Source organism: Zingiber officinale, chromosome 6A (genome assembly GCF_018446385.1).
Source record: "Zingiber officinale cultivar Zhangliang chromosome 6A, Zo_v1.1, whole genome shotgun sequence".
Classification (NCBI taxonomy): Eukaryota; Viridiplantae; Streptophyta; class Magnoliopsida; order Zingiberales; family Zingiberaceae; genus Zingiber; species Zingiber officinale.
The window spans coordinates 142,334,942-142,404,318 of record NC_055997.1 but is presented as its reverse complement, the minus strand read 5'-3'; the positions used below and the strand labels follow the sequence as shown (position 1 = coordinate 142,404,318).

The following is a 69,377-nucleotide window of genomic DNA, read 5'->3' as shown; positions in this document are numbered from 1 at the left end:
ATCGTAAGTTGGTGGTTTGTTGTACCTAAAGTGAGGTCTCCGGTTCAAGGTTGTACGTATGACAAATGTACTGGAAACTGAGTGGGGCATTTCGACAAACAGATGATTGATCATTCATTGAGCGAGTGTTTACCTGAATGAACCGTCCGTGATCTTGTCCCAGACCACGGAGTGTTGGGCGTTGTCCGGGTTCATCTTGTCCCAGTGAAGCGGTTTCAGCTTCTTCGCCGCCGCGGCCGACGACTGCGGCGGCATCGCTGAGGGGCCGATGGCTGTACGGCCGCCGCCGGTTGGTGGGGCCGGCGGAGGCAATGGAGGGCGTGATGGAGCTGCGGGTGGGGGTTTCCCTGGAGGAGGAGGTGGTGGAGGTGGGCCCGCGGGAATTGATTTGGCGACCGGTGGGGGAGGAGGTGCAGGAGGGGCCGCGCTCGATTTGGTCGTCGCCGGTGGTTGTCGAGGTGGAGGTGCGTTTGATTCTGAGGCTGGCAGGGGCACAGAGGCCGCGATTGATGTCATCGTCGGTCGATGGGGAGGAAGAGACGGAGGCGGTAGCGCTGCCGATGATAACGAAGACTCCGAATTCGATCTTCCCGCTGACCGAGTGGCTGATTCCTGGCGGGGAACACCCATATGCTTCGCGCTCCCAGCGGTTCGGACGGCGGCAAAGGAGAACACAGACGGCGTGCTCTGCTCCGAAGAAAACGACTGCGATGAGCTGATGCTGCCGGCGGGAAGCAACGGCCTTTCTTGTATCCTCCCCGGATTTTCCGGGGACGATCCATCAGCATCCCCACCGCCACCCCCACCGCCACTATCGCCTTGTTCCCGGACTTCAGAGGCATCCAACTCGTTATGGCAGAAGGGGCACCTCTTCTCGTTGAACTCGCGCCAGTAGATGGCGTCCAGCCCATTCTCGTCAACAATTCCGCCCGACGCGGTCTGACCCTTAGGTGCCGAATCTGAGCGCTCGGGGAGGGCGCCATCGCCGACTCTGACCTGGAGGCGCTGGGCGAGGAAGAAGAAGCCCGAAAAAAGAAGAGCGCAGAGGGCGATGCTGCTGGCGGCAGTGATGGCGACGGCGACCCTCACTCTGGAAGTGCTGGATTGTGGCAGCGGGGGAGTCGAAGCAGGGGCCGGAGCCTGCGCCGGCGGCGGCGGAGGGGGGATTTGGAAGGCGGGGGCGGGGAAGGAGGGGAATTGCACCTGGATGTTCCTCGTCGACGGCGCCTGGGCGGCTGAGGTCGCGGCAGAGATGAGGGAGAGGAGGAAGAGGAGGAGGGAAGAAGGGATACGTCTAGCGGCCATGGATGAAGAGAGAGAGAGAGAGAGAGAAGTGAGCCGTGAGGAGGTGGGTGAGAAAGGGTGGTGGTTGTTAAGCGGATTTGGTGTGGGAAAAGGGGACGTAGTTCAGGGACATCAACGCGGTTTGAATGAAATGACGGCGTCAAGGGATGTCAAGTGGTGCGTCTGTGTTGGGCCATGGGAAATGGAAACTTCTTGGCCGACGAATTAAGGAGGGCTGCATTGAGAATATTTGAACAATTAAGGGCAAACGGGTAAAATGAAAGGCATGGCAAGGTTGAGAATGAAAACATGCTCTGTTATCCAGCTTTGCATAACCGACACCAGAGCTCTGTTTTTAGAAAATTTTCATATTAAAAAAAATAGAGAAAAGGATATTTAAATTAATCACGAACTATATTTTTTTAAAAAATACTCAATAGATTATGTAGCAGAAATCCATCCGTGTTTTATACACATTTATTTAGCATGAGTCAATATTAGAAAATTTTAGGGTAAACTGTAAAATTTAAAAACTTTGAAAACGAATAAAAAGAAAAAAAAAAAGAAAAATGTGTGGTATGAATTGAAATCTCCAGGGATGAGAATTAAAAATCATAGAAAGTTAAAGAGCGAAGCATACTTTGATCGGTGACACCTGCGACCTGTTTCTGAGACAGACGGAAAAGGACACAAACAGTCGTTTATTCTTGACTTTTATATAAGACAAACAAAAAAATTCAGTAAAATTTTAAATACATTTTATTCCATTCCATAATAATTATAAATGCAATAGTCGTCAGCGATAATCTTGACTATTTCATAATCTATATCTGATAAAATAACAATTCTTCAGAATTCAAACTGTTTTATTACACTATCAACGGTAATTAAGATGGCATTATAAATTTTGAATCAAATATTTAAAGCCATGAGGTAACAGGCTATCTACATAAAACATGAGCATTTTTTACAGGGTCTATTACCTTAGGCTTTTAAATATTCAATTCAACAATTTTGGATAATGGCATTGTGATATCAGATATAGATTATGAAATAATCAAGATTGTAGGCAGATGACCATTGTAGTTATATATCCAAAGCACAGTACTATATTTATATATTTTCAATATATATCTTCCAACAAAAAGGCAACTAAATTTTGTCCGTAACTACTCCATTGCTAATTTGACCTAGTTGTGATTTGGTCATCATTGAAAATTTCATTTACAAAAAAACAACTCTACATGGTCAACTGAGAATGTAACACATGAAATAGATTAGCAATTTTAACACAAGATTTAATTCAACTTATGCTATAAAAGAATTGACATGGAGGGTAGGTATTATAAACTGTTTAGGAGTATTTAGATTTAAAATTTTATGACACAGAGTGATCTGCAAGATGATCTTGGGCTATGAAAAATAACATACAAGGTGTCACAATCAGCATAAAAAAAAATATTTTTGGACATAAGAAAGCTAGAATGATCAATAATGGTATCTCAAAAAGACACAAGATACAACGATAACTAAATATCAAGCAAATTAAAAAAGGAAAAACAGAAAACACAAGATCTAAGAAGGAACAGGGCTGGTTGAATTGGCAAAACATGCAATGAAGTAGATGGCATGATTTGACACAAACTGTTTGACCCAATTAGTCTGACCATGTTAGGTAGGAAAAGGTCAACTGTTATTGCCTTCTGCTCAAGCTATATGTCAACGACAATTGGAGGGTACGATGGAAATGCTTTCTCAAAGATCTCAAGTTTCACGTAGCTATCACCTATTTCATTTGTCGGCAAAGAAAATCTCAAGCACAAAAATTGTGTTCACCTTTTCTAGGACAAGGAGAAATGCATGAGAAATACCTTGTTTGTGTTCCCCACTCTCGGGGTTAACATGAATTTCAAAGGCAGCTTCAGACAATTAAGCCCAGGCTCCCAGTTCCAAGAGCAGGGTGTGGTTAACATCGTTTGATCCTGGACCAATAAATTGAACTGGTCCTGCAAAGTTGATTTTTTTTTTAAAGAAAATGGATATTTAGCTGGAAGAAAATAATTCAAACAACAGAATAGTCATAAATTTGAGAGATCATACCGGGGCTGATGTATCTGTTCTTGATAGCCCACTCATCTCGCATTGATGCAAACTTGCTAAATGGGGCACCTGAATAATAATAATTTTAAGATCAGAAACTACAGCTGTAACAACAATGTTAATTAAATGTTATAAAACAAGAAAGAGATTTACCATCCAGTTCCACCATAGCCTTCTTGATCACTGGCTTGAATTTACCTGGAGGCAATTAATAATTTATGAGAAATAAGCTGGAAGTATCATTTGTCTTGGTCATAACTCGGCAACCATACAGCTATCATATTGAAACTAATAGATATAAATGGAAGATTGTAGCTTTATAACTTTGACTAATTGTTATTTCTGCACTGAAAGATACTGTGTATTAATCTATCTAAAGCACTTGTCTTATTCCCATGTTTGTTATGGACATAAGAAACTGGAGGATTGGCAAATAGCCATTGCTGATAATTTTAATAATTTTTCATTTAAAAAAATAAAATTGAGTGAGAGTTGGCCCTACATCGTAAACAGGTCCGTTCCTCACACATTAATGGCAAATCATTTGAATCTAACTTGCTTACCATTAGACCAAATGGTGATTTTTTATTCTTTTGAACTGTAAACAAAGCAAAGCAACCAGTCATAGCTTAAAAATGGATGACCACTCAAAGACTGGTAGCTCTAACTTCTCCGGGCAAAAAGAAAACATACAAACATATGGAGAATGGAAGTGTGACAGCTATGATAATGACGCCTCACCCAAGCTCTCCTTATTTATCCAGACAGGGAACATAATTGCAATAATCTAGGCTTGACAAGAATTTTAATGTCATAACTTAAATTCTGACTACTCAAGAACTAGTCGTTGTGGCTTCTCCATGCAAAGAAGAGAGTATATTGAATTGTGGATGGACCATGTTGAAGCATATCTTGAGGATACCTAAAATGATGATGGAATAAAAAAACTGAATGCAGTATTCACAACCATGCAACCAGTAATGACCATAGAGGACAGATAAAGCAAGTCCAAATTATGCCACGGCGAAGTTTCTCCTAACCAAGTTAGATTTCTCTAACAAATAAAGAAAACACAAACAGATATAATAATCGAGTGCAAAAAAAAACAAGCAATGAATGTATCAGCTATGTATGAACGGCTAGAAAATAATCAAAGATGCCATACCATGTCTCCTCTCTACATCCATCAATGAAGTCAATGCAGTTCCACCAACAGTCCATTCATCAACAGGAGCACTTAAGTTACCAACCTGGAATTGTCAAGCCAAAGAAAGAATTAGTTACTAAAACCTACAAAAACTTTTTATACAATGTCTTCTTAATCTTAAACAAAGACATTGTTTAACTAGATAGAACAGGCTACTTATTTTCAATCTAATGAAAGCATCACACCAACTATTAGTCAAGCAAGAATAGTTCAAAATTTGGCATAGTTATCTTCTTCTGCGACACCACTCAGTGGTAGGACAATTGTGATAAGTAAATTATACTCGATCCTAGCAACATGAACAATCACAGATCATTTGATAAGTGAGCATATCAAATGAATTTTTAAAAAAGCAACAGAGAAATCATTGATTCACCACTTTTTGCAAGTCAACTAGAATTACAAAAAAAAACAGTGGTCTGGGAATGATAGCATGAAACCATACCATGAATAATAACAGACACACACACACACACACCATGCAAGAATTGATGCAGCATGCACATGCAAATACAGAAAGATTTGTACAAATAATTTTGATGCATAATCTGTAATAAAAAGTTCTAGTGATACAACATAAATCATGACAGCAAGTGATGAAATAACAAACCGAGGAAATGAGCCCTGTCTTTCCTGAATGTAGCAGAGCTCCCGCAGCATACCCCAGTGCATAACAGTAGTTGGCATCAAAATTTGTTGGCAAGCCACATCTTCCTTCATATCTGCAAATGCAAAATTTCAAACTGAAACTATATAGCACAAAGGAAAACCAACACTCTAGTATAGTTGGGCAAAATACAGCTAAGAACTTTAAATTGTGTGAATGTGATAAGGATTAAAAAACAACAAAAAGGCAGGTCATGCCAGAGAGTGTACCATAATAAGATCCAAATCCAAAATCTGAATCCTTAACAGAACAGATGTATTCCTAGATGCAAAGATCACCAATAATTCTATGTTGATGTCTAGAGAAACCTTAGCATGAAATCAAGCCTCGCCCAAAGTAGTTAATCAACAAAGGGAAAAAAAAAAATTAAATATAGAGAGATGCACTAGAGAGCGAATGTAGACCAATTGAAGTAACATGGCTATTCTTACCCAAAAAAGTGGGACTGTCCTTTAAAATTTCCAGCGTATTTACCCTCCAATTTTCTATTCTGCAACTCAGTTTCAACCATGGAGATGAGCATTTTTTCAGTTTCAATTTTGGCAACCTGTGCAAGAATATAAACAAACCATAAAAAAATGACTAACCAACCATTTTAAATATACCAGTTGAAAGGGAACCTCCATTGCATAATCATTAAATAATTAGCATCACCTGTACATTTCCATGTGGATCTCTTTCCAGCAAAAGTTGATCTTGGATTGCCTGGGGCAGGAATTCAAAGAGAACTTTTGATTGTTGTTGAAGTTTGGTTTTCCACAACCCCTCAGCATCAACTACATCATGAGCTAGGATTTCATTTAGTTCAGCAATAAGTTGTTGGACCTGAAAGACCAAAAGAAAATATTGATTCAACAGTTATTTTTTGAACCAAAAATGAAGCCAACAAATTCCTTATTTAGTGATTTTTGTACCAAATATTATGATTGTAAGATAAGAAAATAATGTCACGAACCTCAGGAATAAAGTCGATCAGTCCTTCAGGAATAAGTACGACACCATAATTGTAGCCAAGTTCTGCGCGCTTGCAGATAATGTCAGTAATGTAGTCTGTAACATTCTTAAGTGTTTGCTTCTTAGCAGCCACCTGTAAACAAAAAGGATAGTGAAGCCAGAAGAAATAATGAATAATTGATATTGTGATGAAGAAAAATACACCATGCATCAAAAGTAGTGTGACAGTAATTACAACAATGTCATTTAATTCAGTTTCTCTTACCGATGCCTTTTCTGTTGATCAAACCTACATTTTGCTCAAGTTTCTCTACCCACACGCAGTTCAAATGAATAGTCAATGAAAGTATACGTAATAAACGCCATACAGATATTCATTCCCATGTTCAAAGACAAATGTATAGATTTAGGAAAGTTTAATTTAATTCAACAGCAATAATTGTCAGTTAATTTCAACTTAAATCCTAATGAAGCAATACAAGAACCAGTTTGCTCAACCCAAATGCAAACATCTTTGATCATGGAGAACAACATCATTAAATAACAAACAAGTTCATGAACCAGATAGTGGCTTGTTGCAAGACAATGAACACTCAGAAAGATGCATTAGTGATTATCAAATAGATCCTTCAACAAAGCATTTAATTTAACAAGACAAATTACCTCTTCACCAATGATGGCAATGTTAGGATGTGTTTGCAAAGCACATTCCAATGTTATATGTGAAGCAGCACGACCCATCAACCTCACAACTGTAGAAGCAGAAGCCATAACATGAGAAAAAGAATATATAACATAAATAAATAGACACAGAGTATTCATAATAGCTATTTAAATTGCCGGAGATTTAGGCAACTGATGTGACTGTTTTGGGGAAGAAATTCATCCACATGAAGGGCCTAGGTTTGCACAAGAAGGAAATTTAACCACATCTGTTAAGTGGTCTTAGGTAGTGTTGGAAAACTATTCTTTAGCAACTAACCAATCTATTATACAATTGAAGCAATAGAGCAAGCTCCTATGATACACAACCAAGAACTTTATGCCAATTCCTGAAGTATCTGTTTCAGAGTAGCAGCTTTGAACTTACAATGGTAATATTTGCCAGTTGAACGCACATCTATCATTACATTTCCAATCATTTCAGAGTAGATCTGCAAAGCAAGAATGATCTCAGGGAAAACATTCAATAAAAATCATGCAGTACTGAAAATTAGCATTTTATATATAGAATACAAACAGAACCTGAGAAAACGGATTAACTGATGAAAGTTTTCATCTGAAAGTATTTCCCAACTTTGAAGGCACAGGTTATATATATCACAACCAATAAACATTGTAAAGGGATACACATTGAGAAGCACATACCCACTGGACCTCTTGCAATCATATGAATCATAAAGGTCTAAAGTCATAAATTTGTCAAAGTTTTTCTACATAAGATTTTTTTAGCAAGTCAACTGTTCTATATGATCCAAATATTTAAAGCTACATACTCGATAGGTTATTTGAATAATTTTTCATTTTTTATCACTCAACCTCTGTGACCATTAGATGCTGACTATAGCAAACAACCAACACACAAGTGAGGAACAAACCTTGCATGCAGTATCAAATCCAAAACTTGTAGGAACTTCCTTGCATTTGAGATCTCCATCAATCGTTTTGGGACATCCAATGAGCTGAGTTTTCATTTTCTTTTGCCTAATCAAATGTGAAGTTCAAGAAGATAATATGATCAGTAATCATCAACATCAAAATGAGTACAATATTGGTTTAATGAATTGTCTCAAAGTTCAACCTAAAATTTTCAGCAAGCAGGCATGCATTAGTATTGGAGTCATCACCACCAATAACAACAAGTCCATCCAAATCAAGTTCTGTCACAGTATCTTCAGCTTGCTTGAACTGATGAACACGGAGATGAATGGTATGTCAGAATAAAAGACAATATGAGAAAAACAAAGCTTTTTGTAGTGAGCAGACATAATTAAGAAAAGTACTGATTTTAGATAAACTAGAAAAGGATGAGAGAAAATGCCTGCTCTGGAGTTTCAATCTTGTCCCTTCCACTGCAGATCATGTCAAATCCACCCTATTCAGGAGAAACCACAGGATATGACCATAGACTTCTCCATGAATTTGCGAATGTACTCGTTGATTATTTAAATTTAATGCATAACTTCAACACGTAGAAGTATAAGGAGGCAGGTAGTCTAAATTCAAATTTCTTGCTTAGCCAAAAAAATGCAATTAACGGTCATTTCTTGACAGGATCCCGTTAAAAGACCACCAACCACGTCACTTACATACTATTATGAAACTAATCATAAGTAAATTTTAACTCTATCATCTGGGAGCTACTTTTAGAATTTGATCCACCAAATCCAGTATACCTCCGTCATGGAAAAACTAGTACAATAACCACAGGAATCCCGGACAATTTTTCAGTATCTTTTACTAAATAGTGATGGAAGAATAGATACCTGGTTTCTGTAAGGATAGACAAAATCATGAGTCAGCTCCACGTACTTGCGCTTCATAATACCTGCCGGTCCCCCCCTAAATCCATACAGGATGCTACCTTTCGTCCTATCCTGTAAGTAATCTAACAGAAGGGGAGAAAAAACATAGTAACAGATTATTTGGATACGAGGAAACAAAAGGAGGAGGAGGAGGAGAAGAAGAAGAAGAAGAATGAGTTCTAGATCTGATAGTCTTACCGAATATCCCAGATATCACATTGTGTCCACCTGGAGCCTGGCCGCCGGACAGCACAACCCCAATCTTCAGGCTCCCGGGCAAATCTGAAGGACCCGAGCCAGCCGGCACTAGCTTTGCCGACGGCTGACCAAATAAATTAGGAAATAGCTTCGCAATCTCGTCTATCAGATACAAGCAACAACGACAACATCAAAGACGCGAGTGACATAAGCTAAAAACAGAACCGATAAAAAACCAAGTGAGATAAGATGGCTCAAAGAGAATGACCTGGGTTTCCGGCGGCGGAGCTACGAGGGCCATCGCGGAGCTCGAAAGGGGCCTTGAGGATGGAGGGGAGAGGGAGGGAATGGTTGAGTCGGCTGGTCTGCACGTCGCTGTACACGGAGGCGAGGCGACCGGGGTAGGGTCCCTTGACGGCGGCGCCGTTGGGCGGGAGGGAGCTCGCAGTCGCCATGGGCGATGGCTCCGACCGACGGCTTTGGCCTTCCGAGCCGAGCAGAAGAAGCGAGCGTCTTGGGATATTTCGAATTCGCACCGCACGTCGCACGAGCAAAAGATCTCTGAGTCGAACCGGTGGGTTTAAATAAAAAGAATTTTTAAAAAATAAAAGACAAAGAATAAACTTTTTTACTATTTTTTAAAAATAAATTAATCCACGCATTTTTTTCCCCTTTTTATCCATTTTAAAAGACAACTTATTTCTTCCACCCAATTTTTAAAACTATTAATTTTGAAAATGAAATTAGTCACTATCTTATCTGGAAAGGCGAATGCGATTCGTCACCCTTCTCTTTCTTACTTACTTCGAGCAACCGCTTTCGCTCGTGCATTACACGTGGAGCAATCGTTGATTTCCCATTTAACCGAATTAATTATCATATGAAAATAGGAAGCCGAATTCATGGGAGATTTAAATGTCTTAAGATGAACATAATTATTTTAAAATAATATTTTAAAATGCTTTCCCACGAATTAAAGCAAAAGTGACCATTAACCTACCACACAGTTCAATTGAATATTGAATGAAAAGGCCTGAAACAAAATAAATCATATTGTAATTTTAAAACCCCAAAAAATTAAAATTTATTTTGTGATTGCATCCTAAAAATTGCAATTGTAATTACGTAGGAGTATAAACGAGCCGAAATTGTAAATAAGCCGAGATGAGAGGAGATTTGTAATAAAGTCGCTAAGCCTAATCCAATTTAAAATGAATCTTGAAATAATATTGTTTGAGTTTGATTTGATTTTTTTAGCTTAAATTTAGTCGTTTAAATGTTATTGATCTTTCAAATTAAACTCGTTCGATTATTTTAAATTTTTATTTTTGAAAGTTATTTTATTTATTTAGTATATTAATAAAGGTTTTATTAATAAACATTATTTAAATAGATTATTGATAACAATCTGAATATATATATATATATATATATATATATATATATATATATATATATATATATATATATATATATGTATGTGTGTGTGGTCCATTAATTTCAAACAAATTAAAATGACAAAATTAAAACGGAAAATAAAAATTAGATCCGCTTTACTATCGACACATTAAGTTACATATATAATTAATTTAACGACAAGCCTCCCTCAACCCATCATTTCCATGGGTCCCAAATATTATTGTTGAAATTGGGTTGGGCCACCCTGATTTTTCAGCCCAGTAAATTTATACCTAAATGATTGAAAGGAAGGCTTTGCCTATCCAACGTTAAGGATGAGCATTCCATTAAAAATCGAAATCGAATTAATTTATTTATTTATTTTTGAATAAATCCATTAATCAAACAAAATCTATACAAAATTAATTTTGAATCAAATGAACCGAATTCTACCAAATACTGTGATTTGGTTGGGCACAATTTACACATTTAGCTGAATACTTAAAAATATATATATAAAATATTTTTTTTATGTTAAAAATTATAAATAATTTTAAAATTTGAATGTCCCTGATGTTATCCCTTTTTTGTTTTGTGTTTTTGCAATCCTTTCTCATATCAAATACAGCCGACAGCTAATCTCCTCTACCTACTTTAGGAAAAAGAAATTAAAGCTCTTGACTTCAACACTCAATAATTAATCATACATGCCTTTTGCCTTTCTTCTCTTCACACGACTTCCTCCACCGCAAGATTTTTTTAAAAGTTTATTAACTTAGAAGTTGAACGAAATAAAAATATGAACTTGATAATATAGAGTCCAAAAAAAAAAGTTATATGAAGATTTTTGGATATAGAAAAGAGTAATATATTTTTAGATTTTTGATATGACATTTTTTTTAAAAAAAAACATTATTAAAGATGTCCTAAATATTCAGTTTGGCTTCTTGGGAATTCCAATAGAATTGTATGCAATTTTCTCAAGTTTTGTTTTGGTATTAAAGGGCTCTAATTAATAAGAACAATAATTAATTAATTTTGGGAAATTATTAAAAAAAAACAAGTTTATCAAGATAGTAAAATATGACAAAATCAGTCTGCTGGAAACAGATATTTGTTGAGGTGTGTTTTATGTGTGATCTAACTTGGTAGCTTACCAACACGGCTCTTAATTTTGTCTCCTGAGATTAAAGAAAACCCAACCACTTCTCTTAATTTAATTGTTAATATGGGTTTTCCCATTAAATTAATGAGAATTTTAATTTGATCATTTTGTGCTGGTTTTTAACAGCTAATGTACCGATTAGAAAACTAATTAATTGCGCATGCACCTCGACTAGTGTTTTAACACTTAGTTCATTAATTTTATAGAAGTTTGTCTCAATCAATTCCATGTTAATTAGTTGACTAGTGACTTAATTTGTCATGTGTTATAATTAGAGAGGAAATTAATAGTGTCACAATTCAATTTGAATTGTACTACTTCATTCAATAAATATTGCAAAGGTGCATCATGAGATATTCAAATATAATTATAGTGTAAGAATTTAATTTTTTTTATTTTTGTTTTTTTTTATTTTTCAAAATATCATCTATATATATATATATATATATAATAATTACAAATTATTAACTTTCATAATATACAATTTTATTACTTAATGATATTTTTTAGAGATCTATATGTTAATTGATATATGGTTTAGAGGATTTAATTGAATAGGTATCATGCTCAACATTCATTCCATTAATTTGTTTGGTGAGCCGGGCGCCTTTGATTGAATATGGTCGAAGGAAGCCAAGTTGGATCCACTCCAAATAGGGTTGGAGGTTATTCTCTTGAATCATTCAATCTCTTACCCAAGCTTAGTTGGGGGTGAGGCTATTTGGATGAGATGAATGATCTAAGAGGAACGACTTGAATTAATTAGCTGATACAAAATTAAATGAGATTAAGATTTATATATGATGATCGAAATGAGTTATAGCTAGATTAGTGTCACAAATTATTATTGCACATTGATTTATCTCGCGGAGAAGTGTTGCTTAACTATGAGCGGGTATAGTCATTGTTTGTTGTTTTAATATTGTTTACCTAAACACAGTGTCACAATAGGGTTAGTTTGTATATCAAGTAAGTTCTTATTCACAAAGAAGTTTTATTGCTTTCTCATGTTTCCTAATTCATTTCTAAGCTTTGCACACCTTAGACAATTAAAAATTTGATAACATCTAAATAAATTAAATTAAGCTCAATCTAAAACATTCGTCCTCTGCACTAAGACCTTAATGGAGAGATGGTAAGAGAATATTCTCTCCAATTATCTCCTTAAATGAGGATAAATCAATATTTTTTTAATATATTCTATAGCTGTTAATTAGCTTTAACATTCTTTTTGAAGGAATACATTTTGATGATAGAATCCTTAAATTTATCTTTTTTATAAAAAAAAAAAATAAGAGAAAATAAAAAGATTCTTCTTTTAAACATTTTTTTAAAATTATTTTTTTATTCTAGTACACCATTCGTCTTGTGGGATTTTATTCCATAATTTGGTGGAATTTTTTATTCCATGTTAGGACGTCATGATGTCCACTCGTGGCATTTTTAATCCATATAAATCAAGAGTTTCAAAATTTTAAAGATCTTGCTGATTTCCCCTTTCAACTAATTAATAAATTGACCATTTTAAATTTAAAATTCAAGGACTTCATAATTTCGTGAAGAACACTAATTTAAACTACTTGAACATGATTCAACGACACAATCTATACTCTCCTCTCATTCTTAACCATCTGACGAATAACTCTAAATTGATTTTGTAATTATTTCTATTCATATAATTTAGGAATAGACTATAAGAGACGTCCGAGTTAAGCGTAATTTTGTTTTTACTACAACTACACAGCCTATACTAATATTATATTCATATATTGTGCATATTTCTTTGTTCGATTTTCATGCTCGACTGAGTGTGCAAAGTGAAACATTCAAAAATGATCTGAATGTCCAAAAATATGAGTCAATCACAGATGAAATCACAGACAAAATCATGCATGGGGAGTCGGAGAGCCTGACAATATTTTTATATATATAACAATAATAATGATATCTTGCACAACTTACCTTGTACAACAGTGAACAACATCTAACATGGATGATCTGACACGGTCAAAATTGATTTATTTTTTTTCTCTCTCATTTGCATGCAACTTTCTCCTTTCTCTTATATGTAAGTCTTTCTCCTGCATATAAGGTGGTGCTAATTTTTACAAATCGATATCAAGGTAAAGCTGATATTTAAAAACTAAAACCAACACATTGGTATGGATTTACACAAACTAACATTATTGTTGGTGTTGATTTACGCAAACCAGTACTATGTGGTGCAAATTAGTACTAGTAGTTGGTGCAAATAAGCACAATATTATAACCAACACCAACATAGTATTGATATGTATGATTGGTATTCTATTGATGTTGGTGTTTAAAGACCAACACATTGGAACTGCGCCGAAATTTTACCTCTTATCTATTATTATGGCGTGTATTCAATAACAACACTGCAATAATACTGGATTTCAAACATAACACCGCTATTATATCAACAATACAAATTCTAAAATCAATACGGCGCTGTATTTTGAAAATCAAATACCAAAATTAAACACCACAACACTGTTGTTCTTTAATTCCAAGAGTACAATGGGCATGCTCTATGGACCCATTTGTATTCGACAAAATGCCCAAACCAAGAGAGTGTGCGCCGACAAGTTCGTTGAAGGCATCGAATCCGGCGGAGCCAAAGCCCATGGATAGTGCCGCCTGGCAGTGGACGCACCTTCCATGTACCTCCCCTCCTCCAGCCCCCCTTGCAATCCACGTCTCCTAATTAAATACCTCTCCACATTTTTAGTTCATCCCATGTACATAATATTTATTGTATTGCATTGTGTGTTGCATTGTATTGTATTGTATTGTATTGATCCAAACTCCTCTCTTCTTCCTCCCCTGAAGCCGTGCTTGGATTAGGTAGAACCCTGTCCATCATGTAGCAGCTAAACATTGACCTACATGCATGTACAAATCATTACCACAAATTGAGAAGGAGGAGGAGGAGGAGGAGGAAGTGTGATTGACTCAGAGTTTCATGCATTCTCGTAGCAGAAGCAATTAATGGAAGTGGAGAGCTTTATGGCCGTCGTTTTGGTGGTTCTCTCCGCCGTAGTTAGTGTTGGTTCTGGCGCGAAGGAATTCGATTACAAGGATGCTCTGTCCAAGTCTCTGCTTTACTTCGAGGCGCAGCGCTCCGGCCGGCTTCCCTACACTCAGCACGTCGCCTGGCGCGGCCACTCCGGCCTCACCGACGGCCTTCAACAGGGAGTGCGTGGTTTTTGGAGAGATTTTTTAAGTGATTGATCGAGTAGTAGTGCTGGATCCTTGTGTATCATTGTATATGCACGCAGGTGGATTTGGTTGGGGGATACTACGACGCCGGCGACCACGTCAAGTTCGGCCTTCCCATGGCCTTCACCGTCACAATGCTGTCGTGGAGCGTGATCGAGTACGGAGAGGAGATCGCCGCCGCCGGCGAGTACTGGCGTGCTCTGGAGGCCATCAAGTGGGGCACCGATTACTTCATCAAGGCTCACACCCACCCCTTCGTCCTCTGGGCCGAGGCTCGTTGTCTTGCTCCTTCAATCTTTGATCGGTTTGGTGAAGGATTGAATTTTCGTCGAGGGATTAATTTTGTTTAAAAATGTCTCAGGTGGGCGACGGCGACACCGATCACTACTGCTGGCAGCGGCCGGAGGACATGACGACGTCGCGGCAAGCGTACAAAATTGACAAGGACAATCCCGGGTCGGACGTCGCCGGCGAGACGGCGGCGGCCATGGCCGCCGCCTCCGTCGTGTTCCGGAAGTCCAATCCCAAGTACGCCCGCCTCCTCCTCCATCATGCTCGACAGGTGATCACCCGATCGATTAATTAACCATCGAATGAGCAGCTAAACTCTCCCTTTCCTCTGTTTCGGACTCGCCGATCGTTTCCGGAAATCGACCTCAAATACGGAATCATTTGCCCAGCTGTTTGAGTTCGCGGACAAGCACCGGGGCAAGTACGACGGCAGCATCAGGGAGGCGAGGAGCTACTACCCGTCGTGGAGCGGCTACGAGGACGAGCTGCTTTGGGCGGCGCTGTGGCTGCACAGGGCGACGGCGCGGGCGGAGTACCTGCAGTACGTGGTGGAGAACGGCGGCGCGTTAGGGGGCACAGGGTGGGCGGTGACGGAGTTCAGCTGGGACGTCAAGTTCGCCGGCGTCCAAATCCTGGCTTCCAAGGTCCGTTCATTTTCTACCCGTCACCACAAATTTTGGTTCAATTATTTAGGGGTGATTGATTGATGGGTTTAGGAATGAGGGAATGAAATGATAGTGAAAAATAATATTTAGATTGAGAATTTGAAAATGACAATTTAAAAATGATTTTTAGATTTATACAAATAACTAAACATATATAACTAGGTGTGTTTGATTTTCATTTTCATTTTCATTTTACAATCAAACTCATATTTATAATCATTTTCATCATTTAACTAAACACCATCGTGATACTTTCTTCTTGAAAAATGATTAAATACTTAAATTTTCAATTAGTTTAGTTAATTAACAGCTGTTAATTAACGTCAGAAGAAAGATAATGAGTTTGACAGCTCAACTCTGTACCACGTGGCACATGAATCGTCAGCTGTCCACGTCAACATGCTAATTAAAAACACCTACTTACCTATTCATAGTTTAATCACGGAGGAGACAATTTTTTTTTTATTTCCTGATTGAAAGTACTTTTTATACAGTAGATTATACTTTAGAGGACAAAAAAATCAAAGCACTCTTATGTTGTTTTAAATCGCCGCTCACCAGTCCGTAGGAGAATGATACAATTAATGACATTCTTATTCTTATAATACACATTAAATTATAAATTATCCATCAATTGTATGAAAAGAATAAATTCATACGACGTAAATATAAACAAAATAAGTTTGGATGGTAGTAGTTACGATTTATATCTACTGCAACGGAAATGCTATGAAATGATAAGTCCAAATTATAAGAGTTACCGACCCTATAATTTTACTAGGATTGGTGGTTTTTTTTTAAATAGAGTTTCATGATGGATGCTTTTTATTATTATTCTTATTATTGTCCAAATATGTATTTAATAAATGAATCAAAAAGATTATTTATCTTCGGAATTAATCTATTGAAATTCGAACGCTTGAATTATAATTTTCTTTTTGTCTTTTGTTGAATCCGTTGCTAAAGAAATCTATTGATCTTTTAATTTGAGATGCGGCAGCTGTTGCGCGATGAGAAAAACCTAACGAAGGCTCAGACGGCGGAGCTGCAGCTGTACAGGTCGAAGGCGGAGCACTACGTGTGCGCTTGCCTCGGCCGGAACGCCGGCGCGGGCAACGTGCGGCGCTCCCCCGGCGGAATGCTCTACGTGCGCCGTTGGAACAACATGCAGTACGTTACCGGCGCCGCCTTCCTCCTTGCCGTCTACTCCGCCCAGCTGGAGGCGGCGGGCGGCCGACTCCGCTGCCCGGGAGGCGACGCTGGGCCGGACGAGGTTATGGGCCTGGCTAGGTCGCAGGCCGAGTACATTCTGGGCTCGAATCCGATGCGGATCAGCTATTTAGTGGGCTTTGGGCCCAAATACCCGGTGCGGGTCCACCACCGTGGGGCCTCCATTGTGGCCTTGAAGAGGAGCAAGGACTTCATTGGGTGTACACAGGTAGACAAAAATAAACTCTTTAAACATAAAAAAACAAGATAATAATAAATAATATTCAGATTAGTTCATGCAACCCTTATATGTTAGGTTAGAGTTGTATTTCAAATTTAGATGAATTGTGTTTAACATTGTCAACTCTGAGTATAGGGGTACTATGATTGGTACGGACGACGAGGGGCAAACCCGAATGTGTTGACCGGTGCTATCGTTGGTGGTCCAGATGATCGAGACTGGTTTAGGGATGACCGAGAGAACTACATGCAGACGGAGGCATGCACATACAACACTGCACCATTAGTAGGATTATTCGCTAAACTACACCACCAATCGATGACATTGTCACTGGATTCTCAAAAAATGTCAGAAATCCAAGTGGAATAGGAGGGAGAGATCGAGAAAGTTGATCGATTTGAATTCTTTATAAAATGAAGGTTAATTCATTCCATGGACGAGTCATCAAGGCACGCAGCTTGTAGAAATGGAGTTATCATACGACATTGATCATTTTTTGTATCGATGTATAGGCTTAAGCTTGTTGAATTGTGAGTCTTATACTAGAAGAAAGAAGAGAAAAATACAATAGATATTTACGTAATAATGAAGAATTGAGCATTCGCTCCTATTTCTATTATTATAACTTTTTTTTTTATATAAAGGGATTGATCACTTTCTTAAAATACTTTTAAAATTATTTATTTTTTCAAATGTTATGTCACTTCCAAGTCGAAGCCCTTTATCGTAACTCCCCCTCCTTGCTTGAGCATCGTAGGGCATCCCTCTTTTTTGGGCCTTTGAATTAAAAATACCAATAGAGGCTCAAGAAATCTATTAGTTATAATAAGATTGTTAAATTACTTTTGGTACTCTTATGTGTATTTTTAGATGAACCAATACGCCTGTTCCTACATAAACCACAAGTCAATAATTTAATTTTCCTCTCTTGACAGTGAGGTGACCAAGATTTTGAGTTTTGCACTTGAAGTCAGCAACAAAGCCAATTTACTCTTCTTCTACGCTAATGTTCCTAACACAGCCTATAGTTAGATCTTCTATCCAGTCGGAATACCTACAGCTCCTCTCCCTCTCCCTCTCCCTCTCCTAACCCCAAAAGAAAAGGGAAAGAGATCAGTATCCAGCTTCTCCAAGAGAAAAAGAAACAAGAATCAAGGAATTTACACTTCTTGTACAATCCAAAGTTCTATGATGTGGAGGTTAGTCTCCTTGCGTGCCTTCTTCGTAGTTTCTCCGGTGTTTGCGAGCCAGATCTGGCATTAAAATATCAGTCTGTTGGTCAGTTTGCTTAATGTAATTGACTTGTGTTAAAGTAGCACATTGTGTACTCACTTAGGTATTGGTCTATCCCTTTCTTGAACCTGCATAGAATAAAACATTGTTTAGCGTTGCATTATGCTTGATAGATACAAATTTGAGTATCAAATTCCATAATATATTTAGATGAAAGAAAAATACAAAAAGCAACATGCGAAACATTATGTGCAGTGGCTTATTAGTTCCTCTTCCTCTGGTTCAACAAGTAGAAGTTCAATTGTCTTAAGTAGATTGAAATAATCACAATACAGCATAGAAATCAGTTATATTAAAAGGAACTTTTCAACTCCTAAAGTAGGACAGGAAGGACATTTGTGAGGAAAAATTTGAACTCTCGCAACCTAGTTTTACTGGTAAAATAATTAGATGCTCCAGTGAAACTAAAAAAACAAGAAGCCATTCGTTGGTTGCTAGAGCAGATTTGCATTCTATTGTGAATCTGGAAGCTCAACCCATATGATTGATGCTTGGAGAGGAGCACATACAATTGCACCTCAACGTCTGATTTCAATATCAGTTGGATGAACATGTATCAGTAGATTAATATTATCAGTTGGATGAACACTGTCAGGGAATTATGAATAAATGTCTAAGGGTCAAGTGTGTAATATTTCCTATTCATCAATAATATATATAAAGGTAGAGAAGGCTATCTTAGGATTTCTTGAGAAATCCTACTTTTCACTCAACATGCTATTAAAGTGTGCTCCCTTCTCCCTTGAGTAATCTTGATCATCCACGAATTTATGAGAAAGGTATTTCAAGAAACTTACAGGGCTTTGATTTCTTTCTTTCTGCCTTCCATGGTCAGACTTGGAAAGTCTCCAAGGGTGGATGACATGAGAGAAGCGACGGAGAAGCACCAAGATGTGATTGTAGATGCTATAAAATAGAAAGATGAAATAAAAATAATAATAATAATAATAATAATAATAATGTTGTAATCTATAAGAGCAAAACAATAGCTACAAACTTGGAAATGGAAGCAATCTCTGAAGGAAAATTTTAAAGGTAGACAGAATTATAGATAACACTAAAAAGAGAATAATCTTTCTGATAATTTTCTTTCCCAGATACAAATATTAATATTTGTTATATGGAAAAAAATATTGGTCACCAAGAAAATAAAATTGTTCCAAGGATGAATGATGCCTCCATATTATACTTCAACAAGGTCAAGTAGTTATGTTTTTCATATTAGCATTATATCATCAATCATCAAACTGTGTAACCATCATCATCGTCATGTCATGTCTTCCTAATTATTTATGGTTGATGACATAAATCTTATTCCTCTCTTGACCTGTATACAAATCAATATCCAAGGTAATATTCAAGTTAATTAAAGATTTTTTAAAACTACATTGTCTTTGAACATGTCCAGAATTTATTTCTCTCATCTTCTCATTTAATACAGCTAATTGTTTTTGAATATAAATATTTTTATTGTATCGTGTTTAGTAACTCCACACATTCATCTTACCGTTTTTATTTCAACTAGAGACATTAGCTTTTCTAAATGTTGTTTCTAACAACCCAACAATAATCCATGAAGTATGATAGATGGTACCACAATACTATAATTTCTTTTTAACCCTTGGAGGACTAAATGATCAGATAAATCTTTAGAAGCCTCTTTTTTTTCAAGCATTCATTTGTTTTTTCTGATTGATGATGTCTCCATCGATATCCCTTATTAAATAATAGATCCCAGATCCCTAAAAATCAATATCCCCTTCAGGATTAGCGCAGAAGAATACAACAACATAGTAAGAATAATATCTCATACAAAGAAAATATAGAACTTGGAATTTAGTTATTATTTTTATATAATACTAAATTAAGCCAAGCAATCACTCGTCATTCCTAATGCCAAGGTACCACATAGTAAGAATAGAGACTACAAGAACTAGCATTCATTTAAATTAAAAAAAGTGTGAAAAATCCTTTCCAAGAAAGATCCTAATAGAAAATTCTTTCCATGTCTGTTACACAATAATCCAGCTAATAGTGGAACAAGACATGAGATATGTGATACTGAATACACACTGCAACAATTTAAAATCCTTGAGAGTTTCTTATGAATAGCTCAGAGCTTTCTTCTCTGGGATAAGCTCATTCCAGCTCAACTCAGTACATTACAAGCCAAACTCAATCTTCAAATTGGGTTTAATAAAAAAAATCTGGGAATTTACAAACAAAACTAGTTTGTCAACAGCCTCATTCTGCCTTCGTGAACAAACAATGAAGCTTTCTGAGAGCGACAGATTTGATGTAACTTGTACACTGACTCATTAGCGAAAACTCTATACATTAGCTCTTAAATAATTCTAGGATTGTGCATAGACTCATGCAGTTTTAAATAAGCTCATTAATAACTAGTATGTGCCAAAAAATAGCAATATATTAGAATTTAGTAGTGTTTTTTTGGATACACTATGAATATTGACTGCAAGTCCAATTTGAGCGCAAGATTTAATTGTTTTGCTACAGAAAGTGACCAGGTCTGAATGGAAATTGATCTTCAATTTTGTAGATGAACAAAATTAGAGATTTTGAGGAGAAGAAGTTATACATTCAATGAGCCTGAGTAAACCAAACAGTCAAGTTTAGACTGGTGATATTGATTGAAAGCAAATGGGCCACATCATGTTAATGGCACATCATACTGAAGGTGGGATTTGCTCCCAAACCTTACGCTGTCAGGAAGGACCTTAACAATTGAGTGAGTGGGTATATTTACCTAAGTTAATTTACACTGTTATAATTCTGTAAATTGTTAAGGGACAAGATATAATTAACTCAAAGGCATCAACTGTATAAGAATAATAATATAGGAGCTACATTGTTAAAATTTCTGCATTAGGACTCAATTAGATCCATGTTAAGGACTCAGAATAGTTTGACTCACAGCTAGTTATTATAGACAACTTAAAATGAGAGAATCATTTAATTGTGAGATGATACAAAGATAATCCATCTAAACCACATTTAAGGATATTGCTAGACAAATTTAAACAATTAGAAAGCACGGTGTTGAATGACAAAAAAAGAACCATATATCTGAATCAATTGAGCTATTTTCTGCCATTTGATTTATTTAATAAAAAAATAGCGTAATAGATAACATACCTTAACCTATGCCTATTGCACGCTGTGAAAAATGCAACAAAACCATAAAAAATGCTTCGAATTGCACGGAATACCTGAGAAGAACAAAAACATAACTTAGGAATCAAAAGGATGCTCACTTGTGTATCACTGAACAACATTACCTTGGAAAATAAATCATTCCAAAGTGACCGCCAAATCGTAACTTCATAGGCAACTGCTGTTGCTTCAGATGGAGATGCAATCTGAAACAAAGCCCCAATAGCTGACCAGGTTCCTTGCAGTAGATAATAGACATTGATGAAGAACATTCCAAGGAAACTAATCAATGAAGCAATCAAACGAACAGGAGCACTGACTATCTCCAAAAGCAGCCAAACAACTGGGTATATTACATATGCCACTGTGATTACAAAAAGATAGTAGAAGTAAAAAGGTGAGACATTGAGGAAAGATGAGCGCACCACAAGACAAACATAGAAAAAAGCTACAACTAGCTGATATCCCACCTACACTCCATAAAGTTGAAAAGGCAAACCAGAAAGGCCAAATGATAATTTCCAATATACTTGAAACCACGTTGCATGAAGATGATAGCGCATTCCAAATAACCCAGATGAGGCTCTCCAAAGTAGAAAAGCATGCATTCCATATAGGACAAATCAATTCAAAAAGTTCCATGATAGGACCAGCAATTGGCTTCGTCAACACTGAAAACAATGGCTTTGTAGCACGTGCAACCATTAGGAACCACATCAAAGCTTTCTCAAAGTTATGAAGAAAAAGCATAGTTCCCAGGTATCTGATTCTTGAAACCATTTCCCATGATTCTATCCAGTTAAAGAAGGGACCAAATAAGCTTGCAGCAGTTGCCTTCAGTATAGGAACATTCTTATAAAGGTCATAGAATCCTATGAGCACAGTGATTATAGATATCAAAATGTAAAAAGCCCTGGCTAAAGGGCACATCCATGGACGATATATTTGACAAAAGACTGGGTAGGATTGAAGAAAAATGACCCAAGAAGGAAGTCCATACTCCAATAATGTAAGTAGCCTCAGGTCAGACATAATTATTTCCTTGAGCTTAAATGGGAGATCATGATCGTCAAATCTGAATAAAAGGAGTACATCCTTGTATGTGGTAGCCTCATAAACCAAACACCCATCATCACTTTCACTACCACTCAAAGAAGGTGAGGATACTGAATTTGATGGGGATCTAACAACTTCACTGTATGCTTCCTCAGAAAGTCCATCCACATCAATGAACATGCTTGATTTTATTATCTTTCTTCGTTTGTAAGGGCCAGAAGCAGGTGGTGTGAAAGGTAAATCTAAATCTTCCATTCTTCTAGGAGAACACGAAGAGTTGGAATGCATGCAACAATGTTTTTCCTCGTGAGACTCAACAGCAGTGAACAACTTTTCACTGGCCTCACAAGAGGATGAAATATCTTCCTGAGCATCGTAAAACACATCTGCAAAAGATGACAATGTGTTATCCAGAAAAAGGAATTTCTTGGATGTGCATGAAAGCTCAAGTGTGTTTTACCTTTGCTGGAGATACTTTCTAGATAATCTTGCAGGAGATAGCACTCATCGCATATACCTGTAAACCATAGATAAATGCAGCTAGAAGCCTGTTCAATACTATCAAATTCCCACCTTTTCATCAATTTAACTTCCAATGCTAAGGATGTATCAGTCTACATAAGCAGTCAAACAATTGGGGAAAATCTAAATTAGAACAGATAGAAAAAACAATTGAACACTATATAATCCTACAAATGAAACTGAGACATAAGAAGATACCTGCAGTTCATTGATGTAGTTGATGCCACGCACATACTTCCATTCTACTTCAAAAACAATGCATCCATACAATGGACAATGCAAATCATTACTCAAAAGGAAAGAGTCTTTCAGCTTCTTGACATGGTGCAAATTTTTCTTATAATTGCGAGCAGCATCAATCAAGGAGAACCAATTACGTAATCTGTTTCTTCTGAAGGAAACAGACCTAGAGCTTTTGGTAAATCTTAAAATCTTCCCCATATCACTTCCTGTGACTCTAGCAGATCTTGTGTTTGCAAAAGGAGATAGCCTAGACTGAACATTGTAAAATGTAACCAGAAAATACAAGGGGTACTCTCATCCTTATACAGTATGAATTTGAACTCTTTTCACCTTTACCTTGGTAACCATTAACTGCCACAAGTGAGTAGCTCGTGAGTCCTGGTGGATCACCCATGGACGATTATCGACAAGGATATAGAATTTCTCACTTCTTATAGCCAAAAAAAGAGTCAAATGAGATAGATAGGACTGAAGATCCCTGCAAAAGAAACCCAGAGACAGAGTTTGTTTGATAAGACAACTTCTATAACAGAAGTTAGATGCACAGTAGGCAGAAATAGGTGGCAAAACTGTCATAATGCTAGCTGGAATTTAGAATTCAGATCCACACTCTAAGCAAAAGTAAATGGGAATTAATAGACAGATGCAAAACTAAAAGCTCATCAGTATAGTGCATCACTAAAAAAAATTAGTCGGCGACAGTGTAGTTGGTTTTCTTGCATTGACGTGGATATGTTAAATCATTTCTCTTAGACACAAGAAAATTGAATAAAAAACATCAACACAAAGGTAACAGATACACATATATCATCAGCCACTCAGCCTTCATTTCCTATAAAACAAAGATCACAGATACAGAATAGTGATGATGAAGAGCAGCTTAACATAACGAAACTATAGATAAACATATGCTGCAATGTCATCCACAATTAAGCTTAATCCTAAGATCGCATTGGAAGAACACCAGAAGCATAGAAGCAACAGCCAACCAACAAAAACAATTAGCTGTACAGACAAAACTGTGACAAAAAAATAGGCTTTATAAGTGAGGAGAATAAAGGACTGATATATCTTACTTATATGCCTACAACACTCAAGAGGTTGATGTGCAACTACAGCATCGAAATGATGGATTTTTATCACCATCAACCAATTGGGAATGCTAGAAGTATATTCACCAGCCTAAGTTGACTATTTTAAGATCGACAGAAAACCCCTTGGAGGATCAGCCCAAATTCCATGATTAAAGAAAGGGATTGTAATTGGTCGTTGCTTTTAGAAGTTGTTAGTTACTTAGTTGAAGTTATGCATTAGTTATTGGATTTTCGCATAATTACGAGATTGCCTTTAGTATAGGGATTCTCTCTATTTCTTATTGTCAAAAAGTAACCTTTTAGGTATTGTATTTTCCCATAATTATGATATTTGCTTTTGGTTTAGGAATTCTCTTGATTTCTTATTGTCATGTTTCAAAACAAAGTCGTATGCTTATTCCTTTCAGAATGATGAGTAACATCACTGATTAATTTTCAAGATTTTTCCTTGTTAAAAGAACTACCAAACTCTCTTTTCAACCAAAAGAAAGCTGCCCAAACTGTGACACCAGAGCAAGATTTAGCCAAGTATCTGACCAACTAAAGTTGAATATTACGGCCAATTGAACAGCCAAAATAAAGCTGAAACATGCCTCCTATTTGTAGCAATGTCTTTCACACTATATCTTCTACTAGACGTCAGAAGAAAGAATATAAGATGAATTCAATTTCAGAAGGGGCCTCCTTGTTGCAGATGTAAAAACTATTGATTTCTTTTCTCGCGATTTCATAATGGAGAACGGTCACATAAATCAAATGGAATGCGAAGAGATCGCAACAAAAACCCACTCTCAAACACACGGACACACGGAAACGAAAACGCCGGGATAGCACAACAGAAATTTGAAAAAAAAAAAAAAACAGACGGAACTTGTTCTAACTTACCCGATCTGCAAGCTCGTTAGCGGGAAAAATCTACGATCCTCCCATTTCCCCATCGCAGTTCCTCTGCAAGATGATCTTTTTCGTTACAAAAACTGCTCCAAAACCAAAATTCATCCACCCAAAACAAACAATCAGAAAAAAAAAGTACCACAAAACCACCAATCGACTCAAAACATCTCCATTGCTTGTAGTTTCCGGTTCCGCCAAGCTTCATCACAGCCCTTTAATTCCCGTTGTCCGAAGGAATTGGGAATGAAAGAGACAAACAAGTATGGAGATCGAGACGCGAAAAAGGAAGCCGGGAGAAAAAGATCCAGTGGAAGGGTTGCCTTGGTCGGGCGAATCACCAGGCTTCGTCGCTTTGCTTGCAAGAGAGGTGCGATCCAGATGCCTCTCGACCACGCCACATGTTCTCATCACCCACACGCCACCTCACGTTGACGCCGTTATTTACCGCCACTTGTCGGTCTCTGCTATTGGATATGGTCCTCCGCCGACGACTGACGCGCCGATGCCAGTCCAGTTTCCAGAGGAAGAAACCAGTCGAGACACAAACAAGCAGAGGAGGTAATCGTAACCGAAAACGGAGTCACAGTGACCAGATACGCTGCCACCCAGACGGGAGGCTCATCAATTTTTGATCTTTCCCTTACTTCCTAGAGTTTTAATAAGTAAATTTTTTAAACTAATTTTTTATTATTTCAGATAAATAAAGTAATGTTCGATTTGATGGATAGGAATAGAATCAAAATTTTATAGTTGGTTGATTGACGACTGATATAGAAGTTTGAGAAAAAAAATAAATTTATTCTTAAATTTTATATTTGATTGATGAAAATATAATTAAGATTTTAAAATGGAATTTAAAATTTTGGATATAAATGACATTCATCTTCTCCCTTGAATTTTGATGGAATGAGAATGAGAATCAAATTTTAGACGAAAATATTCTTAGTATATTTGTTCAATTTTTCTTTCATTTCACTCTCTTTCCTTGTTCTCTTTCATCACACTTTCTCTTTTATCCTCTCTCATCACACATTTTTATCATTTTCTCTCTGTATTTTTCCTCATCACATACTCTCTTTCATCATTTTCTCTTCATTTTTCATTATGTTTTCTCTCTCCTCAATCTATCTTATGATACTCTCTCTACATTTTATCTCATTATACTTTCTCTCTCTTCATTCTCTTCCACTCTCTCTCTTCATTTTCTCTTATCACATTTGTCCTCTATTTATTTTTTTCCATCACACTTTCTCTTTTATTACATTTTCTCATCATACTTTCTCTCCTCAATCTCTCATTTTTTGTCATCACACTTTCTCTCTTTTCATTTTTTTCCCATAACTTTTTTTCTCTAAGCACACTTTCTCTCTTATTGTATTTTTTTTCTCTTTTCAATCTCTCCTATCACGCTCTCTCTCTCCTCATTTTTTCATCACATACTCTCTTTCATCATTTTCTCCTCATTTTTCATCATATTTTCTCTTTCCTTAATCTATCTTATCATGCTCTCTCTCTACATTTTATCTCATTATACTTTCTCTCTCTTCATTCTCTTCCATCATACTCTCTCTCTTCATTTTCTCTTATCACATTTGTCCTCTCTTTATTTTTTTCCATCACACTTTCTCTTTTATTACATTTTCTCATCGTACTTTCTCTCCTCAATCTCTCACACTTTCTCTTTCTTCATTTTTTTCCATAACTTTTTTTCTCTAAGCACACTTTCTCTCTTATTATACTTTTTTTCTCTTCACAATCTCTCCTATCACGCTCTCTCTCCTCATTTTTTTCTCATCACACTTTCTCTCTTTTCATTTTTCACATCATATTTTTTTTCTCTCATCATACTTTCTCTTTTATGATTTTCTCATCATATGTTTCTCTCACGTTTAACTTTTTCTTTCATCTAATTTTTTCTCTTATTTTCCTCTAAGATAAAAAAGGAAATTTAGATTTATTCTGATTGAAAATATTCAACTAACCAAATATTATTTTTAAAAATGATACTTAAGCTCATACTCATTCTCATTCCACAATACTATACTATACTCATTTCCATTCTTATTCCACAATACTATATTATGATACTCATTCTCATTCCGATTGAGAAAATCAAACACTACCTTAATTTTGTTGGATCGAGAAGCGCTAGAGCGGGGGGGGGGGTGAATAGCGCTCGCGGTTATTTCGTTCGATTATCGGAATCGTAAAACGTTCGATTAAACACTATCGGAGTTGAAACTTGCAGCGGAATAAAGAAAAGGCAAACACACAAGAACACGGTCGTTTACTTCGTTCGGAGCCTATGACGACTCCTACTCGAAGGCCCGCGATCCTTGATCGCTTTCCGTGGGCAACAACTATAAGTTCGGAATAATTACAAGCTAAAGTACAATAATTGACAAGAATTAATTATACCGACGGCAATTAAGAAATGAAGATTCGGAGCTCCGGGTCGTCGGGTGGTTGTCGCAGCACTTCGGGATTGTGTCGTTAGCAGCTAGTCGCAGGAGGATTGCTTGGAAGAAGATGATTCAAGCTGCTGGTCGAGATGCCCTTTTATTGGACGTTTAAGGCGCCTCCAATGCCAGTCAAGGCGCCTTGAACCCCAAAACTTATCCCTGTTCCTGCGCTGTGATAACCTCCGCTGACTACTGCTTATCCCAACCTGAAGGCGCCTTCATCAAAGCTCCAAGGCGCCTTCAATCAATGGTCCGAGGCGCCTTCAATCAATGGTCCGAGGTGCCTTCAATCCCTATGAAGGCGCCTCCAGCTCCATTTCGTAGCCAGCTTTCAGCCTTGCACCTGAGGCGCCTCCAAGCTCCATGGAGGCGCCTCAGACACTGTTCATCCGAGGTTAATTTTTGCACTTTGGTCCCTGCAAGATACGTTAATCCCAAATATACCCTGCAACACAAAGTTAACACATAAAACATAATAGATATGATAATGACAGTTTTCGGACTATCCGGATCTGACTTCGGATTTTCGACCGGAAATCGTAGGTCGACCCGACGCCTACTGTTCCCTTAGCGGGGAACGTGTCCTCACCTACTCCCCTCAGGAGAGATTACCTGATGCCAGTGCGATCCTCCAGATCGACTGGACTTTTGCTCGGTGCTTGATGCTCCCGGACTTTTTGCTGGACTTCCGCTTCTCGGCTGGTCCAGTCTTTCACCTGGTTCGCGACACCAGGACTTTCCACCTAGGGTTACCACCCCCTAGGACTTTTGCCTGAAGCACTCAACCCACCAAGACTTCCCGCATAGGGTTATCACCTCCTATGACCTAGGGTTACTACCCCCTAGGGTTTTCCCTTTGCCTAACCGCAGCTAGGACTTTCTTGAAATACTCAAGCAGACTTGTTAGATCACAAAACACCTTAACTTTGAATCCTTTGCCATTATCAAAACACGAGTTCGATCGTCAGATGCTTCCCGTACCAACAATCTCTCCTTTTTGATTATGACAACTCAAATTCAAAGTTAAGTAAACAGATATCAATTAAAGAATAGATGCAAATGAAAACATTTAAGGCAAGCTTAGCATCAATGAATATTTTGCTAAAGTAAACTCCATGAATTTAAAGTATAACATCAAGTTTAGGCTCCCCCTTAACTGTTACTCCCCCTTCGTTATTTTAAATTTGAATTTGCTACTCTCATTTTTTAATTTGAATTTGATAATTATTTGAGTATTTGAATTTGCAATTTGCTACTCTCCCCCTTTGTCATATATCAAAAAATAATCAAAATAGTCATTCAATTTTTAAAGAGGGATAACAAGACTTTGATAACACTTAACATTTTATAATTTTCTTTTCTTACCTTTTAGCTAAGTGAAATAAAGATCTAAGGGTTGATTTTAAAGGATGATGTTAGCCCTTTGGAAACTTAGTTAAAATTATAAAACCACTAGAAGGTGGAACATTTTGACAGTCTTTAACTAAGTTGAAAAAGCTAGTAAAACTATACGTAGAGAAGTACTTGTTTAGATTTTGAAAATTTGTTAGTGAAATATTTGGAGCCAAATGATTTTTGAGAAAACATTTTTGAGGTTGCTTTTTTACTTAGTAGAAATTTTTGAAATCAATAAGTTAAATTTTGCAAAACTATTCTTTACTTAGGAAAGCAAGAATTTACAAAGTTAGATTTCAAAGTGGGCTAAGTTTTAAAGTTTTGAAAATAGCTACGTAGATAGAAGTTGGAACTTAGCTAAGCTCTTTGCAAGTATTGGATTTTGAAAACTATAGCTTAGGTTAAAAAGCTTAGCTTAATTTTAAACAATACTTATTAAATTTTAGGACAAGGATGGAGTGGAGTAGCTAAAAATTTGGTTTAGGTTATTTATTAAAAGTCAGTTGATCCTTAAGTCCAAGCATGAGTCAAGTTCAATAGATTTCAAATTATCCAGTTTTACTTTACGAGGTATCAGAGCCCTAAAGATCAAACATGCTTAACCAGAAAACTGAGTATCCTTTATCAACTGTCTAACCTTTAGCTACTTGCTGGTTGCCTAGAGGGCAACAGCTTTAATAGACTCAAAGGTAAACCTAGCGAAATTTATCCTATGCTGTTCCGAGGGGAATCTAGGGTCCGTGGAAGGGGCCCTAGCCGGCGTAGGATCTACAATACGACGTTTCCTATTGTTGACATTATACAAGCAAAATAGCAAAACTAGCAAGAATTTTAGGTAATAGATGATTGAGAAGAGTTAGATTATACCTCAGAGGCATAGCTAGGATTAAAGGAGGGAGAGATGGGTTGAAGGCGCCTTGGTTGGAAAGAATCGGACGGAGTTGTGTTTCGGCAGAGCACAAACAGAAGGAAGAACTTCTGTTCGTGACAAAAGGGATGAGTGAAGGCGCCTTGAGGGCTCTTTAAGGCGCCTTTGGAGGCGCCTTAAAGGTTCCTTAAGGCACCTTTGGAGGCGCCTTAAAGGTTCCTTAAGGCGCCTTAGATAGGCGGCGGGAAATTTCCCGCCGCTGTTGAGGGCGCAAAAAAAAATTATAATATGAGTTAGTTTTAAGTTAACACATATTTTAGGTTAATTAAATTTTGACAAAAATAATTTTAAGTTAATTAAATTTTGACAAAAATAATTTTAAGTTAATTTGTGAAAATAATTTTAATTAAATTAATTTTGAAAATAAGTTAATTAATTTTGAAATTGATTTTAAATAAGTTTTAAACGATTTAAAATGATTTTGTAATATTTTGAACAGATTTTTAAAAGAAGTTTGAAATTAAGAATTAAAATAATTTTGAAATTAAGTTTTAAAATAATTTTGAAATTAATTTTTAAAATAATTTTGAAATTAAGTTTTAAAATAATTTTGAAATTAAGTTTTAAAATAATTTTGAAATTAATTTTTAAAATAATTTTGAAATTAATTTTTAAAATAATTTTGAAATTAAGTTTTAAAATAATTTTGAAATTAATTTTTTTTAAAAAAATAATTTTGAAATTAAGTTTTAAAATAATTTTGAAATTAAGTTTTAAAATAATTTTGAAATTAATTTTTAAAAAGATTTTGAAATTAAGTTTTAAACTAATTTTGAAATTAAGTTTTGAAAAGATTTTGAAATTAAGTTTTAAAAATTAATTGATTATAGAATTTGAATTAATTATAGTTATGAGTCTAATTTTGAATTTGAATTTTAAATTCCTTAGTCATCTCACCCGATCTAAATTTTCAATCAGGTAATCCTATAATTTTTGTGAGATGAATTGAGGTTCAATTTAAGGGTTTTGTTTAACTTTATGTAAGATTTAGGTTTAGCTTTGGGTTTAACAAGTAAGCATTCTTTGGATAAACTTCTGGGCTATGGTGAGTCACAAGGTACTCATTAAAGTAACCATGCCTTCGAGGTTTTCCAAATAGTCCTACTCATTGAACTTAATACTAAACCTTGGTCTAACTAGTTAGGATCCATTTAAGGGTAGCTTCGGTCAGTTTCACTTGGCCAAATGCTCCAGGTCGAAGCCATATCTTCCTAGACATGCGATGCCCAAGCTTCCCTAACATACTATCATCCAAAAACTTCACCAGTACTGTGGGTCAAGTTAAACCTAGCCCGTTTTAATCTAACCTTAATTACCCTGCCGAGTAGTCTACTCTTGTTTTACCCATTTTGGGTAGATTAAGTTCGGTTACCCAGTCGGGTAGTTTAGTTGGGGGTGCCAGCTATTCTGGATCCTCCATCTATATTTTATTTGATTTGAATTCGAATTATTTTGAATTTTTAATTGAATTTTTAATTTAAGTTCGAATTTCTAATTTGATTTTGAATTTTGAATTTATAATTTAATTTCAAATTTTTAACTTGATTTTGAATTTTAAATTTATAATTTAATTTTGATTTTTTAATTTGATTTTGAATTTTGAATTTATAATTTAATTTCGAATTTTAAATTTGATTTTGAATTTTGAATTTATAATTTAATTTCGAATTTAAATTTGATTTTGAATTTTGAATTTTGAATTTTTGAATTTTGTTTTATTAAGATTGTTTTTCTTTTTGCTCCCCCTGGATCATAGCCTTGATATGGTCTATCGAGGTAGTGTATTTGATCCTTCGGGATCCAGTATTGACCAAGTCCAATTTGATTGACCAATTTGGACTCGGGGACCCATGCTCGGACTGATTTACTATTTGGTTTGATTATTAAAGATAAATAAGATTTATATTTCTTTTTGGTTTTATATCCTAGCCCAGTTTTATTGTAGACGGCTCTTTGTGACCCAAGAATTAGGTCGAGATTCTTGGATCCTAAAGAAAACCGTTCTAAGGTATTTTCTAAATCCTTGACCTGATTTTTCAAACTAGAATTTTTTTCCTCAAGTTTTTGAACTTGTGTTGAATTTCCGGTCTGAACTTGATCAGGTAAGGATTTGGAGTTAGTCACTTCTTTAAGGACAACTACTTCCTTTAGAAGTGACTTAATCTTAAGGTTTGACTTAGCTAACTTGCGTAATAAATAATTGACTAAATTATTAAGTCTAGGAATACTTACAGTGGAGTCTGGCCCTTCGGAAACGGATGCGGATCCGTGGCTTCGCTCGGACTCGGCCTCTGACTCGCTCTCGCTCTTGGATTCGTCGATCTGGTCCCGGGCCATCAACGCGAGTAAACTTGTCTGATCGAATTCGTCGTCGTCGTCCTCCGAAGAAGATTCATCCCACGTCGCCTTCAGGGCCTTCTTCCTTCTTTGCTTTTTTGCTTCCTTTTGGTTGGGGCAGTTGGCTTTGATGTGCCCCTTTTGGTTGTATCCGTAGCAGATTACTTCAAATTTTACTTTAGAACTCGGTTGGACCTCCTTGGATTGTACTGCCTTCTTCAGGTCTTTCTTGTTGAAGCCCTTCTTCTTCTTGTAGAGCTTCTTCACGAGGTTCACGAGTTCGCTGGTCAATTCGTCTTCTTCATCTTCTGAGTCGGGTTCGTCTTCTGATTCTGGTTCAGTTTTTCGCCGTAATCTCGGTTCCCGTGTTCGACTGGTTCCTGCAACCAAAGCAACCCCCTTCTCAGTTGGCTGTGTATTAGTCTGCTCGTGAAGTTCAAACTCAGAAAATAACTCATCTAATTTTAAACAAGACAAGTCCTTGGAGACTTTGTAGGCATCTACCATTGATGCCCACAATGTACTCCTCGGAAATGAGTTTAGAGCGTACCTTATGACATCCCGATTCTCGACTTTCTGCCCGATCGCATGAAGAGAGTTGAGGATGTCTTGAATCCGTGCGTGGAGCGAACTCGCCGTCTCTCCTTCCTACATTTTTAGATTGTACAGTTTATTAAATAATAAGTCACGCTTACTTATCTTGGTTTCCGAGGTGCCCTCGTGGAATTCGATTAATTTCTCCCATAGCTCCTTTGTCGTTGAGAATGGACCAGCTTTGTTGAGCTCCTCCTTGGTCAGCCCACACTGGAGGATGCAGGTCGCTTTGGCATCAGCTTCCACCTTCTTGATTGTGGTAGATTCCCATTTTTCGCAGGGTGTCGCCTTGCCGTCTTCGTCGGATGGGAGTTGTAGTCCGGTCTTGATTATCATCCACGTATCGAATTGTGTCTTCAGGAAGGTTTCCATTCGCCCCTTCTAATATCCGAAGTCTTCTCCGGAGAAAAGTGGGGGGCGAACGGTGCTGAACCCTTCTTGTTGGGTCATTTGTAATATCGACAGTTTATGTAAAACAAAAACAAAAGAAATGTGCCAAGACTAGGTCTTGTATTAGTAGTGCGGGAAGAAATAATGAACTCGAGTGGTGTTGCACCAGCTTCGAGTAAAACCGATTCATAAAATAATTAGAATGTAGCTAATTAGCTAATTCTAATTGACTCCGAAAAAATAGAAAATAACCACGAAAAAAATGCATGATTGGTGGTTGCACCAGATCAACGCGACCCCGCCTTGATACCAATTGTTGGATCGAGAAGCGCTAGAGGGGGGGGGGGGAATAGCGCTCACGGCTATTTCGTTCGATTATCGGAATCGTAAAACGTTCGATTAAACACTATCGGAGTTGAAACTTGCAGCGGAATAAAGAAAAGGCAAACACACAAGAACACGGTCGTTTACTTCATTCGGAGCCTATGACGACTCCTACTCGAAGGCCCGCGATTCTTGATCGCTTTTCGTGGGCAACAACTATAAGTTCAGAATAATTACAAGCTGAAGTACAATAATTGACAAGAATTAATTATACCGACGACAATTAAGAAATGAAGATTCGGAGCTCCGGGTCGTCGGGTGGTTGTCGCAGCACTTCGGGATCGTGTCGTTAGCAGCTAGTCGCAGGAGGATTGCTTGGAAGAAGATGATTCAAGCTGCTGGTCGAGATGTCCTTTTATTGGACGTTCAAGGCGCCTCCAATGCTAGTCAAGGCGCCTTGAGCCCCAAAACTTAACCATGTTCCTGCGCTGTGATAACCTCCGCCGACTACTGCTTATCCCAACCTGAAGGCGCCTTCATTAAAGTTCCAAGGCGCCTTCAATCAATGGTCCGAGGCGCCTTCAATCCCTATGAAGGCGCCTCCAGCTCCATTTCGTAGCCAGCTTTCAGCCTTGCACCCGAGGCGCCTCCAAGCTCCATGGAAGCCCCTTGGACACTGTTCATCTGAGGTTAATCTTTGCACTTTGGTCCCTGCAAGATACGTTAATCCCAAATATACCCTGCAGCATAAAGTTAGCACATAAAATATAATAGATATGATAATGACAGTTTCCAGACTGTCCGGGTCTGACTTCGGATTTCCGACCGAAAATCGTATGTCGACCCGACGCCTACTGTTCCCTTAGCGGGGAACGCGTCCTCATCTACTCCCCTCAGGAGAGATTTCCTGATGCTAGTGCGATCCTCCAGATCGACTGGACTTTTACTCGGTGCTTGATGCTCCCGGACTTTCTGTTGGACTTCCGCTTCTCGGCTGGTCCAGTCTTTCACCTGGTTCGCGACACCAGGACTTTCCACCTAGGGTTACCACCCTCTAGGACTTTTGCCTGAAGCACTCAACCCACCAAGACTTCCCGCATAGGGTTACCACCTCCTATGACCTAGGGTTACCACCCCTAGGGTTTTCCCTTTGCCTAACCGCAGTTAGGACTTTCCTGAAATACTCAAGCAGACTTGTTAGATTACAAAACACCTTAACTTTGAATCCTTTGTCATTATCAAAACACGAGTTCGATCGTCGGATGCTTCTCGCACCAATAAATTTTAAACTGTATCTGTTCTTCAACTGTCATTTCCTTTTTATTTATGTAATATAATTGTTGAATCTTAAACTGTATCTGTTCTTCAACTTTCATTTCCTTTTTATTTATGTAATATAATTGTTGAATCTTGATGATAGTCGTGCATTATTTGGTATTCATGCGTCTTGCTGAAAAATGCTTTAACCGAACTCTCTCGTCGTCGGCGGTTTAACTTGCGATCGATCGTTAGGCAAACGAGCAAACGGCAAGCTCATAGCCGACCGTTGGGGCTCATAGGCAGAAGGGGTGTCAGACGACAAAGAAGAAATACTTGATATTTTGGGAGATGGAAGAAAAGTGTCTTCTCCTGATTTTTGACAAACCAAATTTTACACAATGAAAGAACGATCTATGTATTATCTTATTGTATCTTTTAAACAGACATTAGAAGTTTACAAACTGTAAATTCATTGAAACCGATTGTTCTGAACTTTATGATCCAAAATAATTGAGAAACTATGACAAGAGAGAACAAAATTACACTACTATCCCACTTCAATGCAGCTACTGCATCCCTTCAGCAGCAGTTATAATGCTACAAATAAACGAATACTTAATATGAAGGAGATCTCACTGTTCAATGTGCTCATTTTTAACTCCAAATTGAGGTTCCTGTGATCTTTCTCTTGGACGAAACAGATTGATCAAATATTGATAATCAATAGCTAACACGAGCAATGCCAACTTAAGTGGATCCAACACTGGTGCCGGTGCCGGTGCCACTGGTGGCAGCAGTAACCGATTGGTCGCCAAAGATGCGTTTTTGGAAGTCAGTGACCATGAGAGGGAGACCCTGTCGGAGGGAGATCTTGGGCTCCCACCCGAGCATTTCCTTGGCACGGGTGATATCTGGCTTGCGCTTGTGGGGGTCATCCTCTGTGTTGGGGTGGAATTCAATCTTTGCATTGGAATCAATGGTTTCCTGCACGACATTTGCCAGCTCAAGCATGGTGAATTCGCCGGGGTTGCCCAAGTTGAAGGGACCGATGTGCTCTCCTTCCATCAACCTCATCAGACCCTCCACCTGTTCGATGTTACACAATTTTAACTTTGTTTAGTAAAGATCAAGACAATGAATCAAAAAGCAATTCCGAAATTTGATCTAACACAAGTATGCAGAATTGCTAAATTTGAAAGCTAAACTGGCTGTAATTTAAAAGAAGATAGTTCTTTTTTCCCCTTCTTGGTTCTCTGACAAAGGAGAAATGCCAACGTAGGGGCTGATAAAGTTGTCTTGGAACCCTAGAGTCATTCAAAGATTTCTATAAAGTTGAGAAGACTAAAGAATAGTTCAAACCTAGTCGACTAACTTGTGGTCCTGACTTTGAGTTTCTCCAGTTATTTTTAGCACGGTTTTCAATTAATTGAACATATTAGAGTGGTTGAGCCCTTGACCTAGTCTTCAATCTAGGGCACTATTGAAAGAGCAACTCATCTTAGTGATAATATAATTAAATTCAAAATGTGAAATTTCCACGTTATACAAGTAGTAAGGAAAATCCATTAAGCAAAGTACTATCTGGACATGAGTTGGCCTTGCAAGAAGTCGTATAGCAAATTGACAAAGGTAAGACATTTCAAGAACAGGGTGAAGTTGATGGCCTACCAAATCAGATACGTATTGGAAACTCCTAGTTTGCTTCCCATCGCCATAAACAGTCAATGGCTCCTTCCTCAGGGCCTAAATCAACGCACCAAGCTTCCATCAATAAACCGTTGATATCGTTCAGTGGACGAATACCTCAACAGAATTTAAGTAGCAAACCTGAGCCACAAAGTTGCTGACGACTCGACCATCATCTATGCACATCCTAGGGCCGTAGGTGTTAAAGATCCGAGCAATTCTCACCTGCAGAAGAGACACGAGATTTATCAAAACAAACAAAGAAAAAATAGTTGAATCCTGAGTATGCTATGTAACATGGTGCTTGAGTAGATCAAGTAGAGCTTGGAGACCTCGACTTGAGCACCACGGTGGTAGTCCATGGTCAATGTCTCAGCGGTTCGCTTGCCCTCATCATAGCAGCTTCTAACACCTGCGAAGAACACATATAATATCTATATTGCTCGATGACTTAAACTAAGTACCTGATTGCAATTTCAAACCCAACCAGCAAAATGTTTTTTTTTTTCAACAGTTTGTATAGCAGAATTCCAAAATGTTTTGAGCAGTTTTGATATGTTAAAGGAGAGGGCAAAGCATACCGATGGGATTCACATTGCCCCAGTAGGTCTCTACTTGAGGGTGCTGCAAGGGGTCCCCGTAGACCTCGCTGGTGCTGGTGAGGAGGAACCTAGCACCTACTCTTTTGGCCAGACCAAGCATGTTCAAGGTCCCTACCACGTTTGTCTTGTGAAAGAATAAAAAGGTCAAGGAACGCATTTGACAGCTAAAAATCCGGCAAAATTTAATAAATGCCGAAGAAGTATCATCCAAGCAACCTGGGAACAAATGAAACCTAAGAAGAATTTATTTTGCTCGTGAAAACCTAGAAACAATAGTTCATCCATGAGAAGTTAGAAAAATTCAAAAATCCACTTGTCAGAACTGACGACGAAAAAACAGTGATGGAAAACTAAGGAAGGTTTGAATACAAGCAATTCGATTGAAAACTAGTTCGGAACGAGATTTAAGATTCACTTTTTTTTTTTCAAAGAAGACAAAAGATCAAAATCGTAAGAATTGAAAGATAACCTAATCAATGGACTAGTCAGAAAAAGTGATCAGAGGCGAGAAAAAAACAAAAGGATATGATCGTCTTGACGGGGTTGAACTTGTAGTGCACGGGAGATGCGGGGCAGGCGAGGTGGTAGATTTGGTCCACCTCGAGGAGGATCGGCTCGACGACATCATGGCGGATGAGTTCGAAGTTGGGGTTCCCAAAATGGTGCATAATGTTCTCCTTCCTCCCCGTGAAGAAGTTGTCCACCACGATCACGCTGTCCCCCCGCGCGATCAACTGGTCCACAAGGTGGCTCCCGACGAACCCCGCCCCGCCGGTCACCACGATGCGCAACCCCTTCCGCTTCAGCCCCAGCGGAACTTTCCCCCCAACGAACCCCCTCCCCGCAGTATCCATCGCGAACCGGTGGTAGCTGTGCCCACCATACGACGCCAGATGTCGGGGCTCCGTTGGTCTCCATCCTTTCGGATCGGCAGTCGCCAAGTGGAGAGCGCCGGAGGGGGGGCCGCGGGGGAAGAAGGCAAAGAAGAGTGCGGCGAGGGCCATACCCAACAGAACGAAAAGGGGGCGCTGCTCGCGTAGGAAGTAACGAACCGTGCGGGAAAGCCATACGAGGCGCTTCTCCGGCTTGGGGGTGTAGCGATCGCCGTCGTCCAGCGGCTGCGCATCGTGGCCGCGGTAGACAAGCTCCGAGGCCATGGAAACGCGATCTACGAAGAGGAGGAGGATGGCGAAGGGGAGACGCAGCCAAGGACGAGGGAGAAGCAGGGGAAGGGATGGGTTTATGTAGAGGAAGACGGAGGGGTAATTTAGTAATTTCCAGTTTCCTTCCGATACATGGCTCCTGTCTCACGCGATGCACCGCTCCATGGAAATGACTTAGAAACGCGAGGGTGTGCGTCACAGCTAATTGACGGTGGTGATTGAGGCGATCAAAATTGACCGTAGAAAACGTTCATTATTACTATTATTATTATTATTATTATTATTAAAAAAATCAATTTGTCCTTAAAATTTAAATTGCAAGTTGTTAACAATATGATTAAATTTAAAATTTTGGTAATTTTTTATGTGTTATATTTTTAGAGAGTTTAATTGTCCTTAAAAAAAGTATATATTTTTTAATTATTTCACATATTGATTCTATATTTCCTATAATATGATTACTATAATATAAATTATATAATTATCTTCTATCCATTGCCAATAATAAATTATTTAATTAGTTCTTCACAAAAGTCGTCTAAACTCTCTAATGGCTCTCCACCTATTTGTCATGACGGCACGGACCTAATCACTTAGTCAAACCTTGATACGAGCCATTTATGATACGATCGATCCAACATGTCACGAATTATTAAAATACTTAATATTTTCATAATTTTAAAACTTTGAACTATCTTGACAATTTAAACCGGTTGGTTAATCAAGTCAAACCTTTCTCAATCGAGTTAGGCAAATTCATGTCTTCACATTTCTACAATCCAAAAAATCTCATACCGGTTCATTGTCAATGTGTGGAAATTTTCAAAACTTATTGACAAAATCAATATCGACAATTGTTAAATTACATATTTTTTTCAAACAACATTTAATTATGTATTTATTTAAGACAGAAGTATTTAAGAGCATACAACAATAAAATAAATAAATAAATAAAATTCTATTTTTTTTAAAATAAAATCTTTTTTTTAATATTTTAAAAATCAATTTCAAAATATACATAAGTTATACTTTAAATTTATCCTCTAAATAAATTAGGGAGATCGTCTGCCTTTAAAATTACTAAGATGAAGCCCAGACACCTAAATCCTACGGACAAATAATAAAAGAATTTAAGAACGTAATAATTGTTGGCAGCTTCAACGTGGAGAATATTGTTAATAATAGACAGAGGATACTAGGCACGATCCCATATGTCTTTATTACCAACAACCTACACTTTGCATGATATTAATTGAGTTTCATGTGACGAGATTTGTTTTTAAAAATGATTAGTAGAGTGATGGCACAATTATATTAACTCAATAATGCTATGCCATCAGCAAAGGTTAATTACTCATCAATTTTATGAGTTGAAATGATGCTCATACAATATAAATTCAACAATTATCCAACAGATCCACCTAAAATTGTAGAATTCACCAAAGAGGTATTTAACTTTAATTTTAAAATTTTTAAAAAGCACACTTGTTTTTTATTTACTTCTCCCGTCAACAGCGGACCAAATTTTATTTGTTCCAAAGTATGTTGGTGTTGATTTTTAAAATTTAAATCATTGTGTTTAGAGGTGTTCATTATTCAAGTCAATTCATTAATCTGCTTGATCCAAATAATATTCAAGTTATTTGATTTCGTTAAATGAAATTCGGATCGGTTGAATGAACTAACCCAAGATGTTAATTGAGTTAATGATTTAATTTTGGATTTAACTCATCCGAATTATCTGCTCTAAAACCGAATAAGAAATTAATATATATTTTTATTTTTTTTTAAGTATAGTCTTTGGAATCTCTAGAATGTGCAAATTTTTTTCTTATATTATTGAATGAAACTATTTTATAAAATTTAGAGCTATTTATTTGTAAATCTAAATTATTTAGAGTTTATTTATTTGAGGAAGATTGAAAATTTGAAATGAAAAGGAAATTGGATTAATTGATACCGGAACCAAATAACTCCAATTAGTTTCAGGTAATTCGATTTAGTTTATAATTAATTCGATTTGATTTTTGGTTGAATTTAAAAAATTATAAAATCTGAATAACCTGAACTGAATAATTTAAATAATCCGAATTGAACTAAATGAATCCTTTGTTGGTTTTCCGAAAAAAAAAAATAGAATCACACTCACTCCTCTATATTCAAAATTAGAATGATGTTGATTTTCAAAATATAAGAACGTAAAGATGTTGATTTTATGATTTATGTAATATCATAGTGGTACTGATACTACAGTAATATCAATTTTTGTAATGCAATGGTATAATGATGGATAGAAAAAGTAAAATGAAAAATAAATGTGTACTTAAACATTTTAAAAGTTAAATGTGTTTTTGAGAATTTCACAATTTTAAATATACCTTTAGTCCTATATATTTGACTCACTAAGTTTAAGAGGATTAAAAAAAACAAATGAGGTGACAACGAAAGTATTCCATTGTCAAGCGGAGAAGTATTTTAAGGATCTCACTTGTGGAATAAAACTAGCTATAACCCTATCAATGTCTGGAACTCACATGGTAGGAAAGAAATGTCAACTTAAATATGATTAATGAAGAGTGTTTTGAATCTTCTCTTCTTTTTCTTCCCTATATATATATATTTTTTATTTCTGAAGAGATAAAAGACAAATGTATTAGGTCAAAAATGCATTATTTAATAGGGTTGCTTGTAGCTAGGGAAGGCAATATTCAGCTTAAAATAATCTGCCAAAGGAGTTGGTTGGGGTCATGAATTAAGGTGATGGAGAAAATAGCCAAAAGTGACAGCTGAATTAAATTCTCTCACCAAACTCGAATCATTCAAAGGTTTGGTAGGGCGGCTCATGCATCACTTTCCTCTCAATAATCTTCTTCTTCTTCATTTCTTCATTTGCTTGTTTTCCTTTCAAGTGAGCACAGTGATGTAGATCGTCTATACCCCACTCAACAGTGTGGAGAAATCAACCCTTGTCAAAGTCCAGGATGCACAAATCATGAATCAATTGCTTGCCTTACTCTTGCTTAATTATTATTATTTTTTAAAAATAATTTAGGTGTTCTTAATAGCATGTTTTTTCTCTTGGAAGTAGACTCGCGGAGAACTCCTTTAATGATTTTATTACTATATCACACCTGTGGAGAGCATTCTTGTTTCAATTTTTTTTTATAATTCAGATGTTCGAATTACACTCAATTAGTCTAGATGGTAGACGGTCTTTTTTTTTTTCTTAATTTACTGTCCATTGTTCAGAGGTAGAGATCGACCTCTAGAATATTTATTTTTATTGATATTCAAATCTTAATTATTTTGTTTGTTCCTCTAAGTAATTGATACAGGATAACCTCGATTTTGAGAGATGATAATTTTTTATTCAAATTGAACCATGAGACCTTTAATATATCTCATAACGTCCCAGTTTAGGTAAAAGAAATATTATTTAAACCCTTTTTAAATGTTTCAAATATTTTTTTATCATCGATTTAGAGTTATTTTTTATCATTTGTATCATTACGATTTTGAGACTATTTAAATAATTATTTAATTGATGTTAGTGTTGGATCGTAAAGAATATTAGAGGAGAGGTGGGAGAATCGATACTAAAATAAAGTACACAGCAGAAAGATAACAATGAAAACAATGCTAACAAACTAAGTTTTACTTGGTTCAAAATTTTCGTTGACTCCTACTCCAAGGTCCGCACGTGAGAGTGCTTTCGGTGGACAATTCACTAATAGTTCGCAAATCTTTTACAAGAGTAATACAATGAATGTATAATTTAAGTGCAGAAGTAAACAAATATACCAACTTCTTCTCAGAGATCTGGAAGACTATGCTTTAGTTGTTGGAGTCGCATCACTCTGTCGCCGGAGTTGTGTTGCTTGATCATCGGAGCATCATCACTTGGCTGTCGGAGTCACGTCGTGGAGTCGCAGGAGCATCTTTGGAACAACGCGCAAAAAAGTAATCGCAAAAGAAACTTATGTTCTATGCTCCTGGTGGAATGCTGCTTATATAGGCAGTGTGCCTAGATCCCTTCCGAGCGCTTGGACCGTGACGTCAGCCAACCAATCAGCACGCTCCAAGCTAGCGACAAGATAAGCTTCGACCATTCTAGGCGCCCGGACCAGTTCCGAGCGCTCGAACCACTCCGAGCGCCCGGACCTCCTTTTCTAGCAAACTATTTTCCTGCAAGAAAAGGTTAGTCCGAGACAAATAAAAGGTATACTCCCCTGCAAAAGAAAGTTAGCACAATAACAAGTAGAGTAGTAATTAGATTCTGTCTCCTCGAGATCAGAATCTAATCAAGATCTCAACTTAGATTTCTAAAATGGATCTAAGTTGGATTGACGCATACTGTTCCCTCAAATAGGGAACACGTCCTCACCAAGTCATCTCCTCCAGTGACCTACCTTAACTTACCATCTTGTCAGACATCCGGTCAGCCCGTCGACCTGTTTGGACTTCATGCCAGCTATCCGATCAGTTCGTTGACCTAGCTGGACTTCCCTACAACACTGAGTTAACACAATAAATAAACAGTAAAGTAATACAGTGTTAATAGATTTCAAGATTTGTTGGTCCAGTCGACTGCTTGCGGTCGATCGGAAACCAGTCGGTCACATATAACCAAAGGTTACCTCCTTTATGGCTGCCCAGCTTCACTCACTAGGACTTTCATTGTCTGACTTCACTCACCAGGACTTCCACCACATACCTTCACTCACTAGGTCCCCACTTCACTCACCAAGACTTTCACTACCTATCTTCACTCACTAGGGCCCGACTTCATTCACCAGGACTTTCACTACCTAGCTTTACTCATTAGGGTCCGACTTCACTTATCAGGACTTCCACTACCTAGTTTCACTTATTAGGGCCCGACTTCACTTACAAGGATTTCCATCACCTAGATTCACTCATTAGAGTCTGACTTCACTCATTAGAACTTTCATTACCTAACTTCATTTACTAGGGTCCGACTTCACTCACCAGGATTTTTACTTTGCCTATCCTTTGGTTATGACTTACCTTTGCTAGTTATCTAGTCTCCTTCAAATATTAAGTTCTGTTTAGATCAACTCTGGTTCAAATTGACTAAACTTAAATATATTGTCAAATATCGAAATCCTAAAGATGAATTACACCCACAGTTAGGATATTATCTTTTATTTTAAATCAACTTTATTTCGTTAAATTCAGAGACCACCTCTCTATGTTTGACAATTTCAAACATCTTGATTCTCTAAAATTTTATGTTAAAACTAACCTACGGAATAATCGCGGGGCACAATTACTTCATTTCTAAATCGTAAAATTGGTTGTAACTTAATTTAAGTAATGCGACTAACTCTAGCTCGAGACAGGCTTTCTTGAGTGGAATGGGAAGGTTGAGCAGTGGGGACGATGATGGAGCTGATGGCTAGCGCAGATGTGGATTCCAAGGCAAAACAACAACAAGCTGGTCGTCGTTGAGCTGCAGGAAGAGGATGAGATGAAGTCAGCAGCAATGCGTGATGGCTCTTCGCCAGATTGAAAGGGACAGAGAATGCTGGCCGACCTGGCGGCTTTCCAGCCAGACTATTTTATATTTATATATATACATCCTTACAAGTAAACAGTGGATAACAAAGTGTGGACTAAACGGCCAAAAAATCAAACAAGCAACTCAGGAGCAAGCCACAGATTCGATTAAAGCCACATGTCCAGTAAGAAGCATCTTGTGCTGTCACAAGAAAGAAAGTAAGAAAGAAAAGTCTCAATTATTTGGTATTGTTTCTGCAGCCTGAGCATGTAAGAAACCTGCAGCTGCAGCAGAAGTTCGAATTCCAAATGTCCAATTTAGTCGCATCAGGAAGGAAGGAAGGAAGGAAGGAAGGAAGAATCCCAAACAAGTGGGGGCAATCCCAACCAGACATGCAATGAAAGTAACGTGAGAAAAAAGCATTAATTATGTTTTGTCATCGCATGCATTTCCATAAAAAATTCACCGAAATCAGACCTAAAGTTTGGCAGATCTGTTAGTCGCCAATTCCGGATGAACTACGATAATTAAACAAACGCTTCTTCAACTAGCCTTCTGATAAACTGCATGACTCGGTCACGAAAGGTCTGTATGCTAAAACTATTGTTTTCCTTATGGGCTAAATTTTCAAACCTGACCTAAATTAGGCTTAATTTGTTTGTTTTGGGGAAAATATTCTCTACTTATTTTTTCTGCGTGGAAAGTTTTATAATATATTTTTTTTGTGTGAAAATTGATGAATTGCTTATTCTTTATTTTCTGTCGGAAGCAATTTATCCAACTGAACGATTTTCCTTCAGCTTCTCCCTTGCCATATCTCTCTCAACGGTTGCCTCGCATAGCCGCGAGTTCGAGTTGCCCTGCGCAGCCAGACAGGTCTAGCATATTGGTTGAGTCAATCAATGTAGACAAGTCAACAAAATTGGCTGAACCAATTCAGCCAAGTGACCAAATTGGTTTGTTTGGCCAAGCAAAGTCTCAGAAATCTACCAGTAGCACGGTAAATAAATCAAGCCGAGCCCAGCTTTCTAGTATTCAAATTTATTTGGCAAGGTAATTAAACCAAGACAAGTCGAGCCTATGAACCAAACTATTGAAATGATTATTTAAGTTTAGCTTGATTTATTTTTTATGAACTTAAGTTTGGTTCGAGAGTCAATTCGTTTAGATGTTATCGCTTGCAATTTAAGATTGTTTAAAATTTTTATATTTTAAATTTATTTGGTTGATTATTGAACTTGATAATACAAACATGTTTGTTCATTTTATTTTATTTTATCTATTTAATATGTTGATAAGAGTTTTATTCATAAACATTCACGAATATTATTCATAAACATAGTTTACGAACGTTATTCACAAATGTTGTTGATGAATGTTGTCACGAACATTATTTACGAATATTAATTAGCTAAACGCATATGTTCAGACTTATTTGTTTAGTTTAACAAATTATTTAAGTTTGTTTATTTAATTGATCTTTTGTGTATCGAATAGACATAAATAAACTCTTACCAAACTGAACACCCGGCTTGTTCACAAATATCCGGTTCATTTATAACCCTATCTCCAAGTCTAATCGAGTTAAGTCAATCGGTTTAGCATGCTAGTTAGCTTAGTAGGCCTTGTCAAACTAGACAAATTAGGCAAGCTAGGTAATCTGATAGGTTTAGTTAGGCTGAACAAGCTAATTAGTTTGATCAGAGATCAAGTTGATTAGGCCAAACAAGAGCACAGAAGAATCAATCAGATTAGGCGAACCAATCAACTCAATCGGCCTAATCAAATTAGAGAAGTTGAACATGCTAGAAAATCTAATATGTCTAATTAGGCCGCACAAATCAATTAATTTGACCTGACCAAACAAGTCGGTCAGGCGCACAAGAGCCAATTGTTCTGATCCAACAACAGGTCAAGCAAATAAAATAAATTTGATTATTATATAGACTTGCAGTTGATGAAGATTCCTCTCCAAGAGTTCCAAAGACATGTATCATCAACGCCAGGGGTTAACATAATTGGTATTTATATGTGATGTTGCTGTAATAGCTCATGAGCTAAGTTCACAGCGCATGCAAAATTCATCGTGGGTCACTTGACCCCTATATAAAGGGTTACTTTTAATTTGTTGGACAATCGATCTCTAAGGTTTTGATGTTTGACAATGTACCTTACTTTGGTCAGTTTGATCAAGGGTTGATCTAAACAGAACTTGATGTTTGGAAGAGAAAAGTCTAGTCAGGATTAGATGACTAACAAGGGTAAGTTCTAATTGGAGGTTAGGTAAGAGAAAGTTCTGGTGAGTAAAGTCAGACCCTAGTGAGTGAAGTTAGATAGTGGAAGTTGTGGTGAGTGAAGTCGAACCCTAGTAAGTGAAGCTAAGTAGTGGAAATCCTGGTGAGTGAAGTCGGACCCTAGTGAGTGAAGCTAGGTAGTGGAAGTCCTGACAAGTGAAGCTGAGCTCTAGTGAGTGAAGCTAGGTGGTGGAAGTCCCGGTGAGTGAAGCCAGATAATAGAAGTCCTAGTGAGTGAAGCTGGCATCCGTAGGGAAAGGTAACCTTAGGTAATATGTGATCAGTTGATTTCTGGTCGACCGCGTGCAGTCGATCGGACTAGCGAATTATTAATAATGCTAACACTATTTTGTCTTTACCATTTTATATCTATGGTGCTAACTCAGTGTTGCAGGCAAATCTTAGTAGATCATCTTGATCAGATACTAAGCAAGGCCAGAGAAAGTCCAAACAGGTCTGAAGGACCAGATGTTTGACAGGTAAGTAAAGGTAAGTCACTGGAGGAGAGTGACTCGGTGAGGACGTGTCCTGATTGAGAGACAATAGGCGTCGGTTCAGTTTAGGTTTATTTCGGATCCCTAAACTGAGACCTTGAATAGATCCTGATCTCGGGGAGACAATGTCCAATTATTACTCAGTATTATTGTTCTAACACTTGTCTTGCAGGTTATTATTTGGTTTATTGGACTAACACGTTTTGCAGGGCAAGCAGAGCACCAAAAGCCTCGGGTAAACAATTCCCGAGGTGCCTTCTAGTGGATGGAAGACGCCTTCAAGCAGTGGAAGGCGCCTTGACACTGTTCATAGAAGGTGCCTTTAGTTCATGGAAGGCGCCTTCCATAGGATAAAAATCAGACCTCGTCGCGGATAAGGGCTAGCTTGTTTAGGATCAAACTTGTTAGGTTAGAGACACCTTCAAGGCCTTTGGAGGCGCCTTCCACAACCTTTATAAAAGCTTTTCAACCTAAGCTTCAATGACAACATCCATACAAACTTCTACGTGCCCATTTGAGGATCCAACTGTTCTGGCTTTCTGCTATGACTCTGCTACGATGCTGTTGTGCCCGACTACTGCCAAAGAGCCGACCGACACCGAGCCTAAATTAACAATCTTTGAAGGTGTTGGGTAACAAATTTGTAATTTGTGCACTTTACTACTTGCAAAAGGACAAGTGCAAGGTATTGCACTTGTTCCGTCTTTCTATGTACTCGATTCCCTTTTCCAGAGGTACTGGAAAATGTATTTTAGTGGATTACCCATCGATAGGTCCACGAGATCTGGATCTTGGAGTAGGAGTTGTCGTAGGCTCCGAATCAAGTAAACTGATTGTGTTTGCGTTGTTGTTCGCTTGTTCTTTTACTTCGCTTTCTGACTTCCTTTCTCCGCTGTGTACTTTGCATTTAGTTTTAAAAAGAAAAGACAAGTTTTCAAAACCACATGATTCAACCCCCCTCCTCTCACGTGCGACTTGATCCAACAACTTTACTAGGCGAAGTCTTCCGTGATTTATCTTCCTTCTTATGAGGTAGTTCTAAAAGGCATTTGGGATGAAGATTATCATCTTTTGCTGCAAAAGACACGTATCATCACCTATCTCAGATCTTTAATTCTGCACATACAGAAAATCATTAAGAAACTAATACAAAATTCACATTAGCGAACACTCCAATCATGTAGTATTTATTCACTAAGGTGTATCAGTTCAAACACTCATGTTTTAGTAACAAGAGGTTGACCTACCTCGAGTTTATTAATAGACACAAATACATCATTCAGGGCATCTTAAGCTGCATTAGAGCATAAATCATGAGACCCCACCACAACTTATAATCAAATGCAGATATCAAAGCTGAATATCAGAAATTCTTGATGAAATCTGAAATGTGCTCACTGATTTCATCAGGTTTCTCCTCGTTGATGAAGTGACCTACTCCTTCCATGACAACTACTTCCTTGAGTGATGGTACAAAATTCTTCAAACCGCCCTTGTGTATGAAATCTTGGGCACCAGGTGCGTGATAGGTCAAGTCTAGATCACCGACGATGAACTTTACAGGTACATTTATGCGCGCGTTAGTCCATGGTGCAGTAAGGTTCCAGTTCCTAATCTTAATTCCATCAGTATTTAGCTCTAAAATGTTTCAAAAAATAACTGCAGCAGTTTTTGATATATGGTCAAACACCTATATAGTTTCTGATCATTCATTGAACTTATATTTGATGGATTCCCGAGGAGGATGGATGCATTTACAGTATAGAGCAGAAATTATGAATAACTTACAAGTCAAGAGCTCGATAATAGTTCAAACCTCCTGTGAAACCAGTCTTCTCGTATTTGTTAGAATAGTAGTCAATGTCAAATTCAGAAAGCCAAGAAGGCAAAGGGATTTCAGAAGGTAAACTCCATCCTTGATCTTTGTTAATGTAGAAAGGACCTGGATTACGATATGTCAAAAATTTCTTGAGAACCCATGCAGTGCCATAGCTAGCGAATTCTGCTTCTATTTTTCCAGGTTCCTACATTGTAGTTACAATTAAATATATTAAAAGGCATTTATGTTTATTTCTGAACTTTATGCAGTTTTGATACAGAAAATGCTTTTGGAAAAGGAACAGGAAAAATGCAAAGAGGAAATAGACTGGCAATTTTCCAGTAAGATTATTATCAAATTCTATCTATCTAGCCTTGCCAAAGAAGAGAGTAGTTCAAGGTTATCGTTTAAATTAAGTAAAATACAAAAAACATGATCCCTTGACCACTTAGAGTGCGAGGTGGGGGATTCCAAAATCAAGCATATTCCCAGAAGGCTCACCATATATATATATATTTTTTATGTATCTTAAATACCCCTAGATTCGCCAAAGTTATGTTCTTTATCTTTATATTTTTTCTTGAACGCCAAAACTTTAATTTTTTTTAACAACTAAAGGCATCATTTAAATACAAGAGATTGAATTCACAACAGAGCTTAAATCTGTCCGTAAAATTATTCACTTAAAATGTATTGCTTTGGACTATCAGGCTATTTTGGCTAATAACAACACCTTGATGCCTTCCTAAACTTCAAAACCAAAACTAAAACAATATTTTCCCACTCTTAGGGACATATATAATAATATAAGGTCGTTTTAGTCCATTAAAGTGCTTTAAGTCATGTGTTCTTGAGAGTGTGGGGAGTTTGATTATAATCTTAGTATGTGATTTAAGCTATTTTAGCATATCAAAGTGTTTTATGTTAAAATACCTTGATAAACCAAAATAATTCATATTGGACATCTAAAATTTAATAAATGTTCCTAAGAGTGTGTAGTTTAATCTAACTTAAGTTTATGATTTGGAGTTGTAGAGGTTATCAAATAGTTTTGACCCAAAACTAGTATTTGAAGTTTTGAGCGAAAACTATTTAATGACTTGAAAATATTGGTCAATTAAGAACATCCTGTAAATTATTGTAGGATTTTTTTTATGGACCCCACAATGTCCCATCAAAAATAAAAGACCTTACTTTCTCTCTCCCCACAAAACCCTCCCAACAACTTCTTTATGGTTTCACTCTTTATTTATATTTTACATTATATATATACATAATATATTTTATATCTCTTCACTATCAATAATTTTAATCTTTTTCCCTTATTTAAAGGAGCTCCATCACAATGGAAGCTCAACATTGTGGATGCTCTAAGATTTGAAATGTGCTCCTAGGGATGTGGAGAGTGCAAATATAGTTTCAACTTACATTCAGAGGATGTGGAAGACATCAAGATGTCTTGAGCCAGAACACTTTGATGGCCTGTCACAACTCGATTGATCATCTAAGATCCGATATGTGCTCTAAGAGTGTGGGGAGTCCAAATCTAACTTTTATTTTTGGTTTTGAAGTCCAAAAATATTATCAAGTGTTTTTGAGCCACACAACCTGTGTCTTCAAGACGATTCATTTCAATCCAAAACTATTCTTTAATTAGATCACACATCACGAATCAAATGACATATCCTTCTTATCTGTCAAAAATAATAAAATTTCAATCGTCGAGAGAATTAGAAAGGAAAAAAAAAAGGTAACTTGGCAGGTGCATGATTTGTGAATTATTAAAAAAAAAAAAAGGTAGATACAGTGAGTTGGCAATTCCAAAAAAGCGAACGAATTGAGAGGACGAATAATGACTTGGCAACATTGAAGCTCGAATGGATGAGCGTGAACAATAACTTGGCAATATTAAATAGAAGGGCATGAACAAGAACTTATCGATATTGAAGCGACAAATTGATACCTGGAACCTGCAGATGTAGTAATCATCTCCGAATGCAGACCGCAGGTACTCAAGTGACTTCCTTGTTGGATTCCGAGGGGTGAAGGCTTGGCTCAGATTCACCATCGCCCTCACCTTGTCCGGCCGGAACATACTCAGATTCCACGCGACCATTGAACCCCAGTCATGGCCCACAACAAACACCTGATGTGCACTCACCAAAAACACAATGTCAGGCCAACAGCAAGAATCGGGGCTTTGGGAGGAGAGCAAGAGAACAAAAAAATCAGCGGAACAACCTGATCTTGGCCGAGGCTATTAATAAGCTCAATCAGATCGCCGACAATATGGAAAATGGAGTAATCCCTGGGGTCGGCCGGGACCTCGGAGTCGCCGAACCCGCGGAGGTCGGGCGCGACGGCGCGATACCCTAGCGCGGCGAGGCGGTGCATCTGGTGACGCCAGGTGTACCATAGCTCCGGGAAGCCGTGGAGGAGGAGGACAACCGGCCCGTCGCCCTTTTCCGAAACGTGCATGTTGATGCCGTTCACGAAGACGGTGCGATGCGCGATGCCTTCGCCGAGTCGGCCGTCGTTCGGTGCGGAGGGGGCCGCGGTGGCGAGGGCGCGACCGCGGCGGCGGAGGCGGGAGCAGAGGCCGCGAGCGAAGCGCAACATCGAGGCGAACTTGCGGCAGGGACCAGTGCGCCATCAACTTAAACAGAACAAATCCTTAGCATAGTGCGGTCTGTTGGTGGAATTTGTACTGGAGTGAGTGGCAGTGAAGCAAGGAATGAAGGAGATGGCAAGATTATGGCCAGGAACATTCCTTTATATATATATATATATATTATTAAAAGAAATGAGTAATTTTTATTAAAAAGACACTCAAAATATTTTCTATTTTTCATTCTAAAAATATTTTTACGTTTTCTATAATTTTAAATAAAACTTCTACACACTCTACCAATTTTAGTCAGAGCTGATTTTATTTAAAAGTATTATAATATAATTAAATTTAATCAAAATTACTTGCTAAAGTTAGGATTTGATCAAAAGACTTTGCCAACATATTATAGCAATTTCTGTTGAAGCAATTTCAATGATCCGTGCGATCATGTATTTTGATATTTAGACAAAGAGATTAAGTTAGATTTATCTTTGTATTTGATAGGTGTATTTGAGTTGTGCAAGTTTATAGGATACACATTTGATTCAGGTTGATGACTTCAGGTCCGGTGAAGAATGAAGCATCCGAGGGATCGTGGACAAGGCAGTGAGGACAAGGGTCAAGGAAAGCGACTTTGAGGCATACGCGAAAGATGATATTGGGGACGAGCCGTGAACTTGAATGCATTCGAGGAACGAGAGCTAAAGAGAGTAAGCTTGAAGGCAAGAGGTCAAGGCTGCAAAGAAGCGTCAAGTGAGTCGTAAGGTTGAGGGTCCGAGTGTTGAGTGAAGTGTACTCGGGTACCAGTCGACTGGTGGTTTCATCAGTCGACTGGTGTAGTCGATTGGCCAGTCGACTGGTGTAGTCGACTGGACAGTCGACTGGTGTAGTCGACTGGACAGTCGACTGGTGTAGTTGACTTGACAGTTGACTGGGAGCGAACAGAATGTTTCTGTTCGCTCAGCCAGTGTGGAGCAATCTACTGGTACTTTTACCAGTCGACTGGTATAGAGCCGTTGGGATGTAACGATCGAATTTCCACATAAGGCAGTCGACTAGTCAAGGCTGCAAAGAAGCGTCAAGTGAGTTGTAAGGGTGAGGGTCCGAGTGTTGAGTGAAGTGTACTCGGGTACCAGTCGACTGGTGGTTTCATCAATCGACTGGTGTAGTCGACTGGGAGTGAACAGAATATTTTTGTTCGCTCAGCCAATGTGGAGCAATCTACTGGTATTTTTATCATTCGACTGGTATAGAGCCGTTGGGATGTAACGATTGAATCTCCACATAGGGCAATCGACTGATGATTTTGGCAGTCGACTGGCAGGCGAAGTTTTCCAACCTGTGACCTATATAACCAAGGCTTAGAAGCTTTGTTAAGGCTGACGAAATTGGACTTGGTTAAAGTCTAATTAATAGTCTACTAGTGCTCAAGGTTTCCCTTGTGTCCAAGAGATCTTGATGAATTTGTGGTGAAGTTTCTCCACCCACAAGGAGGTTTGAACTAGCCGGAGTTTCCAGGGAGTAATCTACCAACGGATAGAGATCGTTCACCTTACGGACGGTCGTGGAGTAGGAGCAAGTTATCTCCAAACCACGTTACATCGACATGTATTGGTTTGCCTTTTCTTTATTAGTTTTTGTATTTCCTTTAGTGCTTAACTTATTTGTTTTATTTGTATTTCGCTGCGCAAGCTAACAAGTGTAATAATTTTGGGTAAGTAAAAATAAGTGTAATAATTTTGAGTAAGTAAAAATAATTGTACTCTACGTTTTAGCTAAAGGCTATAAGAGTGCTAAAATGAAATTATTTTTAATTTAAAAATAAGATAGGATATTGTTTTAATATTCTTCAAATTTAAGACATGATAATATATATATATATATATATATATATATACACACCGTTGGATTTTATTATTCAAGCCTTTTATATATATATATATATATATATATATATATATATACACACACACCATTGGATTTTATCATTCAAGCCATTCGAAGATCCAATCTTATAACAATTCATTATTCAAGATAATATTTATTCAAATAAAACACGATGGATCGATCTTAAGTAAAAGAAGAAGAGAAAATTGAAAGGTCGTATGGAATTCCACCTGATCGATCAGACGAACCTTATAGGATACACAGGCGTCTTATCCGGGTAGAACAGACCGAAGAACTTCTCTATCTCCGCCGGACCTTTTTGGTTTTCATTGAACATTCCGAACAAGTAGGTCTCGATCGGAACCCCAGGCCTCCTCGGCGTCCCTTTGGACACATGGTCGATCAAATTCTGGTTAAAGACGCGGGCGCTGTCGGCGTTCGCCCCGAAGGCGCCGTTCGACGGCCAACCGATCTCGGAGACCACCAGGCCCACGTTCCCTCCGCCGGCTTTCTCCAAAGCCGCCACGAACGTATCCACCATCGCGTCGAACAAATTCTGGTAACCTAACTTCCCGTCGCGCTCCACCACTCCGGTGGAGTTGAACAAGGCGTAGGACAGCGGGAGATGATCCGGCTGGCTCGTGTAGGCATAGTAAGGGTAGATGTTGATGAGGAGCGGCGACCCGTGGGCGACGAGGAACTGCACGATGGGGTTGAGGATCGCTGCCGCCTGGTCGTGGAAATGGCCATTGGAGGGCGGGAAGGAAGGCCCCATCACGTTGGCCGCCACCGAGGTGGTGACTTTGATGTGGTTGATGTTGCTGAAGAAGAGCGCTTTCTGGACGTTGTTCATGGCGGGGAGGATGAACTGAGCCAACGGGTCGGGGATGATCTCGTTGCCGACGTTGATGTAGCGGAAGTTGACGGTGTTGACGTAGGGTTGGATGTGGGCGGCCACCCATGCTTGCGCCGCCACATAGTCGGCGGCCATCGATTGGATGTCCTGGTTCAAGGGCCCGATGGTCAGGGCGATGCCGGAGCCTGCCAGGGCCCCCAGTATATCGTGGTTGGGATTGTAGATCCTCATGCTGTCGATTCCGTTGGATTTGAACATGGCCACGACCTCAGCCGGCGGCGGCAAGTTGTCGCCGAGCGTCCCATAGCAAACGCCGATGGCTTCCACTCCTGTTGCAAAGAAAACATATCATTCATTTTACTCCTCGTATGTTATCTACTTTCCAAACTTCTCCTTCTAGTTTCACTATTACCATTTCACTCCCCTACTTTTGAAAGTCCATTGCCCTTACTCATCCACATTTAGTAAAGTTACAATGAAATAAACAAGCTAAGAGAGCTAGATTACTTGTGGAAATCGTAAAAATAGCTGAGACGATTAGCACTATGAGGCAATAAGCCTTTTGAGCGGTCATGGCTCTGATCTTGAGTTTGCTGCGAAGGAATAGGAAGAAGGGATGATTTCTATATGTTTATATATAGGGAGAAAATAAATTGAAAATATTAATGATGGCTCCTTGCCTCCACGGATTCGATTGATTCTTTTCCATAGGAGAGGCATTACAAAAACAACAGGGAAATAAAGGTAATAGAAGGAAAAAAAAATCATACATTACCTTTTCTTTTATTTTTATCCATGATTTATCTGTTTTACGTTGGCATGCAATCAAATAAATAGCAAGTACAAACTGTTTTCAATCCTTACATAAAATTGTTTCATGTACATAAAATTGTCTCATGGATATTGAACAATTAGTCTTGATTTAGACGATTGAAAAACAAAGGAAAGTAGAAATGGAAATGGATGGGTTGAAATGGTGTAAAATCCTTCTATTTGGGCGAAAATAAAAGGGAATCCAATTTATTTTTTGATACCGAGAAATTCTTATCCTATTTTGATCATTAAATGCCCACAAAAATAGTTTAGCAACCATTTAAAATTTTTTAAAACATTCTATCAACTACTAATAGTTGGTACAATAAATTTATATGGTCATCTAGATATTTACAATTTGAACTCTAATTACAATATATTTATAGAATTTTTTTCTCCAAATGAGACATGCAATTAAAAGATATTGGACTTCTGGGCTGACCTTCATGTGTGCTTCCCAATTTACCCTGATGACATGTGGGAAATTTCCGTGGGGTTAGATCGGTCACCCCAGAGATCCTCAATGAAGCTAACTGAGATTATTATTTTTGTCCCCGGAACTATAGTGCCGCTGTAGGATATCGAAGTTGTCATCTAGACATCCGTAGTTCTATCCCAACTATAACGTAATTATAAGAATTTTCCCTCCAAATCGATATCACAATCAAAGGATATTTGACTATTGGGTTGTCCGCTGCGCGCGTTTCTCGATTTACCCTGATGGTTGATGGGAAACTTTCGTAGGACCGAACCGGTCACCCAGAGATAGTCAATAATATTAACTGGGGTTATCATTTTTTTACAATAAATTTATATTATCCACGAGAATATGATACCATGATAAAATATTCAAATTATTATCTAATTACTCACAGTTCGATTCCGATCACTAATAAGATAAAATGGAATTATGATTTCTCTTGACTTTGTTAAAATGATTTTATCCTAGGTGCACGTGTGCAAATGTGAGTTTCTGTGATTTTATCAAAAAAAAATTAATTTATTCATATGCATATCTATATAAAAAAGTCAAAATCTAAATTTTCAGTTAAGCTCAGTTAGATTATTAAACATTTTGAGACATTGAATCAAATTAGTTTGTTTAAACATTTTGAAAGATCGAAGCAAACTAAATTATAGCAATAGAATTATATATGAAAAAGTTATTCACAAAAATAATTATATAAGAATTAGAGGTAAAATAGATCGACTGGGTTGGGCAAATTTGTATCCGATTAGCATGAGCATACATGACCCGTGACATTAAAGTCCAATGCTTGGTCTTTTTTGAATAAAATAATATAAATAATAATAAAATAGAAAAGGACTTAGAATTTTTTAAAAAATAGGAAAAAGATTAAAGAAATATTATTTTTAAAAAATCATGTATATGCGTTTGTAATTTATGATTTATGTTTAACAATGTGTTTCTTGTATTTGTTGGAAGCTCACTTTGCTAGCTATATATGCTGTGCTTAGTGTTCAATTTCGCATTTCATGGAGTTTAAAGAATGCATCGGCAGCTCTCCAGGAACAAGTCCCAACTGATCTGGATTAATTCCAGATGTTGGCGACTTGTGTGTGACATAGTTTCATCGGGAAATACTTTTGGAGCAATGAGTCGCTTATTTCAAGTGGTCTAAGTCCCACAATAAGATATATGTAAGTAAATCATAGAAAATGTTTTGTCCAATCATAATAGCCCTTTGTATTAGGACAGATATCCAACTAAATATTTTACATCTACTGAAAATTAATCATAAGACCTATTTGAGCATGTTGATGTAATCTACCTCAAATCAAGGTTGACCAAGCTCAGGCTGATTCGAGTTTTAATTTTAATATTTGGTCAATATGTTAGTAATATATCAAGGAGGTCAAGGTTGTTGGATCGAGAAGCACTAGAGTGAGGGGGGGGGGGGGTGAATATCACTCGTGACTTTCACGCGTTTCAGATTCGTAAAACTCGAGTAATGATGCAGCGGAAATAAAATAATCACACAGAGAGACACAATGAGTTACTTGGTTTGGAGCCTGTGGCGGCTCCTACTCCAAGGCCCGCGATCGTTGATCATTTTCGATGGACAACAACTATAGTATCGTAAATTCAGTACAATTTGAGATTACAACTAAGAGTACTTAGAAATAATGATACCGACAACAAAGAATAGTAGAATCGCAGCTCCTGGTTGTCGGGGCATAGCTACAACACTTCAGGGTCGTCTCTTGAGCAGCCAACAGTCAAAGGATAGCTTTTTTTGTGTTGTATTGAGCTGCTGGTCGAGACTCCCTTATAAAGGGTGTTCAAGGCACCTTCAACAAGCCGAGTCAGCCGCGTGGATCAGATCGAGCTAGGTCGCACCTCATCCACTTGAAGGCGCCTCCAACACCCTCCAAGGCACCTTCAACCGGCGATCCAAGGCGCCTCCATCTCCTCTTGAGGCGCCTCCAGCTCCTCTTCGCAGCTGGCTCTGGCTTTGCACCCGAGGCGCCTCCAAGCCCCATGGAGGCGCCTCAGATACTATTCATCCGAGATTAAATGTGCTTCTTTGTTCCTGCAAAATGTGTTAGTCCCAAACACAAACCCTGCAAAACAAAGTTAGCACAGTAATATGATAAATAATATAATCGACAGTCATCGGACTATCCGGGTCTGACTTCGGATTTTCAACCGGAAACCCTAGGTTGACCAGACGCCTACTATTCCCTCTGTGGGGAACGCGTCCTCACCTACTCCACTCAGGAGAGTTACCTGTTGCCAGTGCGATCCTCTAGACCGACTTGACTTTTCACCTAGGGTTACCACCCCCTAGGACCTATGGTTGCCGCCCTCTAGGGTTTTTCTCCACCTAGGGTTACCACGCCCTAGGACCTAAGGTTACCCTCCCTTAGGATTTTCCTCCACCTAGGGTTACCACCCCCTAGGACCTAAGGTTATCGCCCCTTAGGGTTTTTCTCCACCTAGAGTTACCACCCCCTAGAACCTAAGGTTACCCCCCCTTAGGATTTTTCCTTCACCTAGGGTTACCACCCCCTAGGACCTAAAGTTACCACCCCTTAGGATTTTCACCTGCCTAACCGCAGTTAGGACTTTCCTGAAACCTCATTTAAGCACGTTAAATAACAAGGAGTCCTAACTTTGAATCTCTTTGCCATTATCAAAACTTGAGTTCGATCGTCGGATGCTTCCCGCACCAATAAAGGTTGACCAGATACTGATGGTAAAGAAGTCAAGTAGATTAAGATTGACCGAATACCAAAGTCCAATAAGAAAGTCCAAATGGAAAGTTGGCAAGAGGAAAAATCTAAGTGAGTCAAGGTTGACCAAACATTTGATGATCAAAAGTCAAATGGGGAGTCGACAAGAGGGAAGTCCAAGTGGGTCATGGAAAATCAGACACTTAGCATGAGACGTAAAATCCAAGTGGGTCACGGAGGACCGGACATTTAGCACGACACAGAAAGTTTAAGTGGGTCATAGATGACCGAACACTTAGCGATGAGATATGAAGTTCTGGCAGGTAATGTTGATCGGATGCTAGACAATAAGGAAATTTCGATAGAGCAAACTTTCGTATGTCATAATTTTTGACTCAGATATCAAAACAAGACTATTTTTAATGTAAAATGGAGCTCATTTAGAGATCTATACTTCTAAACTCAATATCAGTTAACTGATGGATTTTTATCCATCAACTTATTGGTGTAATATCCCTTGGGTCAGGTTGACCAGGTTGACTAAGCTTGAGTTGGCTCAAGCTTGAGTTTTGATATTTGGGTTTCGATATTTGACAATACATGGAAATTGCAGATGCAATCATTCGATTGGGCAGATTATTGATACAATTCCCCTCTAGTCAAGGACTAACTAGTTAGATGTGAAGAAGAGTCAAGTAGGTCAAAGGGTTGACCGGATACTTGACTGGGAAAGTCCTAACTGGAGGTTAGGCAAGGGAAAGTTCTGGTGAATGAAACTAGGCAGTTGGAAGTCCTGATGAGTGAAGCCAGGTAGTTAGAAATTCTGGTGAGTGAAGTCAGGTGAAAGTCCTGGTGAGTGAAGCTAGGCAGTTGGGAAATCCTGGTGAGTGAAGCCAAGTGAAAGACCTAGTAAGTGAAGCTAGGCAGGTGAAAGTCCCGGTGAGTGAAGCCGGGCAGTGGAAAAATCCTAGTGAGTGAAGCTAGGTGAAAGTCCTGGTGAGTGAAGCCAGGTAGATGGAAAGTCCTAGTGAGTGAAGCTAGGCAGATGGTAAGACTTGGCGAGTGAAGCCAGGCACGTGGAAATCCAGGTAGGTCAAGATTGACCTGACACCTGGTATTGAAAAGTCCAAATAGGTTAAAGGATTGACTGGATACTTGGCACAAGAAAATCCAGATGGGTCAAGGATGATCGGATATTTGGCGAAAGGAAGTCCAAGTGGGTCATGGAAGACCAGACACTTGGCACAAGACGGTAAGTCCAAGTGGGTCAAGGTTGATCGAACACTTGGCACGAGGAGAAAAGTCCAAGTGAGTCAAAGGATTGACCAGACACTTGGTGAAAAAGTTCCAGAAGATCAAGGTTGACCGGATGCTAGGCATGAAGGAGTTTCAACAGGTCACGATTGATCGGATGTTGGATTTGGGGACCCTTGAGCTTGGTTTGAGCAAGTCAAGGGTGGTCAATCGATCAGCCGATCAATTGGATTGAATCCCAATCGATCAACCGATCGATTGGGAGAATGCTGTGATAAACAACATCCCAATTGATCGGGTCAATCGATTGGGGGTGTTTATCGCACAAATAGAATGACCCCCAATCGATCAGCCGATCGATTGGGCACCGCCAATCGATCAGCCGATCGATTGGGGCCAGTTTTCTCGTGCATTCGCGAGAAGCATAAAAGAAAGCTGAATCGATCAATCGATCGATTTAGCTTCCCCAATCGATCAATCGATCAACTGGGAAACGACTGTTGCGCTGGATACAAGTTTTGGATGGCTGAGATTGCTACGATCTGACGTGGCAATCGATTGGGAGTAAGCCTAATCGATTGGGAGCCCTAGGAGCACACAGTATAAAGCCCATTGCGAGCTTTCTTCTCAGCAGCGCTTACATGATCCTTCACCACTACTCACCGCTGGACTGAAAGCTTGGAAGAGAAGTGTTGTTGCACTTTCTAAAGGGTCCAGAGACATCTATAAGCTACAAGGGTGCAAGCAAGAAGGTTTTTCATTTGTATTATCTTGTATTTACTTCTTGTTTCGAGTTGTATACTTGTGCGAGTTTTTGTACGAGGTTTCTCCACCTCCGGTAGTCACCGAGAAGGAGTGTTTGTGATAGTGGAGTGAGCGTTATGTGTGGATCCTTGGACTAGTCACCTCTTCTTGAGGTGGATACCAAGTAAATCTTAGTGTTAGCGTTGTGAGTGTGCTTTTCCGTTGCATATCATCATCACGAAGCAAGACAACGAACATGACAAACTATTCACCCCCCCCTCTAGCACCAACCAACCCTAACACAACTGTGTTAGTACATGTAGAGAGCTAGAGGGAGGGGAGTAAATAGCTTCAATCACTTCTTTAAACTTGATTTTCAGCGGAAAACTAGAAGCAATGCTAACACATTCGTTTTACTTGGTATCCAACTCCTTGAGGTGACTAATCCAAAGGTCCACTCAATCCCATAGATGCAATATAAAAATCTCCTGCTAAAGGAGAAGAAGTCTCATACAAACTCAAACACGAGAATACAACAACAAAATAAGAACACAAACACCAAATACAATTGAAAATGACCTTTAGGGTTTACAATGAGAACCTTGCGTTGCTTGTTTTTTTTCTTGATTTGGATTACCTCTTGGTGAATGGAAATAAAACAACACTTTATGTAAGTACCTCGGGTAAATCTTGATGTAATCAACCCGGTTAAGTTAGGTTATGTTGGATTTGATCTTTGTGTCTAAGTATGCAAAAACTTAGGAACACAAGAAGTCGAGCGGAAGACACAACTAGTAAGAATGATGACACGGGATACGAGTTAATGGGCTCGGTGCATCCGAGAGATGAGGTGCTGTAGAATAGTACACCAGTGGACAAGAAGGATGCACACGACGCTTCTAAGGGAAGAGAGGTCGGAGCAGAAGACTACTCGAGGAGAGAAGGCCAGAGTTGGATTCGGGTGAACTCAACTCTAGATGGCTAGCGAATCACCCAAGCGATTGAAGATGAAATCAGACAAATTCAACTCTGAGATGACCTTGTCCAAGCGCCTAGACCAAGTCCAGGCAGACACCTCGTCATAGAGCCATTGCTGTGGATCACTTTCAAGTCCATGTCAACAACGATTTGGGAGCCCGAAAATGGATAAATGGATTATCACTTAACCGTTGTGAAGCAGATTGAGGCGACCAGCAGGGGGCACCTGGACCGGGTTTGGGAGCCCAGGATCCACCACGTCAGCAAACAATTACTTTGACCAGTGAAGCTATAAAAGGAGGCTTGGGGCTCGAGATTCAATACAACACTTGAATACGAGCTTCTAAAGTCTGTTTACTACTTTCCTAGTCTTTTATGTACTTAATTGTTGTAAGAGGCTACTCCGCTAGAAAGATATATATTTAGTGGAGCTTTCAAAGTGTTGGACTAACAATCTTCTGATTGTAAACCAACGCAATTTACCCCCTTTTGTTAGTCACACAAGACCTACAAGTGGTATCAGTGCCTGGATCACTCTAAAAGGACTAATCACCTGCTAAAGTAAGGAGACAATGGCCGAATCAAGCATCTACCCGTCAAAGTTCGAGAGGGAGTTTGCACACTAGAAACACTGAATAGAAGTATTTCTTAAAATCGATTTCGAAATTCTTTTAATAGTCAAATACAGTTTTGTAGTGCTCAAGGATCAACAAAAATAAGAAGAAGGAACAAAACGACTTCGTAGCCAATAGCAGAGCAGAATACCACCTGCTAAGTGTGTTACCGTCTCAAGAAGTCAATAGCATCAGAAGTTATACCTCGGTCAAAGAGCTCTGGGAGAAGTTCTCAGAGCTTCACGTAGGCACATCAAAAGCAAAGCTAGCAAGACAGGACATCCTTCGAAGTTAGTTGACAAACCTTTGAATGGAAAAAGGAGAGACGGTGACTCAACTACACGCGAAGATTAAGGAGCTAATCACCAAACTTTCCAATCTTAGCGAATTGGTAACAAATCAAGACTCAGTTCATTATGCACTTAATGTTTTCCCTAGAACTCCAGAGCGGACTTCAATAGTAGATGTCTACTATATCTCAAAGGATCTAGAGGTAAGTACTTTAGAATATTTATTCTCCACATTAGAATTACACAAGTCTAGAGCCAAGTCAGAACTTGGTATTAAAAGCCAACAAAAAGGACGGACCGAAGTCAAATTCTTTACTCGACGAAGATGAGCCGACTTTCATGGTAAAAAAATTTTCAAAATTTTTTAAGTCTAATAGTTTTAACAAATTACAGGCCAAGAAGCATCTTAGAAGCAAAAGGAAGATTAAATGCTACAACCGTGATGAAGAAGGGCACATCAAGGGCAACTGTTCAAAACTGAAGGAGAAGGACAAGAACAAAAGACCAACATGAACGAAGGACAAGAACCTAAAGGCGACGTGGAATGAATTATCGTCATCCGAATAAGAGATTAAAGCCTATGCCGAACTTGCACTTATGGCAAGTCACCAAGAAAATGATGAGACTTCATCAGAGATGAACATCGACGAAGGGGGAGACAATTCAGAAGAAAGCAGCGATGAAAGGAGAGTGTCTGCCAATGAAACCAACTCGGTAAGTGAGGTATATTCTCTACCTCTTGATAACTTATATAAATTTGTTAAAATGTTTTCTAAAAGTTCTTGTAAATTAGAAACAGAAAATGAAAAGTTAAAAAAGAAAAATTTAGAATTAAGAATTATCTTAGTAAAATCATGTTGATTATAAGATTTCGACAAATTAAAAGTTGAAAATAAAAAAAATTAAAGGATCAAATAGAAAAAACGAGAAAAGGATCATTTATGTACACATGTTCAAAATTATAGGAACTATCAAGAAGAAATTGATATTTTAAATATCATAAGGGTAAATTAGAAAAGTAATAATAAAATATATTCTAAGAAAATTTCTAATTAATCTAGTAGATAGAAATATATATTGGATTTTTAAATCATGCTTAGGTTAAATAGTTATTATATATCTTAATATGCTTAAAATTGTCTTATAGTTAAATTTATCAAATAAACTATTTCGTATTCCTTAATTAATTAGATTTTATTGTTTTTAAAAAAATGATATATTTGTTATTTATTAGTAAAATACTTTTAGATTTTTTGTCAATTAAATAATTATTTATAAATTTCTTAAAGAAAATCATATTTTAAAAATTAAAAATGTTATTAGTAGGTTCGTGAGTTATTTTTATAAAAGTTTATTTTTCTAAGATAGAAAATATTATGTTCACTATTAAAAGAAATTTTTTAAATATTTTTGATTTTTATTTGATTTATTTTAAATTATTTATCAAAAATAATGTTCTTATAATTAAAAATTATCTAGACATTATCTTTGAAAATTTTAATTTTTCAATAGATAAGTATGAAATATTCTATATTAAAAAAATTATCATAATTTTTAGATATAAAATTCTATTTTTAAGTATTTAAATTTAAAAAATTTATTATTTCTGATTAAATAATTCGTACTCATCAAAATAAATATTTATTTGTCCTAGAAAATTTTTATTTTGACCTCTCTATTTGTATTTGACCATTAAAATTTTTTTCAATATTTTTCAAAATAGAAAAATAATTTTTAATGAATCTAGTCTTTAATTATTAGAAATTTAGATGTTCAAAAATAATTCTTGAAAATTTTCTTGAATTTGGATATTGTTTAATCAATCCAAGAATTTTTTTCCCATTTTTTTTTTTTCAAAAATCAGCCTCTATTTTTTATATCATCAAGGAGGAGATATTGGATGGTTAAATTTATGACTTATTACCAATATTTTAGTTGTTACTTAATTGTATTATTCATGATAATTTATGTTTCAAATAAATTCTATGTTTATTTAACCTTAACTTAATTTGGGGGGATGTACATCAAAAAAGTAAAGATTATAAGTACCCCGGATAAGTTTTGACGTGATTAACGAGCTTAAGTTGGTCATGTTGTATTTGATCTTTGTGTCTAAGTATGCAAGAACTTAGGAACACAAGAAGTCGAGCGGAAGACGCAGCTAGCGAGAAGTATGACACGAGAAGCGAGTCGACGGGCTCGGTACATCCGAGGGACAAGGTATTGCGGAAGAGTACATAGGCGAACTAGGAGGGCACATACAGTGCTTTCGAGGGACGAGAAACCGAAGCGGAATACTACTCGAGGAGAAAGGCCGAAGTTGAGTTCGGGTGAACTCAACTCTGAATGGCCAGCGAATAACCCAAGCGATCGAAGACAAAGCCAGACAGAGTCAACTCTGAGTTGACCTTGTCCAGGCGCTCGGACTCCGGGCGCCCGGACCACCTTAGTGCCGAATAGGCACTCAGACCACCTTGGTGTCGAATAGGCACCTCATCACAGAGCTGTTGCTCAGAATCACTTTCGGGTCCACGTTAGCAACGATTTAGCGCTCGTGAGTGGATAAATGGCTTATCACTTAGTCGTTGCGAAGCGGATTGAGGTGACTAGCTGGAGGCGTCCAGACTGGGTCGGGGAGCTTGGGATCTGCCACGTCAGCGAATGATTACTTCAACCAGTGAAGCTATAAAAGAAGGCTTGGGGTTCGAGATTCAATACAATACTTGAATACGTGCTTCTTGTTGGTGCAATATCCCCTAGGTCAAGGTTGACCAGGATGACTAAGCTTGAGTTGGCTCAAGTTTGAGTCTCGATATTTGGATTTCGATGTTTGACAATATATGGAGATTTAGATGCAATCGCCCGATTAGGGAGATCAATTCCCCTCTGGTCAAGGTTTGACCAGTTAGATGTAAAGAAGAGTCAAGTAGGTCAAGGTTGATCAGATACTTGACTGGGAAAGTCCTAACCGGAAGTTAGGCAGGTGAAAGACCTAATGAGTGAAGCTAGGCAGTTGGGAAATCTTAGTGAGAGAAACCAGGTGAAAGACCTAGTGAGTGAAGCTAGACAGGTGAAAGTCCAGGTGAGTGAAGCCGGACAGTGGGAAAATCCTAGTGAGTGAAGCTAGGTGAAAGTTCTGGTGAGTGAAGCCAGGCAGATGGAAAGTCTTGGTGAGTGAAGGCAGGCAGATGGAAAGTCTTAGTGAGTGAAGCTAGGCAGATGCAAAGACCTAGTGAGTGAAGCCAGACACGTGGAAATCCAGATAGGTCACGGTTGACAGGACACCTGATGTTGGGAAGTCCAAGTAGGTTAAAGGAGTGACCGGATACTTGGCACAAGGAAATCCAGATGGGCCTAGGGTGACCGGACATTTGGTGGAAGGAAGTCCAAGTGGGTCATGGAGGACCGGACACTTGGCACGGGACGGTAAATCCAAGTGGGCCAAGGTTGACCAGACACTTAGCACGAGGAGAAAAGTTCAAGTGGGTTAAAGGATTGACCAGACACTTGGTGAAGAAGTCTTGATAAGTCAAGGTTGATAGAATGCTAGGCATGAGGAGTTCCAACAAGTCACGGTTGACCGGATGTTAGAATTGGGGACCTTTGAGATTGAGTCAAGCGAGTCAAAGGTGGTCAATCGATCAACTGATCTATTGAATCGAAACCCAATCGATCAGTCGATCGATTGGGAGAGTGCTGCGATAAACAGCAGTCCAATCGATTAGCAAATCGATTAAGCGCCTGAATTGCGAGGACAGAAGCTTCCCCAATTGATCAACCAATTGATTGGGTGCTGCCAATCGATTGATTAATCCATTGGGGCTGGTTTTCTCGCGCAGACGTGAGGAAGCCTGAATCGATTGGTCGATCGATTCAGGCAGTTTCCAGCAGAGCACAGAGGCGCTCTGAATTGATCAACTGATCGATTCAAGCCTCCCTAATCTATTGGTCAATCGATTGGAATGTGACCGTTGTGAAGGAAGTGTCGAGTTTAAAGCCGTTCTCCTCGCAACGACTCAACAATCTCTCCACGGTCTTCTCTCACGATTGTCACAGGTTATCACCGCCAGTTCTTGAAGTATCATGGAGTCAGGTGCTACTGCATTTCCAAGGTCAAGAGGCGTTATAAACAAGAATGAGAAGTAATCTAGGGTATTCTTATTGTAAATCTTGTATGATTTGTTATTGTATTAGCTTGTATTTCTTTCTTCTTGTATTGAGAGGTTGTACAAGGCTTCTTTGCCTTCTGTAGTTATCAAGAATGAATGTTTTTCTTAGTGGAGAGTGCGCCGTATGTGAATCCTTGGATTAGTCACCTCTTCTTGAGGTGGATACCAAGTAAATCTATGTGTTAGAGTTGTGAGTCTTGTTTCGAGTTCTTTCCGGTAGAAAGTCCGGGGGGGGGGGGGGGGGAATTCCTCAGGCTGCTTCCTCTTTAACCCTGTATTTGAAATGTGGGTCAGGTCTTTGGAAATAGCGGGCATTTTGTATGGTCGCGAGGTAGTGGTCTATTTTTCAGAAGCCGCTCTTCTCTTCGCTTCCTTGAACAGCTCGTACTCTCCTGCCGTCATGGTCACATTGATTCATCCAGTATCCTCCATCTTCACGTTCTGGAATAGGTGAAGCAGTTTCCCTCAGATGGTGCCAAATTGATCTTGTTCAGAATCTGAGTCAGATGAGGGACGGGTGAGCTGTTGCGGACATTGATGAAGGGGCGACTCAGATGCCTTTTTCGTACGTGCTTCCAAAAATGGACTCCTGCATGGTGCTGATGGATGATGATTGCTACGTCGGTAGTACCTGAACTCTGCGCACACTCAGACAAGTATGCAGGCGTTAGAGGTCAGAAACCAGGGAAAAAGTCCTCAAAGTAAGCCCTCCGACGCTCAAGTCAGATACTTTTTCCCCAGAAAAGCAGTGTACGAAGCAGAAGAAAAGTAGAAGACAAGTGCGAATGTGTGAGAGAGCATACCTTCATGAGGGAGAGGACCTCCCTTTTTATATGACATTGCGTACCTTTTGGAGCCTGACCGATGTCAGAGAATGTCGGATGTCAGACCTTGTCGGATGAGGGAGGACACGTGGCATCCTCTGATGGTCTAAAGGAGGGTTCCATTCACAAGCGACTGCCGACCGTTGGAATATTCCCTAACACTTGGCAGTTATTCTCTGACAGACGATTATAATTCTCTAACCTTGTTATCCTGTAGCGCTTTCTGTCCCAACCGGGAAGGAATAGGGTAGCCCTGGATGACCAGCCGGGTATAATACCTAGTCTAGACCTTGGAAGGCCGAGGTTGTCGAGAGATAGTCCCGGCGCTGGCCAGGAGTTGGCTAACCGAGAGCTTTAACTTATTGGGGAGCATCGAGTTTACGTACCGCTAGGGTGTGAGGGCCCAACCTGTCAAATCCTGGTCAGGTGTCATCTGATTGTATACCCAAGTGTTTCAGGTCTGGATTCCTGATCTGTTGGAATCCGGTTGGGAATCAGGTTGCTGATATCGTTCCCGACCTGTTGGCCGCTATGTCTCCTTGACTTCTGATTGTCATATACCCTTAACGTTTGACTACCACGTACCCTTGACTTCTCACTGCCACATCTTTATCAGACCCCATCATCATGCACCGTATCAACAGGCAACGAGGTACGACCCATGGGCCAAATCAAGCTAGCCATATCTTTGGGTAGCAAATCCTTGGTAGGACGAGTAGGAGCACCTTCATAGTGGTGGATTCATCATCCTCATACAACGTCATCTTGGGGAGACCGGCATTACATGAGTTCCAAGCGGCGGTCTCTATCTTTCATCAGAAAATCAAATTCCCTGAGGAGGACCAAGTTAGGGAAGTTAGAGGTGAGCAGTTGGTCTCTCATATCATAGATGCTACATTGATATGGTGAAGGTGGAGGCTCACAAGGCTCAGCGAACTCAAGATGGCGGGATCCACGTCATTCAGGAGGAGCCTCTACCTATCGCCGAGGAACCCATATCGTGGGAAGAGGTACAACTATATCCCGAACGCCCGGAGAGTGTCACCCACATATCTAGCGATTTACCTATCGAAGTTAAAACGACCCTGGTTCAATGCTTGACTCGTAATAGGGATGTTTTCGCTTGGTCCCCTGAGGAGCTACTGGGGGTCATATCCGAGGTGGCTGAGCACAGATTGCACCTTTTGCCTGATTCTCAACCGGTCAAGCAGAAGAAGAGGAATTTCTCGACCGAGCAAAATGAGATCATCCGAGCTGAGGTAGATCAGCTCAGGAAAGCAGATCATATTAGAGAGGCACAATTCCCGTTCTGGCTCTCTAATGTGGTCCTCGTAGCTAAACCCAATAACAAGTGAAGAGTCTGCATTGACTTCTGAGACTTTAACCGTGCTAGCCCTAAGGATTACTACCCGCTGCCTATGATCGATCAGATGGTAGTCTCAACCTCGGGCTATGAAAGAATTTGCATGCTTGATCCTTATCAAGGATACCACCAGATCCCCTTGGTGCCAGAAGATCAGGAGAAGGTCAGCTTCATCACGGTAGATGGTACTTTCTGTTATACCGTTATGCCTTTCGGATTAAGGAATGCCGGAGCTACTTATCAAAGTATGATGGACAAGATTTTTTGGGAGAAGATTGAGCGTAATGAGGAGGTTTATGTAGATGATATACTCATCAAATCCACTTTGACTATAAATTTGATCACCGACATAGAAGAAACCTGTGACACTCTGAGATAGTATGAGCTGAAGTTGAATCCCCTAAAATGCTTGTTTGGAGCTCGAGGAGGAAAATTCGGGATACCTTATCATTGAGCGAGGGATCGAAGCGAATCCAGAGAAGATCCGAGCTCTACAAGATATGAAGGTGCCTTAGAATTTGAAGGAAGCTCAGAAGCTGGTGGGCCGAATAACAGTATTATCTCGGTTCATATCTCGGTTTACGGATAAAGCCGTACCCTTCTTCAAAGTACTTAGGAAGGCTGCCAAGTTCCAGTGGGACGAGAAATGCAATCGGGCCTTCGAAGAATTAAAGAAGCACCTGGAGACTTTACCGTCTCTATTCAAGCATACGGCGGGAGAGCCACTTTGGGTGTATTTGTTAGCCACCCCTGTGGCTGTGGGGGCAGTGCTGGTGAAGGAGCAAGACGATGTATAACGACCAGTGTACTTCTTTAGTTGTTTATTAAAAGGGGTCGAGTCCCGATACACGACCCTGGAAAAGTTAGTCTACGGATTGGTATTCATGGCTCGACGCTCGAGGCTCTATTTCCTGGCACATCCCGTTACAGTCTTGATCAACGACACTATGGGTAAAGCCCTCACTAATGTAGAAGTAGCAGGTCACCTAATCAAATGGGCCATGGAGTTGGGGGAGTATGACATACAATACCAACCTCGCACTGCGATTAAGGCGCAAGCTCTAGCATATTTTCTGACGGAGGT

At 38.5% G+C, this 69,377-nt stretch overlaps 7 protein-coding genes across 11 annotated transcripts in view; 1 reads left to right on the top strand and 6 right to left on the bottom strand.

The window, feature by feature from the left end:
* LOC121998416 (formin-like protein 16) overlaps positions 1 to 1,323 on the bottom strand; it is a 3,515-nt gene extending 2,192 nt beyond the window's left edge. The window contains exon 1 of the mRNA XM_042553348.1: positions 134 to 1,323. Coding sequence (XP_042409282.1) covers positions 134 to 1,305 — 1,172 coding nt within the window. The 5' untranslated portion in view covers positions 1,306 to 1,323. The remainder of the gene's footprint in view (positions 1 to 133) is intronic.
* Positions 1,324 to 1,382: 59 nt separating this feature from the next.
* LOC121998418 (pyrophosphate--fructose 6-phosphate 1-phosphotransferase subunit beta-like) lies at positions 1,383 to 9,497 on the bottom strand. 3 transcript variants are annotated; one of them, XR_006116491.1, is made up of 17 exons: positions 9,204 to 9,497; positions 8,936 to 9,097; positions 8,699 to 8,820; positions 8,254 to 8,307; positions 8,014 to 8,120; positions 7,811 to 7,916; positions 7,303 to 7,366; positions 6,876 to 6,964; positions 6,214 to 6,345; positions 5,913 to 6,083; positions 5,690 to 5,805; positions 5,202 to 5,313; positions 4,550 to 4,634; positions 3,538 to 3,582; positions 3,385 to 3,453; positions 3,156 to 3,290; positions 1,383 to 1,519 (listed from the first exon to the last, which is right to left on the bottom strand). XR_006116491.1 is itself a non-coding variant. In XM_042553349.1 (16 exons), exons 1-16 carry the CDS (start codon positions 9,388 to 9,390, stop codon positions 3,214 to 3,216), a joined length of 1,698 nt encoding a protein of 565 aa, XP_042409283.1. In that variant the 5' UTR covers positions 9,391 to 9,497; the 3' UTR covers positions 2,081 to 3,213. The 3 variants fall into 3 exon arrangements, 1 of the variants encoding a protein (XP_042409283.1); XR_006116490.1 differs by lacking the exon at positions 1,383 to 1,519 and adding an exon at positions 2,081 to 3,070; XM_042553349.1 differs by lacking the exon at positions 1,383 to 1,519 and having other exon boundaries at positions 2,081 to 3,290.
* A 4,422-nt stretch (positions 9,498 to 13,919) lies between these two features.
* LOC121998415 (endoglucanase 7-like) lies at positions 13,920 to 17,740 on the top strand. The gene is made up of 6 exons (XM_042553347.1): positions 13,920 to 14,717; positions 14,801 to 15,013; positions 15,103 to 15,303; positions 15,422 to 15,676; positions 16,698 to 17,135; positions 17,283 to 17,740. The coding sequence occupies exons 1-6, from the start codon at positions 14,511 to 14,513 to the stop codon at positions 17,514 to 17,516; spliced, it is 1,548 nt and encodes a 515-aa protein (XP_042409281.1). The 5' UTR covers positions 13,920 to 14,510; the 3' UTR covers positions 17,517 to 17,740.
* Positions 17,741 to 18,111: 371 nt separating this feature from the next.
* On the bottom strand, positions 18,112 to 26,032 carry LOC121998414. Of its 2 annotated transcripts, XM_042553345.1 has the most exons (11): positions 25,563 to 26,032; positions 25,415 to 25,477; positions 23,772 to 23,913; positions 23,391 to 23,687; positions 23,131 to 23,284; positions 22,085 to 23,056; positions 21,740 to 21,978; positions 21,597 to 21,670; positions 19,238 to 19,346; positions 18,480 to 18,508; positions 18,112 to 18,400 (listed from the first exon to the last, which is right to left on the bottom strand). In XM_042553345.1, exons 2-11 carry the CDS (start codon positions 25,465 to 25,467, stop codon positions 18,334 to 18,336), a joined length of 2,136 nt encoding a protein of 711 aa, XP_042409279.1. In that variant the 5' UTR covers positions 25,468 to 25,477; positions 25,563 to 26,032; the 3' UTR covers positions 18,112 to 18,333. The 2 variants fall into 2 exon arrangements, with proteins under 2 accessions (XP_042409279.1, XP_042409280.1); XM_042553346.1 differs by lacking the exons at positions 25,415 to 25,477; positions 25,563 to 26,032 and having other exon boundaries at positions 23,391 to 23,682; positions 23,772 to 23,911.
* A 9,470-nt stretch (positions 26,033 to 35,502) lies between these two features.
* Positions 35,503 to 38,628, bottom strand: LOC121998413 (UDP-glucuronic acid decarboxylase 2-like). Its single transcript, XM_042553344.1, has 6 exons — positions 37,929 to 38,628; positions 37,381 to 37,528; positions 37,132 to 37,211; positions 36,941 to 37,024; positions 36,782 to 36,856; positions 35,503 to 36,199 (listed from the first exon to the last, which is right to left on the bottom strand). The coding sequence occupies exons 1-6, from the start codon at positions 38,556 to 38,558 to the stop codon at positions 35,861 to 35,863; spliced, it is 1,356 nt and encodes a 451-aa protein (XP_042409278.1). The 5' UTR covers positions 38,559 to 38,628; the 3' UTR covers positions 35,503 to 35,860.
* A 9,413-nt stretch (positions 38,629 to 48,041) lies between these two features.
* On the bottom strand, positions 48,042 to 51,425 carry LOC121994518 (epoxide hydrolase A-like). 2 transcript variants are annotated; one of them, XM_042548526.1, is made up of 4 exons: positions 50,934 to 51,421; positions 50,656 to 50,838; positions 48,662 to 48,897; positions 48,042 to 48,483 (listed from the first exon to the last, which is right to left on the bottom strand). In XM_042548526.1, the coding sequence occupies exons 1-4, from the start codon at positions 51,309 to 51,311 to the stop codon at positions 48,237 to 48,239; spliced, it is 1,044 nt and encodes a 347-aa protein (XP_042404460.1). In that variant the 5' UTR covers positions 51,312 to 51,421; the 3' UTR covers positions 48,042 to 48,236. The 2 variants fall into 2 exon arrangements, with proteins under 2 accessions (XP_042404460.1, XP_042404461.1); XM_042548527.1 differs by having other exon boundaries at positions 48,299 to 48,483; positions 48,690 to 48,897; positions 50,934 to 51,425.
* Positions 51,426 to 53,428: 2,003 nt separating this feature from the next.
* LOC121995410 (glucan endo-1,3-beta-glucosidase-like) lies at positions 53,429 to 54,620 on the bottom strand. The gene is made up of 3 exons (XM_042549157.1): positions 54,554 to 54,620; positions 54,216 to 54,375; positions 53,429 to 53,900 (listed from the first exon to the last, which is right to left on the bottom strand). Exons 1-3 carry the CDS (start codon positions 54,618 to 54,620, stop codon positions 53,429 to 53,431), a joined length of 699 nt encoding a protein of 232 aa, XP_042405091.1.
* Positions 54,621 to 69,377: the final 14,757 nt, after the last annotated feature.

What these genes read in the sequence shown, in the direction of transcription:
- LOC121998418 (XM_042553349.1), bottom strand. Translation starts at nt 9,390, where the DNA reads ATGGCGACTGCGAGCTCCCTCCCGCCCAACGGCGCCGCCGTCAAGGGA. An exon ending in TCTATCCTTACAGAAACCAG is followed by an intron (nt 8,308 to 8,698) that starts GTATCTATTCTT and finishes TCTCCTGAATAG; the next exon opens with GGTGGATTTGACATGATCTG. An exon ending in GAACAGATACATCAGCCCCG is followed by an intron (nt 3,291 to 3,384) that starts GTATGATCTCTC and finishes TCAACTTTGCAG; the next exon opens with GACCAGTTCAATTTATTGGT.
- LOC121998415 (XM_042553347.1), top strand. Translation starts at nt 14,511, where the DNA reads ATGGAAGTGGAGAGCTTTATGGCCGTCGTTTTGGTGGTTCTCTCCGCC. An exon ending in CCGACGGCCTTCAACAGGGA is followed by an intron (nt 14,718 to 14,800) that starts GTGCGTGGTTTT and finishes ATATGCACGCAG; the next exon opens with GTGGATTTGGTTGGGGGATA. An exon ending in CCTTCGTCCTCTGGGCCGAG is followed by an intron (nt 15,014 to 15,102) that starts GCTCGTTGTCTT and finishes AAAATGTCTCAG; the next exon opens with GTGGGCGACGGCGACACCGA.
- LOC121998414 (XM_042553345.1), bottom strand. Translation starts at nt 25,467, where the DNA reads ATGGGGAAATGGGAGGATCGTAGATTTTTCCCGCTAACGAGCTTGCAG. An exon ending in ACTACATCAATGAACTGCAG is followed by an intron (nt 23,285 to 23,390) that starts GTATCTTCTTAT and finishes CTGCTTATGTAG; the next exon opens with ACTGATACATCCTTAGCATT. An exon ending in TGCAATAGGCATAGGTTAAG is followed by an intron (nt 19,347 to 21,596) that starts GTATGTTATCTA and finishes TCTATTTTATAG; the next exon opens with CATCTACAATCACATCTTGG.
- LOC121998413 (XM_042553344.1), bottom strand. Translation starts at nt 38,558, where the DNA reads ATGGCCTCGGAGCTTGTCTACCGCGGCCACGATGCGCAGCCGCTGGAC. An exon ending in TCAACCCCGTCAAGACGATC is followed by an intron (nt 37,529 to 37,928) that starts ATATCCTTTTGT and finishes TTATTCTTTCAC; the next exon opens with AAGACAAACGTGGTAGGGAC. An exon ending in TCAGCAACTTTGTGGCTCAG is followed by an intron (nt 36,857 to 36,940) that starts GTTTGCTACTTA and finishes GCGTTGATTTAG; the next exon opens with GCCCTGAGGAAGGAGCCATT.
- LOC121994518 (XM_042548526.1), bottom strand. Translation starts at nt 51,311, where the DNA reads ATGTTGCGCTTCGCTCGCGGCCTCTGCTCCCGCCTCCGCCGCCGCGGT. An exon ending in ACTACATCTGCAGGTTCCAG is followed by an intron (nt 48,898 to 50,655) that starts GTATCAATTTGT and finishes ACTACAATGTAG; the next exon opens with GAACCTGGAAAAATAGAAGC. An exon ending in TATTATCGAGCTCTTGACTT is followed by an intron (nt 48,484 to 48,661) that starts GTAAGTTATTCA and finishes AATTAAGATTAG; the next exon opens with GAACTGGAACCTTACTGCAC.
- LOC121995410 (XM_042549157.1), bottom strand. Translation starts at nt 54,620, where the DNA reads ATGACCGCTCAAAAGGCTTATTGCCTCATAGTGCTAATCGTCTCAGCT. An exon ending in TATTTTTACGATTTCCACAA is followed by an intron (nt 54,376 to 54,553) that starts GTAATCTAGCTC and finishes TCTTTGCAACAG; the next exon opens with GAGTGGAAGCCATCGGCGTT. An exon ending in GCAGGCTCCGGCATCGCCCT is followed by an intron (nt 53,901 to 54,215) that starts GACCATCGGGCC and finishes GATCCTCAACCC; the next exon opens with CATCGTGCAGTTCCTCGTCG.